The sequence below is a fragment of the Poecilia reticulata genome, chromosome 2 (assembly GCF_904066995.2).
Source record: "Poecilia reticulata chromosome 2, P_reticulata-male-v2, whole genome shotgun sequence".
Taxonomy (NCBI): Eukaryota; Metazoa; Chordata; class Actinopteri; order Cyprinodontiformes; family Poeciliidae; genus Poecilia; species Poecilia reticulata.
The window spans coordinates 42767874-42839962 of NC_088831.1; the positions used below are offsets into that span (position 1 = coordinate 42767874).

Here is a 72089-nt window from a genome sequence, read left to right on the forward strand (position 1 = left end):
TTGTTATTTGCTTTGCATCGTCCTTGCCAAATAAAATAATAAATTAAGCCTAGAGTTTGCATGTGCTGTGGGGTTCCAGTCACTCCACAGCATCTCACTCAGATCAGATAGTTTTTGACATTTATTTTTGTTTTTTTCCTGTTCTTAATTCTTATCCGGTTTTTGGTGGATTTACTGATGTGTTCTGGGTCACTGTCAGATTTCAGTTCTAATGCAGCTTTTATTTCTTGACAGATAATCTCATTTTATTTGTCCAGTCACTTCTGGTACACCATGACATTTCCAGCTTTATACTTCATGCAGTTTATATAATGTTCGTTTTGTTCTCCTCTGAACAACCCTCACCCAGTAGTCCTGGACTTCTGCATGTTTTCTCCTTCAAACTCAAGTCTGTCCTTCATGTATTTCTCAGATAATAAAGGTAATAAAGGTCTGCTGTCATGAAAGTTAAACATGTGCAGGAGATGGATAGATTTTTAAATCTCTGCGGTACAAAAGCAGCTTTGTTCCTATTGCCATAAGCTTCCAATATTTGACTTAACAGTTTTAATATTGTTTTATTTTTTAATCTTGTCCTAATGAAGATTTGTTTATGGTTTGTTTAAGTCTTGAGCACTGTGTAGCTCTGGATTAGCTAGGTATGGATGAGACCCAGATCCTGGATGAGAGCAGCCGAAAGGAGCGATCTTTTGGCAGGTTTTACCTTAAACTGATGACACGTGTCATCTAAGGGAATAAGAGAGATGTATGACGTGATGTATGACCATCTCAATGCCCTTATGACATTTCCATCAGCCTATAAAGACTTAATGGAGAATGCATTGTCGCTTGTGAAATACAAGGAGAAAGAGGAGGCAAAGAGAGACACTTTAAAACGGGCAAGATGGAGACTTGATGAACGAGAAGGAGGCGAAGAAGGAGAGATCTTTGTTTCCTCGTTATCAAAAGGAGCGGGCGGACTTTGTCCAAACGTTTGGACTCTTCCTCTCTCTGGTGGTTTAACGTCGCCAGGCGGAGCAGGAACATCCACTTAAAGAAAAGTTTTTAAAAAAAGCCTCCATCTGGATGTAGTCATGCAAATGGATACAAGCCTCCGATTGGATAATTCCTTTCAGCTAGTTATTTAGAATCTTGTCGAAACAACGTCGCAGTGAATGTGAGCAATCAAAGCTAAAGGCAGCCCAATGAAATCTTAGAGTGTGTGACTTTTTTTATGTGTCCCTTCAGATGTGGGAACGTCGTGGAATGACTCATGAGGAGCTGACATGTTGGACCCCACGAGCTGTTCTGGGACAGACAGAAAGAAACAGATTGATGGATGTGTCTTCACTTAAAACACAGAAAAGCATCTTTTTTGTCCTTAATGCTGACTCATCGCTCTTTGGGCGCGCTTAAAAAAAACAACAAAAAAAACTTGAACGACCTAAATTACCATAAAAACTGCTTCCTTTCATGTTCTGGTGAAGAAGGATGAACCTCCAGATTTTAACGGCATCATCTTTAGAAAACAAAGATAGTGTGAGAAACAGCCTAGAGGCTTCTGTTACTTTATGTTTTTTAGTTTGTGGAAGGAGAGATATGACTTCAGCCTTTCTATTAATCTTTTCCTTCTCCCTCCAGGCGAGTGTGTAGGGCAAAAACTGGAAGGAAAACTCATCCTTTTCTTCTCCTTTTTTTTTCTCTGTGCCCAACCAAGGTCAGCCGGAGCAGTGTGCAGAGCTTTAAACAAATTAATCCCTTACCTCTGGGGTTTGGGAACCATCTATCTGGGCTGTAATGTGATAAGGGGCACAGGATGGAGAAGAGGGATACAGCAGGTCCTCAGCTCGGCTAACACACTCTCATTTCATCGCCTGACACCGCTCCTCTCCCTATTACACCCGCACCTCAACAGGCTCCGAGGTGACTGCGCCGCAGTTATAGGAAATAGGAAAATAGCTTATTCTTCCTGCTTATCAAAGCCGCTCAGAAATAAGCAGATCTCCTGCAAATCCCTGCGGCGTAAGGGACTGCAGCACCTACACCAGCATCGGCGCGGACAGATCTGCTCACCTGCATTACAGCGGAAATCCGGCTCTTACATGTAGGCTGCAAGCAGCTGGGCTTGTGTGGAGAGTATAGATTATGGCAGCTTCATGTGTGAAGCTGCGGGCATTAAGGCAGCTTGAATAAAGCCGAGATTCCAGCACAGTTATTTGGGTCTGCACTCTGACACAATGACAGAAGACACTAAAGGAAAAAACGAAAGCTCAGCAGAACGCGGGAGAGAATAAGGTGATGTATGACCATCTCAATGCCCTTATGACATTTCCATCAGCCTATAAAGACTTAATGGAGAATGCATTGTCGCTTGTGAAATACAAGGAGAAAGAGGAGGCAAAGAGAGACACTTTAAAACGGGCAAGATGGAGACTTGATGAACGAGAAGGAGGCGAAGAAGGAGAGATGTTTAGCAGCTTGTTGTCAGGTGAAATAGAAAAAGCACATCATCATAAAACCCTTAGAGGATGTTGTTGCTGTCAGGGTCTGTTTGTCCTCCCCTTTTCCTAGTTTCTTAGTTTGTTTTCCTTTAGTTAGTTTTATTTCCACCTGTCCCTGGAACCACCACTTCTCAAGACATCCAGCAGATGTCACCCATGCTCCACCCCTGAGAAGTGTCCTGGTTCAACCCGGACACACACCTGCAGCTGGTTTAGAGGGCGTGGACCTGCGATATAAGCAGCAGCTACACTCCGTCTCACCGCCTGAGTGTTTGCCTACCACGGTAACCAGCGTTCCAGAAAGAGGCCTTCTGTGATTACTCTCGTCTAACCCTTGTTGTCTCCCTCGCCAGATTCTCCCGCCGTCTTCTAGTTGTTTCCCGGAAACCAGCTGCCCCCCGCATTCGTGTAAGTCTGTCTCCCCGCTGTGGATCACCTCCCTCCTGTGTGATTTCCCGACGCTGCCGGTGTTCCCGGTCAGACGCCACTCCCTGTGTGTGTGTGCGTGATCTCCCCTCGTCGATCCCTCCCCGGGATTTCCCCTTCGGGACGCTACGGGCCAGGAGGCCCACGCCCGAACTTCCCGGAGGACCGCCTGGACGGATCAGGCTCCAGGCCGTGCCCGACATCAGAGCTAAGCATCGCTCGTCAACGGACACTCGGCTCGCGCTCCGCTTCGCCCCTAATACCTCCACGCCAAGTAAGCTCACCTCAGTCATTTCCTGGAGAAACTCCGCTGAGTTCTCGCTAACCCTGCTTTTTCCCGTTGGCAGTAGAAGAACCGGTCCGCCGATTCGGCTTCGCCACCAGCTCCCTGATCCTTCAATAAACATTATTGTTTCTGACTCGCTCTGTCTGACTGTGTTCTTGCATGTGGGTTCGCAACCTTAAAACCGACATGACAGAACACTCAGGCCAGTTCGGAACCTCAGCAGACGCTATCAGACGGGCGCTGTCCGAACAACACGCGCTAGTCCAGTCACATGACTCCGCATTACGGGAGTTAGCTAGTCGTCAAGCCGAGACTAACGATAAACTAACAGAATTAACCACTTTCCTACGGAATTCAGTTCAGCAGGCTCCCAGCTCTCAACCCTCCCCGACAGTGGCTCCGGATCCACCAGCCCGCTCCATGTTTTCGGACGTCCGACCCTCAGCGCCAGAGAAATTTTCAGGTGACGTCCGGAAGGTCAAGGGGTTTATTCTCCAATGCAATATCATCTTTAATCATTCACCGCAGAGTTTTTTGCATGACAGTGCTAAGATTTCCTACGTGTTATCCCTGTTGACGGGTCGAGCCCTAGAGTGGGCCGAAGCCCGGTTTTCTTCAGCCTCTAACTATGGGTGTACCTTCCCCGAGTTTTTGAAGGAGTTACAGCAGGTGTTTTGTCAAGAGGCTGAGAAGACTTCAGCCTCCCGTGAACTACATGGATTGAAGCAAGGCCAGAAGACTGTGTCAGACTTTGCCATCGATTTTAGAATCTTGGCCGCTGCTTCAGGCTGGAACCCTGCTGCGCTTAAAAGCGCATTCTTTCATGGGTTAAATGAGCAGATAAAGGACCAACTGGCTACTCTAGATGAACCAGAGTCTCTGGATGAATTTATTAACTTGGCCATAAGATTAGACAACCGGATTCGGTCAAGGATGAGTGAGCGATCCCGCCGCACCGCCCTTCCGCGCTCCGCACAGGTCAGTAACCAGTCGACTGTCCAACCTCCACCCACCTTTCCCTCATCTACAGGACCAGAACCCATGCAACTGGGACACGCTAAGCTAACCCCAGAGGAGCGGCAGAGGAGGATGCGCTCCCGGCTTTGCCTTTACTGTGGTGAACCCAATCATGTAATAGCTAACTGTCCAATACGTTTAAACCCGCAGGTCCGGCAGTAAGGACGGGGAGACTGCCGGAGACTACAGCAGTAAGATCTCGCTTCATCATCCCTGTCTCCATAATCATTAACGAACCATATTCTTTATCAGCCCTCATTGACTCAGGGTGTGAACAGAACCTCATTAATTCAGACATCGTCGAGCAACTGTCTATTGAAATCGAGCCGCTTCCAGTTCCTCTCCGGGTATCAGCCCTCGACGGAGGGAACCTGCCACAGATCACCCATCAAACCAAGCCAGTGCGTCTACTCACTTCAGGTAATCACACAGAAGAGATTACTTTCCTCGTGTTTCCTGCCGCCAGTGCCTCCATCATCCTTGGTTTCGACTGGTTATACAAGCACAACCCGCACATAGACTGGGCCGAGACCAAGATTGAGTCGTGGTCCACAAAGTGTCACAGTACCTGCCTTCATTCCGCCTTTCCAGTCGTCACTACGCCTACAGAGCCAGCTGAGATCGACCCATCTGACGTCTCCTCCATTCCCCGTGAGTACCATGATCTAGCTCCTGTTTTCAGTAAGGACAAAGCCCTGTCTCTGCCACCCCACAGACCGTATGACTGTGCCATCGATCTACTGCCTGGCGCCCCATTACCCAACAGCAAGCTATATAACATTTCTAGAGCAGAAAGGCAAACCATGGAGGAGTACATAAACAAGTCTCTAGCTGCAGGGATTATCCGCACCTCATCCTCTCCCCTCGGAGCAGGGTTCTTCTTCGTGGGGAAAAAGGATGGCTCTCTTCGGCCCTGTATTGACTACCGTGGACTCAACCAGATCACCATCAAGAATAAGTACCCGTTGCCATTATTATCCTCAGCCTTTGAGCCCGTCCAAGAAGCAACCATATTCACAAAACTAGATCTCAGGAACGCTTACCACCTCCTTCGCATAAGGGAGGGTGATGAGTGGAAGACGGCGTTTAAAACCCCCATGGGCCACTATGAATATTTGGTCATGCCGTTTGGGTTGTCTAACGCACCTGCTTTCTTCCAGGCCCTGGTGAACGACGTCCTGAGGGATCTCATCAATGTCTTTGTGTTCGTCTACCTGGATGATATCCTGATATATTCCAAATCCCTCGCGGAGCACAAACAACATGTCCGTCTGGTTCTCCAACGCCTTCTGGAGAATAAGCTGTATGTAAAAGCGGAAAAGTGTGAGTTTCACCGCCCTTCAGTAACCTTCCTAGGGTACATCCTCGAAAGGGGACAGGTTAGAGCATCCGAGGACAAGATCAAGGCAGTACTCGACTGGCCTAAACCCGAAAACCGCAAACAACTACAGCGCTTTTTGGGGTTTGCAAACTTCTACAGGAGGTTCATACGCAATTACAGTCAGACTGCTTCACCCCTCACCGCTCTCACTTCCAGCAAGAGAGAATACGTCTGGACCCCTCAAGCGGAGGCCGCCTTCGAGGAGCTCAAGTCCCGGTTTGCACACGCTCCCATTCTGGTCCAGCCTGACCCCAAGAAGCAATTCATTCTGGAAGTTGACGCCTCCGACACCGGGGTCGGCGCGGTTCTTTCCCAGATGTCTACCCACGACCATAAGCTCCATCCATGCGCCTTCTTTTCCCGTAGACTCTCACCAGCTGAGAGGAATTATGACGTGGGCGACAGAGAGCTTCTCGCGATTAAACTCGCCTTGGAGGAGTGGCGCCACTGGCTGGAGGGCGCCGAACACCCCGTACTGGTCTGGACCGATCACAAGAACCTGACATACTTGCAAGCAGCCAAGAAATCCAATCCCCGCCAGTCTCGTTGGTCTCTGTTCTTTTCTCGATTTAACCTATCTATCACATTTCGCCCAGGTTCAAGGAATGTTAAACCCGATGCTCTATCTCGAGTCTATTCCCCAGATGACGCTGAGGTGGTCCCAGCTCCCATCCTGCCTCCCAGTTGCACCGTGGGAATGGTCACCTGGGAGATCGAAGACATCGTCCATCAAGCTCAGCAAACAGAACCAGCCCCAGAGTCCTGCCCACCGGGTAAGGTGTATGTTCCGTCCTCTGTCCGATCCCGTTTTCTCCAGTGGATACACAATTCTAAGTTCTCAGGTCACCCCGGCGTTAGCCGCACGATTGGGCTAATAAACAGACGGTTTTGGTGGGCCTCCGTACACAAGGATGTCAAGGAGTTTGTTTCAGCCTGCCCAATCTGTGCCCGGAACAAGTCATCCAATCAACCCCCGCAGGACTCCTACAACCACTACCCATACCTAAGCGCCCTTGGTCCCACGTGGCCATAGATTTCGTTACCGGACTCCCAACCAGTAAAGGTATGACCACCATCCTCACCATCGTCGACCGTTTCTCCAAGGCATGTCACCTTGTTCCCCTACGTAAGCTGCCCACGGCTGCCCAGACTGCCCTGTTATTAATTAAACATGTCTTTAAACTACATGGCATCCCGCAGGAAATCCTCTCGGATCGCGGCCCCAGTTCATATCACAGGTCTGGCGTCAGTTCTGCTCGGCTCTGGGGGCTAAGGTATCCCTCACTTCTGGCTACCATCCACAAACCAATGGCCAGACAGAACGTATGAACCAAGAGCTAGAGACGACTCTGCGATGCCTGACCTCCACGAACCCCAACGATTGGGCCCAATACCTCCCATGGGTCGAGTATGCACATAACAGCCACATTTCTGCAGCCACAGGTCTCTCTCCGTTTGAAGTGGTCCTGGGTTACCAACCACCACTCCTCCCCTCTGACGAGGAGAACCTCTCGATCACGTCGGTACAACACCACATCCGACGAAGCCATAAGATTTGGAAGGACACCATCACTGCCCTCAACAACACCTCCGCTACCAATAAACGCCTGGCTGACCGTCGTAGAACCCCTGCACCTGCTTATATAGTGGGACAAAAGGTATGGTTGTCCACACACAACATTCCCCTCAAGTCTATGTCTAGAAAGTTGTCTCCAAGGTTCATTGGCCCCTTTGAAGTGCTGGCAGTCATTAGCCCCTCAGCTGTACGCCTCCGCCTTCCCCCGTCTCTGCGTGTCCACCCAACCTTCCACGTTTCCCAAATTAAGCCAGTACTCTCCAGTGAACTTTGCCCTCCGGCCGAACCCCCTCCACCCGCCCGGGTCATCGATGGCCATCCGGCCTTCTCCGTCCGCCGGATTGTCGCCACTCGGCGACGAGGTCGGGGTCACCAGTTCCTTGTCGACTGGGAGGGTTATGGTCCTGAGGAACGTTCCTGGGTTCCGGGATCTTTCATTTTAGACCCCTCCCTTATTAGAGACTTTAGGGACTCCCAGACCCCGTCCTCTGTTCGGCCGCCAGGTGGCGTCCGTTGAGGGGGGGGTACTGTCAGGGTCTGTTTGTCCTCCCCTTTTCCTAGTTTCTTAGTTTGTTTTCCTTTAGTTAGTTTTATTTCCACCTGTCCCTGGAACCACCACTTCTCAAGACATCCAGCAGATGTCACCCATGCTCCACCCCTGAGAAGTGTCCTGGTTCAACCCGGACACACACCTGCAGCTGGTTTAGAGGGCGTGGACCTGCGATATAAGCAGCAGCTACACTCCGTCTCACCGCCTGAGTGTTTGCCTACCACGGTAACCAGCGTTCCAGAAAGAGGCCTTCTGTGATTACTCTCGTCTAACCCTTGTTGTCTCCCTCGCCAGATTCTCCCGCCGTCTTCTAGTTGTTTCCCGGAAACCAGCTGCCCCCCGCATTCGTGTAAGTCTGTCTCCCCGCTGTGGATCACCTCCCTCCTGTGTGATTTCCCGACGCTGCCGGTGTTCCCGGTCAGACGCCACTCCCTGTGTGTGTGTGCGTGATCTCCCCTCGTCGATCCCTCCCCGGGATTTCCCCTTCGGGACGCTACGGGCCAGGAGGCCCACGCCCGAACTTCCCGGAGGACCGCCTGGACGGATCAGGCTCCAGGCCGTGCCCGACATCAGAGCTAAGCATCGCTCGTCAACGGACACTCGGCTCGCGCTCCGCTTCGCCCCTAATACCTCCACGCCAAGTAAGCTCACCTCAGTCATTTCCTGGAGAAACTCCGCTGAGTTCTCGCTAACCCTGCTTTTTCCCGTTGGCAGTAGAAGAACCGGTCCGCCGATTCGGCTTCGCCACCAGCTCCCTGATCCTTCAATAAACATTATTGTTTCTGACTCGCTCTGTCTGACTGTGTTCTTGCATGTGGGTTCGCAACCTTAAAACCGACATGACAGTTGCGCCTCTGCTTGTCCTGTTTGTCTCCTTCAATGGAAGGACCAATGCCACTGTCTAAAACTTACATACAGTACATTTAAATTGTTGTTTTTTTCATTTAAGCTCAAAGGCTCTAGGACTCGTCAATAGAAAAACACATTTTGCTGATATAATTAGGGACATCATCAGCCAGCCATTTCAAAGGGACAGTATTATGTGAAGTATCTGTGTTACCTTCAGTTGTTATAAAGAATGTTATATATGTTATTTATGACTTAAATGAGGGCTGCACAGTGGCACAGTTGGTAGAGCTGTTGCCTTGCAACAAGAAGGTTCTAGGTTCGATTCCCGGTCCCGGTCTTTCTGCATGGAGTCTCCATGTTCTCCCTGTGCATGGTGGGTTTTCTCTGGGTACTCCGGTTTCCTCCCACAGTCCAAAAACATGACTATCAGGTTAATTGGCCAAATTGCCCCTAGGTGTGGGTGTGTGTGTGTGTGTGTGTGTGCATGGGTGTTTGTCCTGTGTGTCTCTGTGTTGCCCTGCGACAGACTGGCGACCTGTCCAGGGTGACCCCCGCCTCTCGCCCGGAACGTTAGCTGGAGAGGAACAGCACCTCCTGACCCCACTAAGGGACAAAGGTGTAAAGAAAATGGATGGATGGATGGACTTAAATGAGCCTCTGTCTCTTGACAAACTCCACTCTTTCTGAAACTCATAACTACATCGCTCCTCTATTAACCGTTTAACAACATTTTTACCAGCGTTGTGCTGAGAAGTAGCTCGTATAACGAGCTCAGCAGATGCTCAGTTCCACCAGGTGTTTGCTAATTGCTGCTGGCTAGTCTGAAGGAGCTGAGTGCAGGGCTGCTCTGATGCGAAAGCTTGGAAACTGCAGCTTAGAGGTGGATGTTTGTCTTTGAAGGCGGAGCTAGGTCCAACCAGGCGTTTTGCACAGCTACGGTTGCCATGGAGATCAAAGGATTTCTCAAACATGCATGAAAGAATAAAAAAAAAACCCTGATGATGGAATAATACTATGACATGATGAAGTAAACCATCAATTTCAACTTAAATTTTTAGCTCTGTTGATTCTCTTTATGTTCCTCAGTAACATCTTGTCTTCAGATTATAAATCACTCAAAATAGCTGAACAAAAACAGAACAACCCGGGTTTCACACCATTTCAGACAGGAAATGGATGCAAATAAAAGCCATGGCAAATAAAAACATCAGAAAAAGTCCATGTGAAGCAATGAAAGTCTTACATTTATGCAAAACGAACACAGCAAAGCAAACAGAAACTCTGTCAGTGGCAATAAACACCAATTGACCTCAATTTGATCTAAAACAGATGAGGCCAGACAAATAACAACCCAAAAAAGCCTCGACATGAGGCAGCTGCCCTGGCAGAGCCGGTTGTCCACTAATCACAGGGCTGGTGGTTCAGCCTCCGGTTTCTGGGCAACCCACCGAACCCAAAGTTGCTCCTAGAAGCAGATGGTCTCTCTTCCAGGGACACGGATTGTAGACATTTTCTGTTGCATCATTTTCCAAACTCAAAATTTCAGACTTCTGTGTCACTTTTATATTTTGTTTTGTTTCTACAAAATCTAAAAACAGTGAAGAAAAGGAAGAAGGCAAGAGGACAGGAAATGGAAGTACGTATGTTGTATGGACAGATGGGTGAAATGGATCAATGACAGTGAAATAATGGATGGTAAGACGGACCGAAGTATGAATAGGTGGAGAAAAGAACAGGCAGCTGGATAGAAAACGGTCAGACAGAAGAATGGATCCCTGAATGGACAAAGGACTGAATGGATGCATGGATTTGCAGCTAAATGCATTTGCTTGTCCAGTATTCAAACTGGACAAACAGATGGACGTACAGACGGATAACTGCCAGAAGGAGAGTTGGACAGCAGATACTTCTTGTGAATAAGAAAAGCACTAAAGAGGCAGTATTATGTAAAACTGACATATTTTTAGTTTTACATCACATCATGACGTTGTTCTCTCATCTAAAACACACCTGGAGTGTTGCCTTGATTCTTTCATGCGTGTTTGAGAAATCCTTTAATCTCCATGGCAACCAATCAGCTGTGTAAAACACCTAGTTGGACCTAGCTCCGCCTTCGAGACAAAGCTCCTCCTCAGACCTGCCGTTTCCAAACTTCTGATCTTCCACCTCACAGAGCAGATCACCACTCAGCTCCTTCAGACTAGCCAGCAGCAATTAGCAAACACCTGGTGGATCTGCTGAGCTCAGTACAGCAGCTACTTCTCAGTGAAACGCTGGTAAAAAATGTTGAACAGGGTTAAAAGAGGAGCCATGTTGTGATGACTTCCTGAAAGCAGAGGTTCAAAAAGAGCAGGAGTTTTTAAAGAGACAGAGGCCCAATTTCAAGGTGTTAAATTACAAAGTTTGAGTCATATTTAATGTGGACAGCGTTTTGTATAACAACTGAAGATAACATAGTTACTTTAATGTGCTATGAAATAACCCTATTTGCCTGGAAAATACATAATACTGCCCCTTTAAAATGCAAAAGATGTCAAGAAAATTCCTGGAAAATGTGGAAATAAGTCAGAAACCAAAAAGTTAGGGATCATATTTCTGTACTACAGACTGAATAGATCAGATACTTACTTTCAATCATTGGTTGTTTGAATTGTCCCCAAGTAGGTCAGTCGGTTTGACACATTTTGTCCATTACAGTCACCGAACGAAGAAACAAAAATGACCAGCGTCCTTGAAATGGTTTTAGTTTCTAAGCAATCAGAATCCCAGGATGACCGCTGGGTGTGATGGTCTCACAGGTGAGAGGTGTGCAGCTGGTCACTTCCCCAGAATGAGCCGGTGCTGCGCTGACACACGGCCCTATCTTCTGATGTCTAGCAAGTTTCACACTTCCTGCCGCCATCGCTCATCAGCTGTGGGGAAAACTTGAAGCAGAGCAGGCTGCGAGATGTCACCAAGCCGCTGATGGATGGCAGACAGCTTGAAGCCGCGTCACTCCTGCTTAGTGTGCTGCGACTCCTCAGAGCTTCATCAATCTGCTGTTGCTTTGCTTTTCTTTTTCATTTGTGCAAAGATCATGGTGAAATATGAGGGTCTGAGCTCGTGTGGACAATTACAGACTGAGAGTCAGCGTCTTTGCGTGAGCTTCTGTGAGTGAGACGGAAGAGTGGCGAGATGTGAAATGAAATTCACTTCAGCGTGCGGCAGATGGAACGATTCATCTTCTTGGGTTTTGAAGTGACAAAAATCAGAACTAATGAGGAAACAAGATCTGCATGTACAAATTGATTCAAAGGAAATTCACATTGCGCACAAATTGAAGACTTCTTGTTTTTCTGTTTGCTTGCCACATGCTGCGTTGTCTACTAAAGCTGCGTCCGTGTAGTCCGCGCACACAAACTTATGCAGCTACGGGTTGTATACTCTTATTTGTACATGCAGCCGTGTGCCGCCACGTCTCCCTGCATCGTGCCGCCTCGCTCCCAGGAAGTGATAATGAGCTCACGGGGAGTCAGAGGGAAAGGAGATGTTGTCGACGTTGGGGGAACATAAAGAGATATGGCGTACTCAGGGTATCGCAGCCATAAAGCAAAGATGTGGAAGCCATCACTCTCCTCGCTACCGTCACGCTGGGTATAAATCTCCTTCCTCCAGGGTTTTGAAAAGATGTCACCTGGAAAAAAGCAATGTCAAAACAATGTCACCTCAGCGGTTACGATGAAGGTCCCGTCTGCAAGAACAAGGAATGGATGTTAGAAAAGAGAGAGTAACTCTGCTAAAAGGACAAGTTTTGCTCTACGTTTAATGTAATAATTTTTTCTGGAGAATACATAAAATGTGAAACATGTCAAGACTCGTTGCTCAAAGTTTGAAACGAGTAAAACTGTCACCATCAAAACAAGGCAAACAAGAATCAACAAATCTGCACAAATTCTGTCAGCTGAGTCGTGAAATTTCCTCGTTGCTACACGTTCCTGAATCAACTTCAATTTTATAATAAAATGCATGAGATCAGGAATAACAGCCACTGAGTAGGAGACCAGATGAAATCCCAAGGCGGGATCAGTGGATGCTTTTCAGAATCAGTAACTGCAGACCTCCGACTTCATGCGACCTTGAAGTTTTACTCAACAAGGCCCGGCATCAAGTGCAGTGCCAAGTGGAGGATGCAGTGGCGTGAAGCCTGTCGCCAGCGGACTCTAGAGCAGTGGAGTGGAGACAGACGTGTTTCTGGAATCACAAATCATGCTTCTGTCTGGAAATCCAACAAACACGTCTGGGTTCAACGGAGAACAGCTCCTTCCAGACTGCACCGGGTCAAGTGTGCAGAGAGGATTTCGGTGAGTTCTTCAGGAGTTTCAGAGAAAAAAAGACTCTCAGAATACCAGGACTTTTTTTTTTTTTTACAAATTCATGTTCCAAACTTCCAGGGAATAGATTGGAGTTCATCACAGCAGTTAAAAATCAAGTTATTATAACTTAGAACACAATCAGCTCCACGTTAATCATGTTTCCTCATACATTAAATGCAATACGTTCAGCAGTGTGTAAAAGACTTTTCTGGAAGAGAGGACATCTTGATTAGTTTGAAAACGTAGACAATAAAGGAGAAAATTAAACAGTCCTCCTCGATATAAGAGACAAAACTCAATTAATTCTGCTGATTTCCACGTCTCAGTTTTAATTATCACTGCATCAGCAATGATAGAAGATACATGACAGGCTTGCTGTGCAGGTGTGACCTCAGTCCGTCTTGTCTTTGTTTAATTACCGGCAGCCTGTGCAGAGCTGTGGCTGCTCATCTATTCTCACACTCCCTCATCACATCTCTCTTTTGCTGGTTTTGGCAGTAACTCTGCTGCAAGACTGCAGGGGGAAAGTGCCAAGGGGTGAAACGGGGCAGATGCGCGTTTCAACACAAATAGCATACGGACATGCTGAATCCACACAAAGAAGACATAATTACTCTGGTGTGAACTTCCTGCACATCTGTTGGAGTCGAGGTAGACTGATGCAAACACAGATTCTTCCATCTGATTAGATCCCTGCAGGAAACAGGAGAGGTTCCCTCTGCATTCTCAAGTTTCATTATTTAGCAAGCACACAAGAGTAGAAAGAGGGTTTAGTCAGAACTCCAAAAACAAGGTCACAAAGTCAAAACACACTGACTGGATAAGAGCAGAATGGTGTGAGAAAACAAGAGTCACCCACATACATGGTAACATTTCAAAGAAAAGAACACATCGAGACAATTTACTACCAAAGACGACACATGAAACCATCTCAGAGAAAACCAGGCGTTACAGGTTAGAAGTTAGACTTAATGACAGGATGACTACCAAAGACTAAACAGGTACGGCTTGTTTGTAAGGGCTGGAAACCTTTTCAAAGCAAAACTTACGCTATTGTCAGTTTCCATTAAGCTTCAAATTGAGCAATTTGGAATGAAGTTGCTTAATGGGAACATGACAATAAAAAATAAATAAAGTTTTGCGGCAAAGAAGAGGTGATTTTTCAGTGATGGTTTCAAAATTAGTGTATTTTTCAAAACTGCAATAAAAACAAGAGGATGTTACTACTGGCGGAAAAGACGAAGAAAATGACAGGAAGTGGTCTGAGGATCATGGATTGTTATGTTTTTAATAACTTATGTGAACAGGCTTATTCACATTCAGTTTTAATTGCGTTTCTTGTATTTTCACTATTAGAAAAAAATACGAAATAAAAATTGTGCCTGGTGCACAAATTTGAATTTTTTATGCATTCTGACATAATTCTATATTACCAGTCTAACCTGATAAAAAATACCCCACAACGTGAAGGACGAGCCAGACGGAGAAGGGTCGCTCTACGTTTCTTTCTCTTAAGACTCAAATAATCTAAAAAGGTTGATGAGAATCTTTTTTTTCTGATTCCAAACCAGATTTAATGACAGTGGTTAGTCAGCGCTGGGCACACACCGCGCTCACACACACACACACACACACACACACACACACACGCACACACACACACACACACATCCTGAGACTTCTCGTCTCCCACATTTAGACAAAAACACAAGTGAGTGTTATTTTACCTACAGCCACTTCAGAGTCCATTTAGGCAACAAGGCTGCTCCTACCCAACGTTTATCCTGGGCTCTTTCAGCAGGTTCTCCTTCCATTATTTTGGTCTGCTCTCTAATAAGAAGCTGTTATCATCGGTTGCTATTGGAAACCACATACACCGATATTATCTCCAGAGTGAAGGAGCAGCACAGATTTGATGCAAGGACCGAGAAGGTCTGGATATTTTATTACATTTTGGGGTTTTTATTCTGTGAAAAGAAAAGACAAATCAGATGCAATCAGGGAAAATAACTCATCACAGCTCATGGGGTTAAGGAATATTTGAAAATCACAGGCTCTGGTGGCGATTTTACGCATATCAGTTTGGAAACAGAAATGGATGCAAAATATGGAAAGCGGGAGTGAAAAGAAAAAGCTGCTGATACAATAAAAATGTGACATTTACGAAGCGCAAACCCTGCCCTCTGTTTCATTACCAAGTCATATTTGCCATGCATGGCCAGCTGTTTGCGAATCCGTGATCAAGTACGCAGATGTCAGCCTTTTCTTGAATTTAGATAAACCAACACAGCCTGAAAGAAAATCAGCATCCGTGGCTTCTGACTGTCGGCATGAAGCATCGAGAAACAAAAGAGGAAAACAGGGACAGAAAGGCGAATTCTAATCAGATGAAACAGAAGAGCAGACGTGGTAATCAGCTACAAAGGCGGCAGACTCGGTGCATGCCGCATGCTAACACACACAAAGGAGCTCACTTATTAACACTACATACAATTTGCACATTTTACAGCTGCTCTGACAGGGAGAAGCAGATATTTTTCTCGATGTCGGGGCTGAATTTCCACCAGTGAGGGTTTGACTTTCAACAGCCTGAATGTAAACTGGCTCTGAAGGCTTCTCAACGTTAAGTTCACTACAGTTTGCACACTGCTTGTCCTTCACTGAAACATGTTTCGATAGACAACCCCTGTGTTTCTTCTCAGAGATCTTAAAGACACGAAAGAAAGCAGCAGCAGCAGCGTCCATCTGACATCATGGTTACTCATTAACTTCATCATGATGATAAACCACCATGACCTTCCTGTTCAGGCTGTGGCCACGCTGCAAAAGCACAAACTGTTACCAAGTATTTTCTAGTGCAAATATCTTAGTATGCAAAACTAACTAAAAAGTAACCTTCCAGTAAGATACAAGAGCTTGTTTTAAGTCAATAATTCTTAAATTATGTTCCTTTGGCAGATTTTATTCACATAAAACAGGAAAAATCTGCAAATGGAATTATTACTTTTTTATCTACAAGAATTATTGACATATTTTTGCTTAAAAGGTGCTTTTAAGATAGTTTTATCTTTTTTCAGATGTTCTAAGATATTTTCATCAGAAACTAGACAGAAATATTGAGTAAGATGTTTTTGCAGTTCACGCTCAAAATACACGCTATGGGTGTCAATTGTGTTGTTAATAAACCTCAAAAATTTTGTCAAGAGTTGACAAGTTGTGACCGAAAGAAATGATACAAGCGGCCGACATGTTTCCTCCTCACGGTGTCTGGGCTCCGACGGTGGAAAAAGCACTCACTGCACTAAAGCCAAAGTACAAATACACAGACAAAAATGTTCTCTATAAAAGTTAAAGTCAAATTTTTTGTGCAGTCTCCCTGCTTGAAAAGGAATGGGTATCCTAATCTAATCTAATCTAATCTAATCTAATCTATCCTATGCAGATTTATTTTTTAATCAACTGGATTCCAATCAAAGGACCAAACAGTTCTCTTAATTTTTTTCTTCTTTTATTTATCAGCATGTCAGGATATTTACAGTTGGTGCAGAAGCTGGTAAAAAAAAAACCTTAAACAACCACAAAAGAAGGCAAATTAAATAAATATTACTAAGATGTATTATTTAAGTTAAATTTATTTTACTCAGACTGCAAAGAAAATACAAAGCAAACCACTGAGTCAACCAGAGCGTTTTTTTTGGGTAACGAACTGCCATGAAGTTAAACATCAGATCTTTACTTATATGTTGCACGTCTGTTTTATAATTTTCCACCAATGACAGAAAAAGAAACATTTTCATTTTCTGTAAAATTCAGCAACTGCGTCATTTTATAATACTAGTAAGTAGTATTTCAAAAGAGCAGAAAAAAAATCTTATTTTGTTTGAACAACAACCTGTTGCTAAGAGATGAGAACATTTTCAGGTAACCAAGTGCCACATGTAGTAAACATCAGATTTTTACTTTTGTATTGAATTTCTTGTTTTATGATATATTTCCTACCAATAAAAAAATATATATACTTTTCTGTAAAATTCACCAACTGCACAATTTTTAAGTAGTATTACAAAAGAGCATTAGAAATCTTATGTTTTTTGAGCAATAACAGTCTGTTGCTAAGAGATGAGCACATTTTCTAGTAACTAAGCGCCACGAGGTAAACATCTGATTTTTACTATTGCAAAATGTACCAACCATAAATTTCTTGCGTCTAAGCAGATAAGCAGTATTTCAAAAGAGCTTATGTTGTATAAACAATAATATTAATTATTAATTTGGTGTTAAGAGGTGAGCGGTTTTTTTTCTAATGACGAACTGCCACAAAGTCAACATCACATTTGTACTTTTTTGTTGAATGTCTGTTTTTTAATATATTTCCCACCAATGACCAAAAAAAAACACACATTCTCACTTTCCTGTGAAATTCACCAACTGCACAATTCTTGTTAAGTACTAAGTAGTATTTCAAAAGGGGAGAAATGTTATGTTTTTTTAACAATGAGGTGAGTGTTCTCTGGTAACGTGCCACCAAGTAAACATCAGATTTTTACTTTTGTGTTGAATGTCTGTTTCATAATATATTTCCCATTTTCACTTTTCTGTAAAATTCACCAACTGCACAGTTTTTAAGTAGTAAGTGGTATTACAAAAGAGCAGAAGAGAAATCTTACGTTTTTTGATCAATAACAATCTGTTGCTAGCTACAAGATGAGCACGTTTTCTGGTAACCACGTGCCACGAAGTAAACATCAGATTTTTACTTTTGTGTTGAATTTTATAATTCAACACAAAAAAACAACCTTTTTACTTTTCTGTAAAATTCACCAACTGCACACTTTTCAAAAGAGCAGATAAAATCTTATGTTTTTTTAACAATCTGTTGCTAAGAGACGAGCACGTTTTCTAACCAAGTGCCAGGAAGTAAACATCTGACTTTTAATTTTGCAAAATTTTGTAAGAGATAAACTTAAAATCTCTAACTTTGAAGTGCAATATTTCAAATTCATATTTACACTACATGTTTACTTTACAAATATATAAATACTTTAAAGTTCAGCTTTTGTTAAAGTTTCATAAGTATTTTATTGAAAGAAACTGATTTTGAAGTTTTTTTGTGCCTGATTTAGTTATTTTTTACTTACATGAATTATTGTTATTTTGGTCTGACTGATGATGTAATTCTTAAATATTAAATGATTGATAATTTGATCAGTTACTCAGTAGTTGAGTAGACTTTTTACCAAATACTGTTTTAGTCTGGAGTAATTTTTTGATGGCTACTTTTTAGTTTTACTTGAGTAAAAATGTGTTGAAGTAGTGCTACTCCGACATGAGTAAAGTATATATTTATTGTCCTTTTTCACTTTATTTCTTTTCTTCTTCTCTTCCTCTTTACTTCCTATTGGTTCCCTTTTCTGTTAGTTATATTAGACCCAAACGTTTCGGACTGGTTTTTCTCCATCAGTGCATTAGATCTGTGTCCATCAGTCAGGAATTCAGTCAAAAACAGCTTAGAGGCGGATATAATGGCAGCTGGAGGGGAACGAAGGAAGCTGTCCGCTCCGACACGCCGGGCGAATGCAGACCATCTGCTGAGGAGGCCATGGAGAACTGACTCTGGGCTTGGATCAAGACATCCAGCTGAAGTTTTTCTATTTCATTCAGGTAAAACAACACTGAGTCATCCCAGACTGGAGAAGAAATGTTAATTGAGCACATTTGTAGTTTTATTTTTTGGGTACAAAAGGGAGGATATCCCAGTTTACCACTCACTACAAATATATGTATTTATGTTTTACATGTTTAAACTTTTTCCCCGTCCATTATAGTTGTTTAGTCTACATATTTTTTTTTGGTTTTGTTAAAACTTATTAAATATAAATATTTTAAAATATGCTAGAAAAAAAAGTGAGATTGTAAACATTATACTTTCCTTAATGTTTGCTGATAAACCTCTAAACTAAAACTTTTATTAGTTCGTCATATTTTTGGTTCAAATGTATTCTTTATTTTTATGTAATGCAAAAATGTTTCAGTAAAACATGTTGATCTACCCAACCTTTTCTATCAATACTTTTTTTTCCTGAAATATCCATTGTGTACATTTATATATCTTAATTATTAAAAGTCTCAGAGATGCACTAAAATCAGATAGCTCAGTCCTAAAAATAAAACCACATTTAAGCTTCTATAAATGCTTTCTTAATTATGTCACCCAGGAAGGGAAAAAAATAATTCAACCGTTTAACAAAAGTGATATGATCAGTCTAAAAGTTGCATTCTTAAATGAGCAGGAGGGAATCCCAGGAGCTTTCAGCAGTTTGATAACCACATGCTGGGATTTCAGCTCCATTTAGCTCGCTTCACACTCGGCACATCAGCTTTTATCTCCATACAATGTGCTGCAGCTCAAACTCTTCCTGCGATAACTGCAAGGCGATGCCATGAATTTACAGAGCAGGAACATTTTACCTTTGTCCTCCAAATCTGGGAATAGCTCCGGAAGAATAACAATGAGAGCCGCGATGCTAAAAGCTGCTGGTTGTAGCATCAGTCAAGCCGTCATGGGGATCATCAGAACCTCGTGTCTCAGCTTGATTTTATTAGCATAAAAGTCATTACTTTAATCATCTGTGGCTATTTTCTGCTAATTCAGTATCGGGTTTAAACAAAGCAGGAAAATGGTCTGGCTGTGACTTTCTGTTAGCTGTTGCTTACAGGCATCTTGATTTCTTCAGGGGTCTGTTAGATCATGTTGTGATTCTGAGGTGGTTGTTGTTGTCGTTTTCCGATCACTTCCATGCTGCTGATCCATTTTGTGAGGGGAAATGCTGCAGGGTGCAGATGATAAACCCAACTGGGGTCATTGTGGAGAAAATGTCCCAACAACCTGGCATCTTCCATACTTGCTTTCTTTCAGGGTTCAGTGGAGGGGTTTGGTTTCCCCTCAGGTAAAGGTTTACAGTCCATCTTAATCTTTTTGAGCCAAGGAACAAAAGTTAAACGTCAGTGTTAAGAAACTTTTCTCTAAAACACCTTTGTTAGTCATATAACTCCATGTTTTGGATTAGTACACTGGTTTGCTTTCTGTTCTAGAACATATTTTAAAATGTTGCTGTTTGATAAATATCTAAACTGTATAGGGCAAAAATACATTTCTGAATCTACTAGAACTCTGTCATCAGAGTTAGAACCAAAGAGCGACAGCATTTATCCATTTTGCTTGGGATCTGTGAAATATACTCCATGAATTTAAACTTTAAGTAACTTTGTGTACTGTTGCATTTCAGTAACTTACCACTATGTACTGCATTTTAATGTATTTGTTTTGTCATGTAAAGCCCTTTAAAATTTCCTGTATATGAAATGTGCTACACAAAATAAATAAAAAATTCACATATTTGCTCCCGTCTGAAAATCATTCAGTTCCGCAGAAAATGTAATCAAAAACATGTGAAATAACAGCAAAGATCTAAAATTAGATAAAGTTGAAAAGTGTCTTTCAAACATCCACTTTGGCCATTTTATAGTTCCGTCAAACAAAGTTTTTGGGTTTGGGAATAAAAAAATCACTTCCTGTTGACAAACTGTTAAAGATGTGTTTTTGTTTTTCGTGCATTTTGTCTTTTAGCTTTGCATATTATTAAATAAAACTTGATTCACTCTGAATCAAAACGACTTTTGATCAATGCTTCTTTTTCTCTCGTCTCATACTTTGTGTTTGCAAGCAAAGCTGCAGCCATATTTTCCCTGTTATTCTCCTTATGAGGTGAAGCTGAAACTGCAGCTGATGACTGTTTGATCCTGAGTCCACAGAGCGTCCGCGGAGCAGCAGGTATATCTCAGAGATTGTTTTCTCTCGGATTAACCCATTTACCCCTCTGCGACACATGCGGCCTTGTTTAAACCCTTGTCAAACACAGCGGTTACCGCCGTGTTTCCACTCGCTCTGCGCTCTTTCTGAACTACTTCCACAGTCTCATCAAGCCACATAAATCTCCAGGTTTTCTTCAGGTGCTTCTTGGAGTCGGTCAAACAACAACAATGGTGCCATTATAAATCTTCCACCTTAGACTGCGACTTTGATAGAGAGACCTAACAGAGGTTATTTAGCTGACTGCTGCTTCGGGGACTCTGCTGACATGGGCCTCCTTTAGGCAAACACTGACTGTGTTTTTATGGCCTGGACAGGTGTGACTGGTACACTTTATATCTTCCATTTACTCCATCAGATTGGTTTCCTTCCAGGAAGTAGCTGAAAGTGAGACTAAACAATGCTGGTCGGCCAGATGTGGAACATTTTGGTCTTTTTAAATACAACTGGGATTACCTTAAACATACCTTTGTTATTCTCTTTGTTTCATTCACTTTGTTTTATTCTTTCATTATGTAAATCATTAAGGTTGTTGGATATTTTCATCATGAGGAATATTTTTCTATCATTTTAAATCTGAATTGGGTTCCATTGAGTTTTGGTTGAGTTAAGGGAGGGGTGTCAAACTCATTTTCATTTTGGGCCAAATCAAGATCATGGACGCTCTTAAAGGGCCTGTTGTGCCAGAATGTATTAACCAAACCTGTGAACAAACTTTAAAATATTAAACAATTCTTAAAATTACATCATATTGACCATGTTTTCACATTGATCAGTCCCTCCAGGGTTTTGCTTTTGGTTTTGTGATTATTTGAAATAAAAATTAAAGTGTTTGTCTTACTAATTTAGAAACATTTGCGATAACTGCACATACAGTATGTATGACCATATAGATAATGGACTATAATTTGACATCAATTAAGCCGTTTAGTACGTGTCAGAAAGTTGGCATCACTTAAACCCGATGATTTTTATTATGATTTCCAAAAAATCTGCAATAAACTCACAATTATGCATTAACGCAAAAAAAATGTGAGGATTTGTTGACTTTGTGTGAATTTCCACAACAATTCACAAGAAACTGGAGGAACTAAGTGATGTAATCTGGCAGTAAGTAGATGAAAACGGCTTTGATGGGGTTTCTAAAATAATATTTAAGAACTGTTGTCTTGAAGGTTCTATTTATGTGTCCCTCTAAAGCAGTGGTTCTTAACCTTTTTTGAGGTACCGAACCCCCCAGTTAGATATGTGCATTCACCGAACCCTGCTTATTCCAACCCCCTGCCCTCCGAGACACAAAATACTTTGCGGTATTCTGATTTAGTAATGTAATTATATTAGCTGTGTTACCACCCCCACGCCACTAGAGGCAGTAGCAACCCCGAAAAGATGCGACTAAGGAGCAGATTTAGACTATAGAATTTGGTAAAAACTGTGAGCTTTGCTGAAGTAATTAAAGACAAAAGTTCAAATCCATGCTGAGAGTGGAGCTCCTTCAATCAGGGCTCCTCCACAGCTCTGATTGGCTAAGCAATGTAACGTGATCCTCTGATTGGCTAAGCAATGTAAGTGATGGCAAAGCGGGGCGTCATCACGACTTTACACAAGTATATCTTTACCTCTGCGGCAGAGGCTCCGCCGAACCCCTCCGCCGAACCCCTGGGGTTCGATCGAACCCAGGTTAAGAACCACTGCTCTAAAGTCTAGCGGGCCACATAATAAACTATGGCGGGCCGGATTTGGCCCCCAGGCCTCGAGTTTAACACATGTGAGTTAAGGCATCCCTCATCTATTTACAGTTCAATATTGGTAGATTTTTCTTTTTGTTGAACGTATTTCTTTATTGTTTGCAGAAAATTCACCTTTCACCGATTCCTTTCATAAAGCATGTTTAAACAGAGGCTGAAACTCCATATAAAGAAGAAATGAGTAACATCCAAAAGAAAAACTTCAGAGACTCTCCTAAGATGATGCATCATCCTTGAATTGTTATGAATTCAACTTGAATGAAAGGACTCAACAGATGGAATATGAACCGGGAGATGCTTATTTCTTTCAGACTCTCATTCAAAAACAACTCCTTCAGCGTACACTCCATTGTTCTGCCCCTACCCTTACGCCTAATTGGATGCCTTTGATACTGTATGAACAGAGAGAGGGACCCAGTTGGTGTGGCTCCTCTAATGGACCCTCCAGTGGCTCTCACATTGATAACTTTCTCTGTGAAGACAGGCTCCGCGTGCGCCGTCATACAAAAGGCAATCTAACACAAGTGGAAGAAAAACTCCAAAAAAATTAGAGTTGATTTATATTATTGGATGCTACCAAGTCTGCCCAACACCTGATGACCAGAATCCAACTGGAATACTAATTATGCTAATATAAACAATTACTTCAGGAGCCCTCCTAGTGGGTGTTTACGTTTCAGTCAAAATTCATACGCTTGGGTCATATCAACTCTTCTATCCTTGAAGAGGCTCTCTGAATAACTTACAACTTTATATTTCAGGAGTTATTTGCAGTGATTCGGGTATCCAGGTTGCATTTGTTCGTCATTAGCTAGTGTTTGGTTTGGCAGCCGGATTTAAGAGACAGGCTCTAAATCCTCAGCAGGCGATGAAGGGTCTGCGCTCGCTACGGCCTCTCCGGGCGCCAAGTGCTCGTCCAGTGTAACAGGTTCTGTACCCCTCTTCAGGCGCCCCCAACCGCGTCCACCATACCTCCTCACACAGCACTCCTGTGAGCTGCAGAGGGGGAAGCAGCGCCGGCGAAGAGCGCTGTTGACATTCTCTGAAATTGCCTGAAAGCATTTTTTTCTTCTCTAGGAGCTGGAAGAGGAAGGCTTCAACTGTTAGATGGCGTGAAAAGAGCTGAAGACAGACACCATGTAGGAGATCAACTCCAAAAAAAAGAGGAAAGAGACATCATTTTTATGTTGCATACATTAAAAGTACTGTCAAGGTTAGAAAACGGAAAACAAAAATGCATGTTTATGTCACATTGTTACAGTTCCCAAAATGTATTGTTGCCCCTTTAATCGAACACATAAAACCACCGACTTTTAATCAGAAACTAGCATGATTTAGAGGGGTTGAACATCAATGAGATTAACAAAGAATTTCCCAAAAAATATGCAAAATCAACAGAAAAAAATAACCATACAATATTCTGTAGATTACAAGCCACATCTTAGCATATTTAGTTTTATGCTTAGCATAAAAGTTTAGCATGTGGGTTTTAGAAATCTAACCTGAAGTCCCAGCTTTGTCCAAGTGGTGAGCACAGCTAACTAAAATGTTAATTCTCCTGACCCTAGAAAATAATAATAAATTTTAGCTTACACAATATTTAGAAGACGCCAATGCTAAAGCATTAAAAAACTAACTTAAATGTTGAGCAGGTCTTGACAGACTACAACCCTCCATCACCAGTTTAATTTTGACTGGATAATTTACATGTTTTATTTTGCACTTAGGTATTGCATTTATATATATTATTCTCTGCTGTCCCCCTTCAAAATAAGAACATGAATATTAACAATTAACAACTTAAGGATTTTTTTAACAGTCGATAAACAAAACATCAGCACAGATGTTGAGCTTTATTCAGCTAAAGTCTTCAAAACAGCCAAATAAATTAGCGTTTTAGAATTTATTTTGGAGAAACTAACTGTGCTAAACAAAAAATTTGTTCCTCTATCAGTTGATTAGCAGAATTGTGGCGACCACTGCTTCTATAAAATGATGACTCTGTTTAAAGGTGAATACTTGGGCAACAGAAACTTTCAGTTCTTTTTCTTTTACAGAAAAGAATGATTTTCCCTCAAAGGCCAGTGTTTGGTGGTTGCTCTGTCTGCCTGTGGGCACAATAATCTGGCTTTGTGGGGAAGGGTGTATAAAATATGTATCCCTCCTGCTTCAAAACTACCAGCATGAACTAAAGGCCGTGTCCTAACCAACAGAGTTTTTTCTTTTATTTATGCTGGTCGAGCAAGCAGTGTAGAGGTGGGTTTGCAGGAAAAACGGAGAGGAACCCCCACATCCCATCTATCATGTTCACCTCACTTTTAGACTTAGGTGAAAAAAATATTTTGTCAGACCATTTCTAATTATAACATTGGAGGTCATGGGTTTTCTTGGAAAGGCTTCTCACAAGGTCAAGGTGTGTGTTTATAGGAATATTTTATCTTTCTTCCAGAAATGCATTTGTGAGGTCAGACACTAATGTTGGTTTGCGATCAGAACTCTACTCACCATCTTATACACCAAATCTGATCATGTCTTTATGGATCTTGTTTTGTTCAGTGATGCTCAGTCGGGTTGGATCATCCAAACTGTTCCCACAAAGTTGGGCGCATAAAATCGCCTGAAGTTTCTTGGTGTGCTTTTCTCTGGAGCTGGAGCTAATGGGAGGAGCCTGTCTTCTGACAAACAGCTTTTCACCATAATCCAATCAGCACCAAACTTTACACTTCAGTTCATGCTGCCAAGTGATGCTGTCTTGTCAGCTACCAACGCAGATTACCAGACGGAGAAGTTCATCACTCCAGAGAGCATGTCTTCACAGCTCTGGAGTCCAGTGATGGCATATTTTACACTTAGCATTGCACCTGGTGATGTAAGGCTTTGAGGCACCTGCTTGGCCAGTAAAACCTCTTCCACAAAGCTCTCTGCACCGTTCTTGAGGTAATCCGAGGGTCATTTGAAGTTTGAAAGTCTTCAGCTATTAACTCCCCTTACTGTGCATTCAGTGACACAGAAGAGTGATTTTCTGGGGTCTACCACTTTACGGCTAAGTTGCTGTCATTTCCTATCACTTCCAGTTTGTTACAATACCACTAACAGTTGAACAGGGGAATATTTAATCAGAAATTGTTTCAACTCCTCACAATACATACTGGAATTTGCTGAGCCATCCCATCACAGACGCTTTTCAAACCAGCATGCATGCATCGGTACTCTATATTGGTGACCATGGAAGTAATAATTGGATCACCTGACAGGTGCACAACAGAACCCTGCAAATATTGAATTGTTTGCTAAAATGACACCAACAAAACAAAGTTATAATATATCATATTGAATTTTTCAGCTGTTTGTCTCTTCAAATAACCTATTATATGGACTCAAGTGCAGAAAATGATTAGTTTTGTAGTGTGTCTCCCTTTAATACCAGTTTTTTGTCAGCATGAATGCTCTGCCATTGGTCTCTTTTCTTCTTTTACTCCCTTAATTGCCTCTGTGCCTTTCTGTGTTGTTATTTCAAATGCGGTGGCTCAATCTCTTGTGAATATATCAAAACTGCATTATTACCTGGGTCAAGCCACGAGGTGCAGCTTAAACGATAAGCATGCAAATGAAGTGATGTTTTATTCCATTTTGTAAGGCATACAGCGCCTATAATGTCTGGTGCTTGGAGGACCCCGGGGCACCTGCAGCATAACATCAATTACTCACAGAAAACGCAGATGATTGAACAGGTAGGTGGCAACAGAAGATGTTGAGTGAATTGGATGATGAGCGAACGTGATGATTTTAAAGATGACAAAAGTGGGAATATTGGAGAAAAATTGGTAGCTGGTATGACAGACCTGTTTATTTACTTGTGCTGAGAAATATGTATGAAGGATGGAGCCAATTCTAAAGACACTAAAAGCACTGAGTGGTTGCACAATGAATGAAGACCCTGCTGCAATGCAAAAAGGAGCGTGGATGAACTTTACAGAGTTTCGGTGAGGGACGTACTAAGAATGTTTGAGTCACGGTGTGTGAGAGTTCCTGAGGGTTTTAGCAGACACAAAGGTTCTGCATAGAGCTTGGAGGATTGTTGTTGTGACTTATCCATAACATAAGGCCCATGCATATCAATGTAACTGGCTTTGCTTCAAGCAAAATCCTGCAACAGTCTTGGCAGAGTGATTTTTATGCCCTCTCTTGCTCCAACCAAGAGGATCGTGCCATGTTCTGATCACACTGTCATGCTCTCCAGGGGGTAATAGATACTCTGTCGTGCTCAAACGACATTCAACTGCTATTTTGGACAGAAGATAAGAAGCTACACCAACTGGATGAGGGAGAAATAAAATTGCAGAAAACTTTGTCATCTCCAAATTATTCTTATGTTATATATAGCCAGGTTATAAAATAAGATTAGAATTTAAAAAACTGTGTTTTAGATCTATTTTGGTTTAAAGAAATTAAGAAAATGAAATATGTAAGTGGGATATAAAAGTAAGAACTGAAGCAATCAGAGGTAGAGTATATTTTCATAGCACATGGGAATCGTGTGTAGCAAGTGTAAAAAAGCTTTAAGATGATACAAATGAAAATACAGTATACTTAGAGATGGGAGTCTTTCCTAACTAAATAGCTTTATAAGACTTTCCTCAGATTATCTGTTATATTCAATTCAGAAAAACTCATTGGCAGTGACTGTAAGCAGAATGAAGCAGCAGGGGGCAGATTGCCGGTGCATACACTGTACTGTACAGTGATGGTAACAGATTAGGATCATTTCTTTCACATTAAACAGTAATTTTAAATACATTGCAGCCTGCTAATGGTAGAGATTATTAGGTACATTAAAATGCTTAAGACCTCATGATAATAAAAAAGAATCATGGTGACATAATCAGTTGTGTAGAGGGATGGAAACAAACTGTTATAAGTAGTAAAAAACACTAAGTATAAAAATATGCATTAGTTTTATTTTTCTATCCTTAATGTATTGTTGTAATAAGTTCATTCGTGTTATTTTAGTTATTCAGTGCAATTCCATATACAACCACTAGGGGGCGCCATTCGCATTGGTGCCATAGAGAAGGTTGGGCACACAGAAGAAGAATGTTAGCCGCTAACGGGAGCTAGCCATGTGTCTCATCTTTTCTAAACCACAGGTCAGTAAGAATGTATTTTGATGCTTAAATGTTGGTATCCTTTAAGAGCTAAAGAGGTTGTTGAATCGAGAGTCAACAGTGAGTCACTTTAGGCAGCTTTTGATTAATATTGTGTAGAAAACGGGACATATTTCTGGAGGCTAATTAATGCTAATGCTAGCGAACATTGTACATATGTGTTGCGCTAGCTGAGAAACAGTTGAAGGACTATTGAATTCATTTTGAACTTGTATTTTTCACTTTCTGAAACGGTAAACGACATTTTTCTGGTGTCTTTTATTTATGGGTTATTGCAAAAACCACAGAAACAATGTTATCAAACTAAATGGCTGCGTAAAGAGACGGTATTAAAGGAGCAGTTTTGTAGTTTTTTGTGTAAGACAAAATACTGTAATTTTGTTAAAACAATGGATACAGTTAAAGGCTACATTGCTTAAATGCTAAAGTATATGTTATGTGTGCAGAATAAAAATTGTAAAAGCTATTAAAATAGTTAAAAGCAAATCCATATATTTCTATTTTGATAGTCAAAAATACAAAAGGTCTGAGAAAAAGGGACAAGATATTTGAGTTAAAACAAAACTAATGTGGTTTGGAGAATTAAAAGCTAAGATATTTTGTCATTCAATAAAATTCATGATGTAGCATGTTAAAATAATTCTCATTTGGTATAAAGGGATATTACAACCATTTGTGATGTACTGAATCGAAGGGTTATCTGTGAAGTTATTCAGTGATACTTGGAAGTATTTTATATGAAGTATTGCATATGTAGTGCTGTAAATGGAGTACGGTCATTACACAGAAGAATAAACATTCCTGTTAAATGCTAAAGGAAGCTCAAGGTGTGTGTCTCATCTTTTCCATATCACAACGTCACACATTGAGAGAACAAAAATATAACATTACCATTTCATTAAAGAGTGGATTTGATTAAAGTCTGCCTTAATCAAACTCTAGTTTGTTTTCAAAGTCTGATTTGTTAATGGAGTTGTGAATGCATAATGCAGAAAAAAAAAGTGAACTTTGGTCCCCATACAAACCTCGGGTCTCGGTTCATTTGAAATGAACTCTGGTGTGGTTTGGTGTGGATGCAGTTCACATATGCATTACAAAAGCAGGAAGTGGACTATAGTTCAAGGCATTCTGGGTAAATACAACCAGAAGAAGCCCGAGAGTCTAGCGCTAGCAAGATAAATGATTTGTGATCTTTTACCAAAGACAAAAGAAAAACTCTACAACTGCTAAAATCTTTTTGTTTTCATTTTGTGAAAATGGAAGTTACACTCATGTCTTCTTCTGAGGTTTGTGTGTTCTTCAGCAGTTCTTGGTACAGCGCCTCAGCAGGCGAGGAGGCGAACAGCTTTTCCAATTAGCTTGGATCATTTGACACAATGCAATATGAAAATGAACTACAAGAGCTTAAATAGTAACAAATATTCAGACTGAGTCTACTGGACTTAGTAGGTGGGTACTGTGATCAGAGAGCATTGATGTTCACAAGTCTTGGTCAAATCAGAGGGTTTGATGAAGTGTTTGTACAAAGCTATATTTCTTAAAAGTACGACAAGCTCATCTGATTGTTAGCTTGCTTTGTGGAAGCTGCTGAAGTCCAGAGGACAGGCAGCAGAGACGGATGAAAGTGCAGAACATAGGAAACTTTCCCCAAACAGACCAACTACATGTGAGGAAGAAGAAGTGTTTTTTCACAACTGTCCTTTTCATCTCTCGCACTTTCTCATCTCTTACCCTTTCTGCTCTCTCTTTCTCTTCATCTCACTCCAGGGAAGATGAAAGCGAGTTCTGCCACTGGCTGTGAACTCCCCTGGACATGAACATACTACTGCTTTTGTGTGTTTGTGTGTGCTTTGGCTCATGCAGCTCAGATAACTTTTTGTTGTTTCCACTTGTAACCAGAAATTGGAAAACAGTAGAGTTATTCTATGCAGGACATTTATTTGTTGCAACTACTGCCATAATCTCAGTAGAGAGAATTTTTTCCTCTCATCTCTGAATATTCTTGTTTAATCAAAGTTTTTCTTTCTCATTAGATCATAAACCAGGTAGTTTGTTTTGCTTTAGAGTAATTTTTATTCAGATTAATGTCGTATAAAGTGAAACATTTTCATCCTTTTCACAACCTTACAGGGTTTCGGTTCATCATCTGTAAGGATTACAACACTGGAGTTTTATCTGCTGCGCTTCAGTTCCTACCGTCAATCTCGCCCCAAGCTATGCTGACGACACCTCGACTCCTGAGGAAAAACCACTAAAGATTTCACACAAACCACCTTTGCACAGATCCAAAGGCGGATTCAAGTGAAGCAACACTCCTTTAACTTGGGTGCGTACTCTCAATATGAACAACTTTTTAGTTGAAGAATGAATATTTCTGAGGCACTGAGAGTTTTGAAACCATCTTTTCACTTTAATTTTGGACCTAATCAGTCATATTACATAACTATTAGTTTTGGGCTTTTGACCTCTAGTACATTATAAACAACACTGACACTCATTAAAAATTACGCTACATTACAACATCTTGGTTTTTTTCTCAGTTTTACGGTTTTCAAAGCTGATTTTACTAACCTAATAGGAAAAATGGGTATATGTACATATATATGTATATGTGAACAAACTCACATGTGGAGTTCCTCAACGCTCCATTCTTGAGCAACTCCTTTGTCAGTATCTATGACTCAGTTTATGCTTTATTGATATCGTCTTTCACTATCTCTGTGTGCTTACATTGACAGCACAAAACTTTATGGTTCTTATTAATCTTGTATTACTCTCAAACCACTTAGGTCACTTTGGCAGCATTTTTTCCTCTTTGTCTTGGTACAGACTTCCAGAAAATGATGAATCGAGGCTAGAAACTCACTTTAAAGTTGTCTTTGACTGTTTATTTGTGAAACTTCCTTAAACATCCTTAATTTTATTCTGTCATCCAATTTTACTTCCATTTTCTGTATTATACCACTTTAAATATGAATAAACTTGCATCATCTTTGTGATAAACAGAAGTCATTATTTGTTTTGTTAGACATCAACACTTAGCGACTTGGTGAAGCTAAAACTCCAGAAATGTATAGATGGACTCGGAATCAAATATTTATATTTTTAGTTTGATTTTCTTACAGATGTCAGTAAAAACAGTAAGCAGCTGCAGCTCATCCTAAATATTGTGCTTAGATTTGACTTATTTATTTAAATATAAATCTGCATTTCCATACAGCTTTTCACAAAATGTCTACATTATAATATAATTTCTTTAACAACGTTGTAATAATAGGTGCTGTTGATATAAACCTGCCTTGGTTTTGAATTTCATTTCCAATTTTTATTTCGGATCCAGTCGTGGTAAGCAATCATTCAGTAGTTGTTCGTTTTTTTAAATTGGCCTGTGTGCAATTTGAATGTCAAAAACTTTCAATATACTTTTTGTAAAAGTCTCGAGAGGTTTCTTTTTTTTTTTTTTTTTAATCCCTGGAAGCAACATTAAATTCAATATTGAAAAATTGAAAGAATATGGCACCACCGCCAGTCTGCCAAGAGAGAGTAGACCACCCAAACTCACAGAGCAGGAAAGGAGGGCCGCAGGCCAAAGATAACCCTGAGGGAGCCGCAGAGCCCCACAGCAGAGATCGGCGCGTCGGTCCACTGAACCACTGCACAGCGTACGGTCCAAAAAGCTGGACTTCATGGTGGAACGGCCAGAGAAAAAAAAGACTTGGCTTAAGAACACTGATGGTATCGAATATTGGTGGCGTTGCTTTTACGCTTGCTGGGCGTGTGATATTACAAGCTGCATGGACTCTAGTGAAAACCAGACTTTTACTGGTATAAATGTTGAAAAGCAGGTCTCTCTTTCCTTTTTTTTGAAGTCAAATAATGCAATGCTGAATTTTTTAATGCTGCCAACTGTTTAAAAAAACACCTGAGCATGTTTTATAGTAAAAACAAATCAACATTGGTGTTTCAAACTGATATAAAATTTAGAAAATGCAACTCGGATACACACAAGTTGTAGTCCAATAAACTAACTAAAGAACTGCTGAAGTGGATAACAGCCCAAAAAAAAGTTGAATATTTGGAATTGGCTCCTTTACAAAATTACAAGTAATAAAAACATAAAACATGAGACAATCAAACCAGCTACTAAACTCTACTTGAATTTATGGTGGGACAATATGGCTGAAAAACTTATATCTATATATGCACTTCATATCAGTCATTATCAATAACTATTATTGATTTTTTTGTTTTTGTTTTAAATATCTGCAATACCACCAAACTGGTAATTCAGATAAGTGTTTATTTTTAAGCAGTTATGAGGTGAAACCTTAAACTGCTGCTGCTAAGTTACTCAGCAGGTTGTTGCTAGGCAACCGAAGCTTGGGGGGGTTGAGGGGGGTTGAAGCTGCTTGTTGCCCAGAAACGTGTTGCTAGGTAACCAAAGAGTGAGCGAGTTATTTGATTTCATTTAGTTAGCTTAGCTGGATGTGAGAGGTTAAGCTAAAGCCTTTCCTCTGCCTACATCTCCCAGAATGCTGTGCGGTTCTGGATCGGCGTTGAATAGTCTAGTAGATGTATCATCTATTGATATTAATCACTCGTTTATTGCAATATATATATTGTTGGTTTTTTGTGAGCTGTGCTTGCATTTCTGTATGTAAGTTGCAAAGCAGTAAAAGTGTTTTAAAAAAAGCAAAAAAATGGATAAAATACGGCAATAATTGCAGCTGAAAGGGGGAAAATGACGGCGTGAAACCACAGTACTTGTTCCATGATGTAAATTCTGATTGAAAATTTTTAGTCCCACTATGGAAGCGTTAGTGGAAGCGTTTTTAAGAGGAGGGCGTGCTGAAAGTGTGGAGCTCTCTTGTGTTTTTAGGCCACTGCACTGAATGTGGGTCTAGCAGATGTAAGACTTGGGTGGGGTGGGTGGGGTGGAGGTTCGGTGGGGTTGCAGCTGATGACTTCAGAATCGGAGCAAACAATGCAGCCCAGCTGCTTCTTCTGCTGAGCTGTGCAAATGTCACATACAGAAATAGAAAAGTTGAGCACGTTGCTGTGGCTGCGCTGCAGAAAGGCACTTTCTCTGCAGGTGTAGAAAATCTGTGTTGGTGGCTGTGGAGCAAACGTGAAAAATGACCCAAGACTTCCTTAAAAGCCCAAAGACGATCAGCCTCTAAAAACAAACTATGTCGACGATGTCACAATGTCAACAAGAACTGAAAGGTATATCATTACCGTGCAGGTGCTGGTATCTTTAGAGTATTCCAGGTGAACTCAAACAAAATCTTGTTTTCAGAAAATTTGTTCTGCTGGTTTTGTTTTCAGCAGTTTCAGATTTTATTAACTAAAAAATGTGGTAATGAAAAAACATTGAAACTGTTCTTGGTTGTGTATTTGATGAAAACACATATTTATTAAAAAACCAAACACATCAAACAATTGGTTTGGCAGCAGAGAAGAAAGAAATGCATAATTTTGCATCAGTCAAAAATTGCAGATGGAATTAAATTATTCCAGGATGCCACTGTTTTTCTAGATTAGCCCTGTGAAGGGAGCAATTAAGCTAAGCAGGTTTTTACAGTTTTGTGTAAAAATACAAATGGACAGCCATTATGCAACTTAGCCTTCTTGACCACTTAAAGCAGGTATAAACTCTTAGTCACATTAAGGTTAACAACACAAGTTTACAACAACACAATGTGGAGCTTAGCGTCTTGCCCAACCTTCAACTTCAATATGTTGGGAAAGCAAGAATCCACCAACTTTCCAATTTGTAGACGGCTGCTTTGTTGAGCTAAAGACAGTCCAGTTGCTTCTTGCTAGTTAATGCAAACATGTTGATTACGAATCTAAACTTGGAACATTAGGAAGAATTCAACGTTTCAAGCTGAAACATTAATCTGGAAGGCTCCTGAAGTCCAACTGGAAACGCGCCGCGTGGTTGGAAGTGTTTCCAGAGTTTTGAGCGTTTGATGCGTGTCAAGCGGCCAACGCTGGAGTTGAAAAGTCTGACCTTTCACCGCTCAATGCGGAGCATCGAGAGGCTCCAACGCGCACCGTTACCAACTGCTACTGTTGTTTGTTTGGTAGAAACTGAGCACAAAAGGTTCAGCAAAGACATCTGAGCCTCCGTTATGATTGCAAAAGCTTTCACTACATAATATTTTGGTGCCACTCTCTCAATTTCATCCGCCATTGTACAAAGAGAGCGGCAACTGCTCGTCCCAGCTCACGTCTGTAGCGATTTTGACTCGTTTGACATGCGTCTAGAACGAAATGTCTCACTTCAAAGTTGAAGTGTCAGACGAGTTTTTGACACTTAAAACGTTTTGGTGTGAATGCAGCATTAAAGGTTGAGGAAAACCTCAGTGATTGATTCTCTCTTGTCACTTTAAGATGGAGATTTTTCTGACTTTTCCATAGAGCTTGTCTGATATTTTCTTCTGATATTTTCTATAGAAAATGCAGCTCAAGACAATGCTACCTCACACACCATTGGTTATCAAGGTGCTCCAATTATTTTCCCTGCTGCTGATTGGCTGTACCCTTGATTGGCTGTACCCTTATTGGCAGATATATGCGTATAACCATCTGAGGTAGTGTTGAGACGGTTTCCTCTGTCCATACTAATGTATATAAAGGAATATTTGGTGTTTGAATGATAAAAATGGGAGCTACTATATGATTACTGAGTGTCCATTTTATCAAAATGTTCATAAAAATCGTCAGTAGTTGAAGAAGATCACAGCATAAAGAGGAAATAGGTTTTATGGATACTTTACTAAAGGCTAAAATGTGGTGGGTCACTTTGGGCCGTCATGAAGTAAAATTAAAACTTGTAAAAAGTAATATTTTAGGTTTTTATTTATTCAAGTCATGCTTTCTGAACCGTTCTCATGAACTAAAACAAATGTCTAAGGAAGGTTGTGTTTCGTTCACAAGTTGTAAGTTTCAGAGGGAACTAAAAAGAGTCCCTCATTTTTATGCGTTTGGCTCTTGTGTTTTTGAGTTTCTGTGTTTTAGGTTTTCTGTAATTTGAGGGTCTGTCAACAGCAACCAGTTGACAGATGATAATCCGTGACTATTTGGCTATTTTAAAGCTTTTTAAACACAGTTTTGAAGGTTTTAGCCAGACTCTGATGACTAAAATTAAATCTTGTATATATAAGCTTTCTGTTTAGTTTGTTGCGGTTTTCCACACTTTATTTCCTCCACTATGATTTGATTGGCTTCCTTAATGTGGACCTTGCAAGTTTGCGCCCTCAGTTGTAATGCAGATGTCATTAGTTTTTTCTGCCATTAGTGGATTTTTAATCACAGTTCCCATAGTCTCTCTACAGAAAGCCGTTTCCCTCCTGAATATGAACAAAACGCTGTAAATGAAGTCTTTTCTTCAGGTTTCCAACCTTTGAGACCGTTTTGGTTCCACATCAAAGAGCTTTTAAATTCTTCCGATTCTTGTGGGACTTTGCCAGTCAAAATTGTTTAGCTGATCATTTTCCAGGGATTAGGGGAATTTTTCCTGTTTAATGTGAATGTTAGTCTCCTTTTAATCAGCGGGTAAAAGGAACAATCACTTACATCACTGAGCCGGGGAGCGCCGCTTCTCCACCGGGCCACAGCGTACTGCTTATTTATCCAGCATCTGAGGCTCTCTAGGTTTATTTTATCAGAGTGAAACTCCAGTGTCTGCCCAGATTTCTGTGGAGTGGCGTGCCTCATCTGGCCTCTTTGTTTTGCAGCAGATGTGGAGAAGTGGATGGGAGATGGTGTGAGTGCGGGGCAACCGGGGGAAAGAATCTGCCCACTGAGGCCTTTATAGTGGAAATGTTTCAGCCTTGAAGTAATTGGATCGCTTAAATGCTTGCTGACAGATACATGAGTAAAAAACCCACGGAGCTTGGCGAATTTAATACTTTTGAAAAACAAAACTTCTTCGGTTGTATATGTATTGGGTTCCATATGTTTGTCTTGTTTCATTAAGTTTATAAGCCAGCGAAATGATTGGTTGAAATGAGAAAACATGTGCTACATTCAGAGTTGTTATAGAATTATTCACCAGGGCACAAGTGCACGGACCGAAGCCGTTTTTGTTGATGGATTTAGAAGGAACAAACTGTAACCATTATGTCAGTGGAACTGACAGTGGGAGTTTATTCTCATGGCTCATTTCCTGACATGTCTGGACTGTTTTGCATGTTGGTTAAGGTCGAAGGTCGTGGATCTTTCCTGGTGTTAGACAGATCTGCGCATGTTTTAGGTAATCCAGACCTGCTGTGGTCAACCAGAAATCAGAATTAAATATTCATAAAGTTTTTATTCAGAACACAAATCTACATTTGCGACTTTTATTTTGAAAAAATGACTTCCTGAAGAACATTTCCAGGCTTAAAGGACTTAAATCAGAGCAACTCCGGTTGGTTTTGAAGTTCTGGAGGACTTGGCACCCAGAACAAGAATCAAACATGCAGAACCAACATTTAGCTTTATACATTACTAATCGAGAACAAACTTAGAAAATGCTATCTACTTATCAACCCAGAGCAAATGGAGCATTTTAAAGTGTAGTTTTTCTTTTATTGTTTTTGTGTTGCTTTTGTTTTTCTCCTAATTCATGAAAAGCACCTTGAACAGCCTTGTTGCTGAAAAAGTGCTGTATAAATAAAACTCTTTATTTGGCTGCTTACATTCACAGTATCTCTGTCTCCACGTAACTTGGAATTGCAAAAACAAATTAGCTTAATGAAAACGTGCTAATTTTGAAAAAGAAAAAATTTTCGATAAAGTTTAGAGGTTTTTTTTGTTGAAATTTGCATGTATCAAATATCTGTTATTTTAATTGCAAACTTGAAAAAGTTTTGTGCACATTTATAATGGAAATGCAGCTTCTGGTTCTTATGAAACTATCAGTTGATGCTAAAATAAAATAAATGATACAGATTAAAGTGTTTAAGAATGCATATTTCTAAGTTAGGGCTTAGTGTATTAATAATATCTGAAATTATTGTTAAAACTGAACTATTTGTTGTTATATCCCAGCTAAGATATTAGCCCTCAATGTTCATCTAACAGATTATAGTGGCATTAAAGTCTGTTAATGCTATTAAAGTGGCATTAACATATTAAGTATTATAATACAGTAATATTATTATTATATTATTGAAGTCAAATGTAAAGTGGCTTTGCTTGTTTAGAAGAGCTTGTTGTTACGGGTTTTTAAATGTATAAGATTTGAGTAAATGAAATACCAAAACTTTGTTGCTTTTACAGTTGGATAAAAGCAACAGAAGTGTTTGAGTTCAGTTGAGATGAGACCTGCTACCAGCAGCCAGTACTAATCAAATTTAGAGTTTTACTCCCCTTAGCTTACAACGATGGGTCAGTCGATGTCCGATCTGATTCCGCAAATATTCAGATGAAGAAAGATGGAGGAACCAGGACGACTTCCAGTCCGTAGAACACACACATCGTATCCAGCGTGGTACTGTTGAAAGACGGGACAGGATGTCACTACCTGGGCGCATGAATCGGCACCAGGGGTGACCTGGTGTCACACTCTAAAGCTTCCCATCATATGAAGCGAACGCTGGCGTGTCGCTGTGCATCACTGGCAGGAGAGGTGTTGTCACCTGTTTGGTCTGTCATACGAACCACGTGGTGAGACACAAACAAGAATCACTGCTGAACACGACGTTCATAGATTAGTATAAACTCATCTATAGAACTGATTGGTAATTCCCCTCCGTACCTTCACTCACTCATCAATATTATCCAATCATTGGAACTTATTACGCAGAATCCTTGTTTTATTTTTGCTGCTCTCAGTGATTGGAACAACTTCAATATTAACCTTTATCAACTCAGTCAAAACTACTACAAGATCAATGTACCATATTTTAAAAGCTGCTGATTCATCATGTATTTCATTACATTTAGTCAGTATGAATGTGGTTTTATTTTTATTTTAGAAAAACCTTCCTGCCCATAGAAATCCCTTTCTACAACTCTTTGAAGAACCTTGAATTGATATGAGTTACTATAATATTAAATTTTTCTCTGGGATCAATAAAGTGTTTTTGATATGAATTGGATTTGAATGTACAGAACATTATGTGAACACTTTTACACCCCATTTCTGGGGTAAAAGCCTCTTAAAATCTGGTCTTTAATAATAAGATACAGTTTTCAGAGAAATTAAAAATTATGAATGAATCTTTTTAATTTACTGAGATGTACCTACAGTTTTTGGTTTTGTTTTCTGAGCTGGCTTGTAGGATAGCGTCTACTATAATATATAATAATAATATATAATAATAGTAATAATACTATAATATATCAGCTGCACACTGCAAAAACACAAAATCTTACCAGGCATGTTTGGTCTAGTTTCTACTGCAAATATCTAAGCACACTTGGAATATGGCAAAACTAACTTAGAAGTAACTTTTCAGCAAGAATATAGAAGTTTGTATTAAGCAAATAATAATTTATTATTGATTAAAAATGACTAGTTTCACAAGCAGATTATTTCAAACAAGACATTTTTTCCATGTTACGACTGTATTAATCTGCCAGTGTGTTTTTGCAGTACATTCTGAGAAAATACAGAACATATGTTTGTTCTTTTTCTGAAAATCTTTTTTTTGTTGTGATAATTTTTAACCCTCTGACTTTAACAGCGGCACAATTGCAGCGTCCAGTTTCTCTAAAGACAAACAAAAGTCTCTGGATTATATATCACAATCCAGCTTTCACCTTTTCACTGAAGGCTGTGGTCTGATGACTTGGTTTTTGCTCTTTCTACATCCACGTCTGAGCTGCTGTTTGATTACAGGAGCGCTGCAGGTTGATGATGCAGCTCCGACGGTTCAGACGTCCTGATTGGTATCAGAGTCCCAGGGTTCAGCTGCAAACTGGTGGCGGATGACGGAGAGTGTACAAGTGCAAATACATTGTCATCATAAGTAATTCAACACCTTCTTTTTCTTTTTGCACATAAGTCAGAGCACTTAGACAAATGGCAACACAAATACCTGGTATTGTGTTTTTCTGGGATACATGGCTGAAGAGATGTTTATTTTTTTAATCTTTTTTTTTTTTGGTTAGGGTTAGGGTTAGGGTATGCAGGAATTGTTCTCATCTGTCCCCAATTAATTTCTAACTCCTCCCTTTGCCACATATGGGCTGGTTAAGTCTTTGATCTGTATTAGCAAAGTGTTAAATCTGTTTGATCTCTTCGATTAGCCCCCAACGTGGCGTCTAGACACAGAGAGCAGCGGGTGAGGAGCTGTCCTTTGCCGCTGTGCGCCCTGAAGCGCTGTGTGCTTTAAAACACAAAGAGATTAGAACGAGGAGGAGCATTGCACTTAATTCATATTACACATTTAGAGTTAGCCGGCTATCAAAGTTACACGTCCTAAGATGAGCCCTGGAAAGTTTCAGCTGCCTCATTGTTTATGTAGCTTTACTCTGTATTTTTGTTCATCGGTTTCAATGACGCTTTTCATCAGTGGAAATGTTTCAGTGAAAGTAATGCGGTTCTGTGACTCACAGCGGGATTTCACCTTGTTGGAGCTTTTCAAAGAACAACCATTTTTCCTGGTGAAGAGATTCTGTTAAAAGAAATAAAGTCCAGCCTTCATCAAACATGATTCATAAAGAAGCCTACATTTTAAACAAAATGGTTGCCCTTCATTTCACTGAATGGGTATTTTTTATTTTTTTTTACAGATTTTAAACAATTACAGTTTATGGTTTTGTGCCATTTATGCAGATTTTTGTGTGAATTTATTTTCTGGGTCTGTAGTTTGGTTCATTTATTTGTTCTTCATTCTTCTTAAATCAGCCTGGTTTAAAAATATTTATAATATCAATACTTGTTCAGCATAAGTATTGGATCGATGCTAGTGTAGTAAAGAATTATTGCTGAAAAAATTAGACCACCAAATCACAAAAAATGACCAAAATTTTTTTTAGTTTCTAATTCAAATATTTTCGTACAGTTGAAATAAGACAAAACTAACTCAGGTAAGTTTTAAGCAAGAAGTAGAACCTAAAACAAGCTCCTATTACTTGCAGAAAAGTTACCTTTAAGTTACTTTTGTGTTGTTTAAAGTCTGCCAAGATATTTACACTAGAAACTAGACGAAACATTTTTGGTGAGATTTTGTGTTTTTGTTTAGGATTTTTGAAAAATGTAAATTATTTGAGTTTGAATGGGATCAGTTTGGCTGCATTTCTCTTCTATACAGTTTCTCCTGACATATTCTAGTTATTTAGATTTATTCTCATGTGTAAATGTGAGCAGGGAAAAACAATTCCCAGTAGTTGTAGCTGCGATCCAGTTACTGTACCTCCCATGCCGAGAGCGGCCGCTCCCACTGGTCTCCCCCCATCTTAACGGGTTTTAGCCTCTCACAGCTTGAGGGCTTTGCTGCATTTCAGTGAAAAACAGCAAGTCCTTCAATCAGGGCGAACAGTAAGCAGCCGGGGCAAAAAAAGTGTCAAGCAGTGGAGGAGAGCCGACTGAATACTTTATGACTCGCAGAAAGAGCAGCAGCAGCAGGTTCCCACCGCCGCAGTAACAACTGTGAAGAATCTAATTCCTCCTGCCTCTCCCGCTCAGACTGGAGGATTAAAGTCGGAGAGGCTCTGCCGGCTACCCGCTGCTCCCAGTCCGGCTCTCCCACTGGACCCTCCATACAGGAGCCATTCAGAGGGTGGCCCTCCCCAAAGCCTGACTTATGCCCACGATGCCATTTAAGTGACAACAATTCGCTCTAAACTCCCTCTCTGTCTCTCCTTCTAACCACATTTTTCGCCCTTTTCTTCGTCTTTTTTATTACATCTAATCAGGATGACACGTCTCACCTTATTCATGCCGCCTTTGTGCTGCGTCTTCAGTGTTTACATTCGTGTGGTGCCTCCTCCCTGCTGCGGCATTGATGTGGCATTATGCAGCCGGGGACAGGAGAGGCACCGACTAAAAAGATGAGTTCTGAATGTGCTTAACGCAGCCGAGGGCCCGCAGGAGCACAGCTCGTCCCCCTGAGCTCCTCCTTTTGTGCCGTGCTCCTGATGGGAGCAGACTGGCTGAGAGTGAGGAGAGATTAAAGGTGCTCTGTGTGCTTTCAGACAGTTTGTGTTGGATTTGGCAGTCAACAGCATCCCTACAGGTCATTCCCAGAGCTGAACACAGCCCACGATCAGAGATGGATTTTATTTTTTTTTCCACATAGCTGCCGGCCCCAACGGTCAAATACTACTGGGCTGAACTGACATGTCCCAGTTACTCCAGTTAGACTCTGCCTGTGTTTCTCCCTGGACTGATTGACATGTTGGATACGAAGCAGGGCCCATGAGGCGGCTGGTAATCTACCATCACTGCCACATCGGTCTCACAATGCACTTCTATTCTGGGTATTTCTTTGATCTATGCTCATTGCTGCACCAGAATTAATGTTGAAAACCAAAAATAGTAAAAAACTGAGAGCAGGCTGGGGTTCAGAAAAGCATGCTGACGTCTTAATAAGTCAAGTTGATTTCTGCAGCATATTTCACCAACAAAGTGCTTTACATCATTAAAACATCATAGTAACCAGCTATGAAACGATCAATAATCAATGCATTTTGTTAGTCATCAATAGCATCAAATATGTTGATCAATGTTCCATTTATTATGCATTAATATCAACTTTATAAAGGGGGTTTTGGTTTTGACTTAAAGTAACTCAGTGTTTCGGCGGTTTTGCAGTTTTTAGGAAGTTTGTTCCAGATTTGTGGTGCATAGAAGCTGAGTGCTGTTTGGTTCTGGTTCTGATGCAGAGCAGAACCAGAAGGCCTGAGAGGTTCTGGAAGGTTGATCCAACAGCAGCGGATCTCTAACGTATTGTGGTGCTAAGCTGTTCTGTGTTTTATAAACAGTATTTTAAAGTCTATTCTTTGAGCTACATGGAGCCAGTGTCTGTAGAACTGGGTGATGTTCTCCATCCTGGTTTTAGTCAGAACGCCAGCAGCAGCGTTTTGGATCAGCTGCAGCTGGAGGATTGATTGTTTTTTTTGTTTTTTTTTTTAGACCTGTCAAGACGCTGTTTCAGTAATTAATGTGATTAAAGATAAACGTATGGATGAGTTTCTCTAGATCCTGGAAATGTTCTCCAGGTGATAGAAATCCGACTTTGTAATTGTCTTTATGTGGCTCTGAAGGTTCCGGACTTAGTCCATCACAGTGCAGTAGAGAGGAGTCGCTCTATTTATGGCTTCGCTGGATTCACCGTTACAAATTTAAATCTTTCCATTTTAGTGTTTTTTGAACCGTTTAAAATGTTTCAGGGCATCATTTATTTATGAGATGCTTGTACCGATGCCTCCATCCGCATCCGACCAAAGACGTGGAGTAAAAGTAACAGATAGGAGCAGGAAAAAAAAGAGCCTAGCAGGAAAATAAATACTCTGGATGCAGGGAAAAATCATGTGCTGCTAATGGAAGGTACACCGAGGTGATTTCAAAACACTTTGTCCCTCCATTTCTGTGATGGCCGCACAAACTCTAGAGGAGTAAATAATGTGTGGAAATAAAAGCTGGCTAAAAATACAGTTGTAGAAATGTCCTGAGAAGAGTTGTTTTTCCATTTGTCCGATTGCGCGTATGTATTATTTATTTCTGACAAAATGTAAGCAAGGAGAGGAGTAGCAGATGCAGCAGCAAGAGAACCAGAAAAACTCCCAGAAAAAGCTTTTTAAATTTCACAAACTCTGGAAAAAGGAGGTCAGCTCTGTTGCAAACTTGATGGACTCAGAACCTCAAAATGTGTTTGAATTTAATTCCATGCAGGTTATTCTTACATTTGTAAATCTAATTCCATTATTTATGCTTATTTTTTGAATATTTCCAAGTAGAATAGTGATTATTGATGTGGAAAGAAGCTTTTTAGGAGATGGTTGAGGTTTAAAATTAAAATTTTTTTCAAGAGAATGTAATTCTTTCATAATTTTCACACTGACGACATTTTGTAATCCAGGTCTGACAAAGTAACTCATCACCTGTAAAGTTTCAAGTTGTAAAGACCCAACATTTTCACCGCTTCCCGTTTTTATCCCACTGAAATTCCAGATGTGAGGGAATCTTTTTCCAAAGTCTGATTTGAAATGAGATTCTCACAGTTCTCATGCAGACGGCTGCCGTTTGTGGAGAGTTTATGCGTTTAAAACATATGCGGTCTGCTGTCTCTCATGTTTCATGTGCTGTGCTCCAAACCTGCTGCTCCCGCCAAGCAACAAAGGCTGATTTCCACTCAGATTTGTCTGTGACACTTTGAAAAAGTGGAGCCATTTATCAACCTGTCTCACAGAGACTGGAGGTGGAGCTGTTTGGGAATCTGCTGCTTTCAGAGAGCATGTTGAAAGTATTCAGACCCTCGGCTATGTTCACAGCAAGTCAGATTGTTTTATGAAATCAGTTTTATTTATTTTTTTTGCATTGTCATTCATACTCCTAATTAAACGTGAGACTTGTGTGTGTGAACAGTTTACAGTTTGAGCAACATAAGCCAACACTATTGTCACGAAATCACAAGATGGAGGAAGCCGAGAAAAGAAAGCACAGCTAATAGCAGCGGCGTTTTGTGGAGGGTTGACTGTAGAGGATCTGCTTGGATGTGGAGTCGGAACCAAGAGTGGAGTGATTGTGATGTGATGCACTTCACTGACTCAGACTTCCTTCATAATCTCAGAATGTCACAGAACACTTTGAACCTTTTCTTCAGACTCTTTCAACAAAACACTCACATCCGATGACGTAAAAGCTAAATAAACCTTTCAGACTGCAGACGCTCCGGAAACTATCGGATGTGCATTTGGTTTAGTTCATGGAAGTTTTACAAATCGGATTTTTGGAGGAGTGTAAAGATCGGAAATGGGACGTTGAGACCGAAAGAAAAAAAAAACATTCAGCTTGTATTTGACACATTTTTTCCAACACCTAAAATGTATTTTATTTTAAGCGCTGGGCCAGCACAAAGAGCACAATTTTAAAATGTACAGAAAATGATAAATAATTTATTAATGCTATTTACATTTATAATATATGTACATAAATACATATGTGTAAAAGTTTGGGTGTTTTATAAAGAGAGCATTAGAGAATAAACAACATCATGAAGACCAAATAACTTTGTGCAAGTTTGACCAACTCAAGTTTAATACCTTTTGTAGGCCGATTTGAACAAAATTTAAGATAAGTGCAACAATAAAGATGTACAAAAATTGTTTAGCTTAGATGAATGTAGCATCATGAGTTTTACGACAGAAGTGAACTAGTGTCAGTGATCAACATCATCCAGCAAAGAGGTGATAAAGCTACATTTGCCCCTTGATGGACACAAACAAGCTAACTAGCTAGCAAGAGTATATTAGCAGCTAGTTAGCGGTAGCCTCAACTGGCTGAATGTGACTCAAAGGTTCTCCTGAAAGACGAGCTGCACAAGAAAGGCGTTAAATAGTCCTGTCACCTCGAAATGTAAAACCCATAATTAACATATTTGAGGCCAATTTGCATTTTCTAATGAATTTGAGACATTTTAAGGCCTTAATTTTAGAAACACAAATTGAAGACTTTTTAAGGATGCTGGGAAACCTTTAGCGAGGCAACAGTAATCTAAATTGAATTAGAGTCTGTGGTAAGACTTCAAGAAGAATGAGCAACAATTTTCTAAATAATCCCAGCTGCTGGAGAAATACACAAAAAAGACTTACAGCTGTGAAGTGATTCTGCAACGTTTTAATTTCACTTATTCAAACTTTTTCTTGGTCTATCAAATAAAATCCCAGAAACATAAACTGAGGTTTATGTTTTAGCAGTATGAATAATTTAACAAGAGATTTTTACACTGATAAAAATAACTAAAATGCAAAATTTTACACAAAACCATGCAAACCGTGAAATGTTTTATGAGTTAATTTATTGCCCTACTCACCACATTCCTGTGAAGCTAAATATAAAGTGCAACAGGTTCCCGTTTCCAAGACTGGGATGATGAAGATTTTAAGAAATACTAAACCAGAAATACGGATGGACAGATCCGAGTTCGGGACGCGTTAGGAAGATTTAACCCGGTCCCAGTGCTGTAATTTCTTCTATTCAATCTGCCACAACTGTGACTGGAGGCTTCGTTAAAGGGTCAGAGATCTGAGATTAACAGAAAAGTGAAGGGGGAGGATTGCATGTAACCCCCCTCCGTCTCACCGTCCATAAACTAGCGCCAGCTGTTGCCTCATGCTAAACCCAGCTTAGAAACAGACCTAAAAGGCCTCATTACGAGCTGCTCCACGGTGAACCTGCAGCGCCCCCTTCGGCTCTGGTGGAGCGCCGACACTGCAGCCCCGAGTTGCATTTCGATTAAACTCCTGAGACACAAATCCCGCTGACGAACAGTGTGAGCTCAGTCAGTTCTCATCAGTCGGACGTGGGCAGCTCAGATGAACCAAACACACAGCAGAAGTGGGATTTAATTTAAAATGAAGCAACGCTGAGAGGTTAAAGACGATCAATTAAAAATACTGTAACATAAGAGCGCCACTATCTTTTGATCTGGAAAGTAGGACATCAAATGTTACTCAAATTATGTTGGTAGGTCTTGTTTTAGTGCCACTGGGTATTTCCAGGGATTTGGGCTGTCACACTTTTTTCACGGGTCGTCTTGTAATCCCAGACTAATTTCACGATGTTTGTATCAGAGGGGGTTAGAATGAAGAGGATTAGGGGCACTGGTAAAAAAAAAAAAAAAAACTAATAAAAATAAAATGTTTTTTTTTTGTTTTTCTGACTTTGATGTCAAAATTCTCACTTTATTTCTCACAATTCTGACTTTGATGTCAAAATTCGGACTTTTTTTTCTCAATTTCCACTTTATTTCTCAGAATTATGACTTTAATCTCAGAATTTTCACTTTATTTCTCAGAATTCAGACTTCAATCTCAGAATTCCATTTTTTTTTTCCCTCAGGATTTGGACGTTTTTCTCAGAATTTTGACTTTCATGTCAAAACTCTTCATTTTAATCTCAGAATTTTAATCTCAAGTTTCCGTCTCTTAGAATTCTGATTCTATTCCTATATTAAAGTCAGAATTCAGTTGTTTTTTTTTTTTTACCCTAATTTTCTTGTACAGGTTAGACCATCAGTCTGCAAGAATAAAAAGTGGAGAGACAGAACATGGAGGAAAAGCTTTTTACCCAGTTGGGAGTAAAAGCGCGGAGCGGAGCGGTTGGGCGGCCGTGGGAGGGGGCGGCCGTGGATGGGACCGACGATCAGAAAGCATGTGACAGTTTGGGGTGAGGAGAGGGCCTGTGGGATAGACGCATCCCGAGTTCAGGCAAGGGTTAGTGTGGCAGGAGGCGGGAGCCGCTGACTCCGCTCCGCCATCATGGCCGCCACCTTCATCAGTTCGCCAACGCCGTCTCACAAATCGCCAACCGTAAACTCTCTGTGAACCCGGACGAGTCTGACGTCGTCGCCAAGGGGTCCGGAGGTTTTTAGGTTAAAATCGCCCCAAAAACTCGAGGTGAACCAGAAGTCGCACCAACCTGAAACACTCGGCCTGAATCATTTTCACAAATCTCTGAAATAACTGATAAAACATAAAACTGATTTAGTATTTATATAATCACATTAACTACATTTGGTATATTTATAAAATCTAAAGATATTCAAAGTAAAATGTTCAACATGTAACCACTGTGCATGCAAATATTAACATTTAAATATTTCTTAAATATTTAGAATAAAATGTACAGTGCAAAAAGCAGAAAATTAAATTTATCATAGTAAACATTATTGCAAAAATATACAATAAACATTTTTTTATTGTATATAACAAAAAGTACAGATTTTTAAAAATACATATTAAATATATATTTAACCGCTATCTACACATTTACATATTATTATCAAAGAACGATGCATAAAAAGTACATACACTTTTTATAAAAAAAATTTTTATATAATTTTTTTCTGAATAACTGGATCACGAAATATTAAAAATAATTTTGTATGTATGTTTTTCTATTAACGATTACAAAAACTGTTGTTTTATTTTGTATAAACAATAAAAAGCTTCAATATTTTTTACCTTAATTATCCATATGTAAACTTAATTTGCTGCTTTAAAATAAGATATTTATAATTTTATCAAATTATTAAAACGGAAGACCCATCTGATTTAAAATTCTGCAGCTGTTCAATAATGGTTTAATTTCCAGCTTTATTCTAAATGTTTTATGGTTTATTTCTGGAAATGTTTTTATGAAAGTAATAAAAACAAAACATTGCTAATGAACACGTAAACCTTTCTTTTTACAGAATCCAGCTGGCAGAATTTGGGTGAATTAATGTGATGCTTAAAAAGCCTTTAGACGTTTAGATTCGTTGAACGCAGCACGGTGGGTTGGAGGGTCGGGGAGTTTTTGGAGCGCTGATGATTCCCTGAATTTAGCTTCAATAATCTCCTGAATACGGAGCAGCGGCCTCGTCCAATCACACGGCTCGTCTGCTCTGCTCCCACAGATACAAGCGAGTTCACGTCGAGTTCATCATGGCCGCTGCCCTGGTGAAAGATCGACCGAATCTGACCGCACCGCGTTGACCGCGCTGAACCTTTCTGTTGCGCCGCTCGGCTCGTTTCTGTTGCTGCTTCGTACCTGTTGACATGAAAAACGCTGCTGTAGGCGTCTGGATCGTTTTCTGCTTCCCACACGTCTCACCACTTCTGCCTCTTTTGCTCATCTCTCTGTCTCCTCTTCCTGATCCATTAAAAATACTTCTACACTCACAAACAGGCGGTTTGATCTGCGCGTCCCGCTTTGGGATGCGGAGTTTGGCTGGACGCCATCAGCAGGGCGCCCAGCGAGCCTCCTATTTTAAATTGGAGCCATCAATCAGGACAGTCCTACATTGCACGCCACAGGAGACAGTCATATTCCACAGCGACCCCTCTGTGACCTCTGGACGATGCGGGAACATGTGAAGTGGCAGCAGGACAGGGGACCTGCGTGGACGGCGTCTCCGTCCCCTGAGAGCTTTAAACGGCCGACGCCGCGGAGGCAAGCGGCCATGAAGGAGACGGGCAGCGAGCCGACCTTTCACCTCTCTGCGTGTCGAGCCGTGACCGTGGCACCGTCTCCAAACCGAGCCGCCATGCGTTGGCGTGACATCATCAGGGACTGTCTGATTGAATTTAGAAAGTTTTTCCCTTCTGAACACTTTCACACTTCATTAACAAACACCTCTAGGCGAAATCTGTGCAAGATGTCTGACTCTTCTTGAAAAAATAAACAGGAACATCCAATTATCTAGCAGTAATGCAGAACTGTTCTTATTTATTAGCTTCATTCGTTTACAGTCTAATATGAATATATAAACAAAAGTTTTGAATGAAAAGTATTTGGAAGAAAAACATCCTATAGTTTACACTTTCTCTCTAAGTAACTAAGAATTACTGATTTAAATCATGGTCAAAAAGTAGATTTTTAACTGGTTATTCAGGGTTGTGTTTAAATAGCAAGAGAAATAGACTTAAAAATATTGAAAAATAATAAATTATTTCATCCCACACAAACAAACAGCGTAGAGCGTTCATGAAAGAAATAAACTGGAAACCCAAATATCAAGCATTAATATTTAATTCATTTGCACTTTAATATGAACATGTATGTTGATGTAAACTAAAGATTTGAGTGAAAAGGAGAAGTTCCAAAAAAAAGGACCTTAAATTATTACCAGAAGTTTATTTTTAGACAATATTTTTTTTATTATAGAACTTTCTGATTATTCCTGGCTGCATTTTGAACAGAGGTAAAAACGTTGAGGAGCAGCGAACGCTTTCATGCGGCATTAATAAACACCTGTGAGCTTAATCTGTGCTAACAGGAGAAAATTAACTGGAGCACTCAAATATGAAGCAGCATAAAGAATTTATTTATTTCCTTCTTTTACAGTTTAAAATGGACATGTATCATGTTTATATAAAGAGAGGTTTTGAATTAAAATTAAAAGAAATGGTCCTATAGTTTACCCATTTGCTCAAAAATAAATTTGTTTCACTATAAACAACAAAGCATTGCTTACTTAAATTATGATTTTTCTAAAATATATTTATTTTGGATATAACGTTCTCATAATTTAGGGCTGTATTTACATAGCAAGAAAAATACATTGTTGGTAAAACGGTAAAAATACTGCAAAAATAACATTTTAAAACAAATTTTTGACTACGTCTGTAATTTGAAAATGAATAATTTGTAATAATAATAAAAAAAAACTTGAACTTATTTTTTAGGAGCTCAGGTTTTCTGCTGGACTTTGCAAAACTCACCAAAAAAGTAATATAAAACAAATATAATATGTATTCCTGCCAAAATTCCCCCAAACATACCTTAGGAATAACTCGAATTTAAGCAGCAGAAATACATACAGCCTTTGCCCTCAGTCCATGTATTTTTAATTATGTTTTGCATGTGTGCTGCTCACATTCATTTCCTGTTTCTACAAATCTAAAAAAGAAATAAATTTTCTCAGACAGAAAGTTTTTCCCAACACAAAACTCCAGACTCTTCACATAAAATCCGGATTCATGTAAAGAAGCGACGACTTCGGGCAACAGCAACATGAAACTTCTGAAAAGTTTGAGCTGCGATCTCGTTCACAGCTCATAAAATCCCGCTGGATGTTAAAGGGAATCGAATCTGACTGAGAATCACTGTTCGCCACAAACAAACCAGGAGAATGAATCGTATCTGACAGCGTTCGTTCATGATATGGAAGTAATTCACTTCTCAATAGGCGCCCAAGTTTTCCACTAAAGCATAGTGTGCTCGAGTGGAGAAGCTCAATAGAGTTTAATGAGTGATTTTCAGTAAGTATGTGGGCCAACAGGGCCGACGGAGACGCCATTGTCTTTATTTCTGAGGATTCTGTCATCGGATCTGTATCAAGGTGGACGACGAGTTCGCTGCAGCGCCAGGCTGCTATGTAGGTTAGCGCCACAAAAGCTCTTTAATCCAGAGTGGAAATAAATAAATAAAAGTGTTTGGGGAGAGGTGAGTGCTCGGTCAGCTTGTCTGCACAACCCCCCCAACCCACAACACACACACACACACACGCGCGCGCTGCTTTGGTTGTGTCATAACCGCGTGCCGCCATTAGGCCTCTGCTGATTTTAATGTGGAGCGAGTGTGCCGTCTACCGAACAAACCGGGCGCCGGCGGGAAGCCGCGAGCCGAACCGCCTCCTGACACCCGCAAATTTAAAAAGTAGAAACGCAAACGTGGGTCCGATCTGCCGACCCCGGGACCGACGCATCACAAAGGTCACGGTAAACGTCTGAACTGCTGCAAAAACAGAAAAATGTTTGAATCTAGGCCACATGCTAGAGCACATTAATAATTAATGAGACTCATGAAACAAATAGTTCAAACTGAAGGAAGTGTCAGAAAACTGAACTACTTAAAATACTGTATTGTGAAAACATAAATGTTATATTTTATAGAAAAGCAGATGTGCACTAATAAAGTTTATTGCAAACGACTGAAATACTAGTCATGATACATTTCATTATATACATATAATTACTTTTAGCTATATTTATAAGTATTGTTTTTATTTGAGCATGATGGATACACTTCAGTCGTGCTTTTATTTTGTTTTCAATTAAAACAAAAAAAGATAAAATGTAAATTTTGAAGAATTTAGGTGTATTTCAATATTCTGTATATTTGATCTTCTGTGGTTTGTTGCTGTGTAACTCTGGTCTATTTAAATAATAAAAATGCCTTTCCTCTTCTTAATTATTTTTTTTTAACAAATTTCAAAGTTCGCCCTGCAGAAAAATCAGAGCTGACAGTTTTGCAAATCACAGCATATGTGTGTAGAGAAGCTAAGCTGGCGGCGCTCGTTTTCCACCACATTCCACGCCGCTCAGCCGCTTCTCCATGATCTGCTCTTTCTCTGCAATGACAGTTCGGAGCCGAATACCAAAGGTGGATTTTTAAAGGTGCCCACCTGTAGAATCTCTGGTCTAGTCCAAACACGACCAAAGCCGTCGTTGGTATGGAGAACGAGGCCGAGACTCGGGGAAAGCAGCGGAGTCAGAGAACGTCCTGCTGGGGAAAACGCAGAGCAGCTGTCGGCCGGCTGAAACGCAACATGCCGCACTCTGAGTGTTTTACCTTCTCTGGTCCCACGGCACAGAGAAACGTCCACAGGTGAATTTGATTTGTTCCTCCTCTGCCGCCGCGTTCAGCACAACTTTGTCTGTGACCTCACGGCGACTCGACACTCCAACACCGAAGGACAAACTCACAGAGTTTAGAGCTGGGAAAGAATAAAAAACACAAATGTGCATTTTTTTCTTCTCCATTTGAGTTTCTTTTTCTTCTGCCTTGAAGATAAATGTTTAATGCAAGGTGACATTCAAGTGCGCAGCGTGTACACAAGCTGCATTTCTAAATAAATGTGAGGTCAGAGCAGCATCAGGAAACACCTGCCTGCAGTAATTCATGAAGAAATGTTTATTAAAGCAAAATAAAGATGCAACTCATTTTCTCTTAGTCTATTATTTAATTTCTCGCAACATTTATGATTTATTTATATTTTATTTTTAAGTTGTTAATCATGCAAGAATATTGCTATTTAAAATTCCAGATTTTATTATTATTCAGGTTTACTGTGTATTATCTTCACATTTTATTAATTCTTATACGGTATTTCCTCGCTAATCAAATCCACATGATTACATTTCTAAAGTTGCGTTTACAGTTGATTTTTTTTCTCACTTTTAATTACGATCAATATTTACTTTGTTAATTTAAATCATTTTATTATGTTTCTCTGTCTGATTTCTAACCTGTCTTGTGATTTTACATTTTTAAATATTTTTGTGAAAGAAAATGAATAGAGTTGGAATTTAATTTATTTTTGCCATCTCATTCCAAAATGTCAAAAACCCGAAAAAAAAAAAAAATTACCTGAAAATTCCCAGAGCGTTGATATTTATTTTTATCCTATTAATTAAAAAATACTTCACTCAACCTTAGAGCTACAAAGTGGAAAGTAAATATATCAAGATTTGACTTTTCCACATTTTAGCCTAATTTGATTTTGTCTCATCTGCAGCTACTCTGTTAATGTTTAGTCATAGATATAGTACAAATTATCCATTTATTTAATTTTTGCTTGAATTTGAAAATATATGTCAATATTAAGTTAATATTTTAGTGTTAAATGTGTGTAAAAATATTTAGGTAACATAATTCAACGACATTGTCGGTGCATGGATTTAACTTGTCAATTACAATTAATGACACTCTGAACTCATTTAAAATTCTCCTAAAATATAAAAATATAAATATCTTGTGTTCATATTGGATATAAATAAAATATAAGATAAAGCAAAGCTCACAAGTTAAAACGGAAAACACTCATTTGAAATTGCAAATAACCACAAATAAACTAATCTTCAAATTTAAACTAAATCTCATCATGTTATAGGTGTATATTCCCATTTTTTACTTTTAATTTTGGATACATTTCCATACTGTTTAAGAGGGATTTCTTTCATTTTTATTTTTCCACATTTGCTGTGGATATGTTTATTTTTCACTCTTGTATTAATGCTAAGTTTAAAATCGCAGTAGATGCTCTAAACTAGATCAGCAGTTTTACTTTGCAAAGTTATAGTTTCAGAATTTGTCAAGGGTTTTACGATGAGATGCTTAATAAACTGAGATGACTTCATAATGCGACTCTGTGCTGAAACTCTGGACATGATTAGAGTTAACCAGTGAGGAGTAGCGGGACGTTTCCGATGCAGATAACATGGAAATCGTATCCAGGCTGTTTTGTAACACTGCATTTCTATTTTCCACGCCTAATGACATTATTTGCCCTGTCTGTGCTCTTTACAGTGGGCTGCACCTCATGCTAATCCGAGTAAACAAGTCCGAACGCCCGCAGTGACCAGACTCAGCTTCACCTGGTTATATAACGGGAATACGACCATTCAGACTAAAACCAAAGAAAGTTGGACGTCTTTGGAGAGACGCTGGCCTACAGCCGCTCTCTGCAGCACACGCTGCCCTACATACACTCTGACTGAACTTCCCTATCCAATGCTTGGTGCGTATTCCTCCAAATCCTCCAAATATAATAAAAAAATGAATCCAAGCTAATGGCCAGAGTTTATATTTTCCACGCCGTCTCTGCGCAGCTCTGCAGAAACACAATAGCATGCAATCATGTAGGTAGGGCTCCATTTGCCTGATGATAATTGCCAACCTTTGCTCATCAGGATGCTCGACTGGCTCACCCGCAGCACGGATCATGTTCTGCTGCTGACAAACATCTGACTTCTGACCTCAGCTTCTATCCGCCCTCTCATCTTCTTCTGGTGGTGACTAATGGTGAATCATAATGACGGTCTGCAAAAGGCTGAAATTTAAGCGTTAGAGCTCCGTATGTGTGTAACCGCGTATTCCCAAGGTTAAATAAAGTTTGGCTGAACTTCAAAGCGGTTCTGATGGTAACGTTAGCAGCAAAAGGAAGAGAAAAATCTGTAGTTTGATCATTGAAAAATTATACATTTCATGTTTAGATCACTCAAAAAATAGTGTTGGAGGCATGAGTGATCAGGAAGGAATCTGGAAAATAACATTGCCATACATTCACACGTATTGTTTTGGTTGGGACGGTTCAAGAAACAACCGTGCTTCAGTATAAAGTATTCATGTTTAAAATGCAACTCTTAAGATGATATGAAATTCTGAAGTTGCAGTGATGAGAAACAATCAGAGCTTTTTACGAGTCACTTCAGGTTCAATTGGTACTCTGGGTTTTTATTTTCTTTAAATAGAAAAAGTCGCATTTCTGTGTTCTGGAACGTCTTTAGCGACTTATCCAGCTGGATAGAGGAGCGGATAAACCGAGGGGAAAAAGACGAGGGACGGATTCCAAAGTTCACTGCAGAAAATAGGTCAGCCGGTGTTAATGTGCTTGAACTTCTGACCTGACGGGAGTGCAGCTAGTAGCTGAACAACAGACTCCTCTGACTGCTGGAACCCAACCACCGTCTCCTGATCCAGAATTAACGATTCTGCTTTAATTTCAGGGAGGATGTGGCGACAAAACAGCCGAGTCACGAGGACGCTCAGAGGAATCCACAAGAAGCTTGTAGGTATTTACTTTGTATTTTCAAAGCTAAATGTTCCATAATCTCTTTCAGATTTTCTGTCGTAACCCAAAGAGGTTTTTTTTCTCCCCCTTCGGTTGTTTGCGTCACGTCTTTACGCCGTCTCTGACCTCATTTCTGTCTGCAGCAAACCTCCATTTAACAGGGCAAGCGGCTGCTCTCTGCTGCGTACACAAGAAACAAGATGGCGGCGTACGGTACCTTGCGTTCTGTTTGTCTCTTTCACTTTGCTTTGCTTTTCATTAAGGTCGCCAAGTTGCTGTTTCTGTCCGTCTGCGAGTTTTTAACTCCGCGCCTTTTTCCAGATCGTTGGACGTTTCTCCGTAACAACAACATCAAAATGACGATAATGAAAACCCAACCGTAATGCAAATGAAATGATTTGACAAAAATGAGCTCCGGTAGCGTGTTCCTCTCCTGTGTTTCTCGCTGTGATTTTTTTTTTTTTTGGTCTTTTCCAACCCCCTGTTCTCTCTGCAGCAGGGCTCATAATATCAGATTGCACAGCCGGTCTTCGCCAAATGTGAATTTTATACTCTAGTGAACACAGGCTTTACACTTTCATTAGCTCACATTCTCCTCAGCAGTGCAAATGCCATGTCGCTGGTTGGGGAGGGGGAGGGGAGCGTTTTCACTGCGCCTCACATGGCGGCGCAGGACTGCAGGGCGGGACGGGGAAAGCATCCGGATCGGACGTTTTCCCCCCCGGGGTACGGAGGCTGCAGCCTCAGAAAGGGACAGCTAATGCAGAATCTACCTCACTGAGCACATATGGACGATGTGCAAACTATGAAGGCATGCAGAAATACCAAACTGTTGTTGTGACAGGATGAATTTCTATTCACGGATCGTGTGTGTGTGTGTGTCACGAACAAACTATATTAGTGCTGAGGATTTAATGCAGACCTTACTAATGGACTGATATTCTCCTTGGGAGATGTTTACTTTTGTATGAAATGGTGAGGAATATTAGTGAGGAAAATTAATGGAGTTTTAATGCAGTTACATATTAAATCTGAACGACTTGGATTCATATGTTTGATAATGTCCAAAACTTAAATACAAAAAATGTTTTAAAAAACCCACTAATTTAACACCACGCAGTCTTTATTAAGTATATTATGGGATGTTTAACGGCTAAATGTTACCTGGGGGGGCTGCACAGTGGCGCAGTTGGTAGAGCTGTTGCCTTGCAGCAAGAAGGTTCAGGGTTCGATTCCCGGCCTAGGGTCTTTCTGCATGGAGTCTCCATGTTCTCCCTGTGCATGGTGGGTTTTCTCCGGTTTCCTCCCACAGTCCAAAAACATGACTGTCAGGTTAATTGGCCTCTCCAAATTGTCCCTAGGTGTGAGTGTGTGTGTCCTGTGTGTCTCTGTGTTGCCCTGCGACAGACTGGCAACCCCCCCGAGGGACAAGGGCGCAAGAAAATGGATGGATGGGTGTTACCTGGGGTTGAAAACAGATTATTTCTACAGAGTTAAAGGAAATTTTCTTCCTTGCTGATTTTATGCTATTTTTTGTTTTTGTCACACTTCCATGTTTCAGATTATCAAACAAATGTTGAATCCAAAATGACCCGAGTACAGCAGACCTTCTGTAAGTTCAGTTTGGTAGTCACCGATTTTCCTGTGGAATTTAACTTTTTTGTAACACAACTTTTAAGGTGAAATATGTAAACTCAGTCACACTCGATGTTAAATTTGCTGGCGTTTCCAAAGCAGCCAATCAAAGAGCACCATTAATTATTCTTGGTACTGATTGGCTGAATCCCAAAGAGCAAAGATAAGATAGGCGGTCCATGTTAGCTTCTGCGGTAGAGGCAATACAGTTTCCACTATGTGTATCAACACATATTAAGGTATATTTGGTGCATAAATGTATGTAGAGAAGCCTCAAGAGTTTTCACAAAACGGTAGACCTGAATCATCAAGCATTTACTTGAGTAGCAGCTGTACAACAACATGAAGTAGGCAAACGGATATGAAAAAGCAACACATCATACTCCAAGATAAAGAATCTGGAGAACCGATGAGGAGTCTAACCAGTGACATTTCAGTCTGGAAAAGGTTTCAAAGCCATTTCTAAGGTTTAGGAAATCCACTGAATGGAAGTGAGAGATGAGATCTGCTAAAGGAGAAATTATTGAACTGCGAGCAACATTTAATCCAGAATTCCTCCACAGCAAAGTTAAAGAATCATTAGCCATGTTTCAACTACAAATGTGTGCAAAACTTTGCTGAAGTTCTACTAAAGTCATAAAAACACAATTTCAAAATTGCAGTGTTCTTGTTAAATAAAAAGAATAAGTTATTAAAAACATGCCACACCTTCACCACTTCCTGTCGTCGTCGTCTTCATCATTTCCACCAGTAGTAACATCCTGTTGTTGATCATGTGACTCGTGATGTGAAAAAAGTCTTCCTGTAGCAGTTTTGTGAAATACGCTGTTTTCAGTACAGCAGATAGACCACCTCACAGCACTAACACTTAATAGACATAAACATGAGTTTTTCAAGCAAATACATTTTTGTAATTGCAATTTGTGCCATTATTTCACCATATAACAGTTGTGAAAGTTTGATGTTGCTACCAAAAGCATCTGATGTTTACAGTTCAGTTTTCAAACAGGTTGGTTTGGACAACTTTTCCTTCTCCAAATTAATAAAATCATCCTCTGAAAATAGCAGCTTGTGTTTCATCAGGTTCAATAATTCAGGTTCAATAATAAAACTGGTTTGATTTTATAAAAAAGTAAAATAGAAAGAATGCGAACTGGACTTTTTTTACTTTACAGCAGTCAATGTACGCGTCAGTAATTAATCTAATAATTAAGGAACATTTTCAAACAATTACATTTTTTCCTTAGATGTATCTAAATATGTCTACTTAAAAGTTTTAGATTTGCTTGTGGCATCAAGCTGCGAATTTCTAAATAATTTATTTTAAACTTGTTTTGCTAAATTAATACTAAAGATTGATGCACTTTTTGCATCTTAATAATTCATAATGCCATTTCAGTTTTATGCTGCTGGTAAGACATTTGTTATGAATGTAAGGGAACATCTAATTACCGTCTGAATCCAGACACTCTCCCAGCCAACAGTGCTAATTAAATTGCACACTCAGTTCTGTTTTGTATTTCTCATTCAGTCAGACGATTTGTTGAGGAACGGAGAACATCCAGCTGCCAAAATTAAACTCTAACCAAGCAACAGACTTTGCAATGTGTGACAAATTGTGCTCTGTACTGCTCTATGAAAAACAACTTATGAATGTATAATAAATATTAGATAAAGCTGTGGTCACTGAATCAGGACCAACATCTGAACCTTTCATCGACTAAATCTGTATTTTTACCATAAGAAATGGAGGACAGCCAGCTGTATTTCCACCTTTGTCTAATTTATCTCATATTATTAATGACAATTATGTAAGGATTAATGTAACTATAAATAAACTTTTACCAATTAGTTTAATTGTAAGACCATTTCTTTACCAAAAGTTAGTCGTTATTACCCAAAGAGTTCCTGTTTGTCAATTATTGAAAAATATCTCATTTAAGTTGCAGACTAAACTCTGAACCTTTAAGAAAATCTGCTTGTGTTTTTGTTGGTTTCCGTTTCTATGCACCGCAAATCTGGAACAAACGTCCAAAAACCTGCAAAACAGCCGAAACACTGAGTTCATTTAGATGTGAAACCCTTCGATGTTCGTCTCAGGTCCAGTAGGCCGACTTCACCACAGACACATTCAGGTTTATAATGTAATAAATAACCGTAGCTCCCAATGAGAAGTTAGCAGCAGGTAATATTTGCAAAATTAAACATAGCTAAAAATAGACGACGTTAATAATAATGCATACAAAACACTGCATATGATTACATTTGTCTAAAATATATGTTAAACTATAATATTTGTAAAGAAAACAGATCTGATCCTGATACAAACCAAAGTTTAAAAAGGCAGCAGAAGAAGGGGGCGGAGCTAACAGTCGCTGGTTACTATGGTAACCACCAACTGCCAACAGCGGCTAACAGAAACTTAGAACAAATTTAAGATAAAACCCTGTTACAGATAAACCCTAAAAACAAAAAGCAAAAATCAATCACAGTAGACTTACTGTAGAGAAGATTGTTGTGATAGAAATGAAAGCAGATGTTAAATCATTTTCAAAATGTTTGACCAAAACACGAGAACAGAAACTTTTCCTGTTTAATCATCTGTTACTGCTGTAAGTGTTTAATAGTGACTGATGGTTAAAAATGGGAACCGTTGATGTTTATTGTTTCACTTTAAGAACAAACCAATCTGTGTGGTTTGGAGGTGGATGTATAAATACCAGAGCAAAAAAGAAACAATAATTTCTGATCAGTTTGAACTTTTTGAGGGAAAACCGTAAAGGATAAATCTGCCTTTTTCTGCGCTGGAGTGAATGTTTGATTTAGAGAAATATTTACTATGTCCAGCTTTGCACATGCTGCTTTCAATCCCTGTCCAAGCAAGCCTAAAAAAATGAGAAAATTTAATTATTTTTACCTAATGAGGCAATGCAGATCCATCTGAAACAATTTCACTCATAGTTACACAGCTTATCTCAATCCTGATTGTGGTGAAACGGGACAGTAAAGCTTCGGTGTTTCTGCGTCGCCTCATTAAAACCCGCTTTGCCCTCTGGAATACTCTTATTTTTTTTGCTCTGTTTTCATACGTTTCCTGCCTAAAATGCTTACTTGTGTAAATGCATTGAAATGTAGTGATAATTACAAAAGTGAAGTTTGCGGATCGTCGAACGGAGGAACGGCAGAGAGGAATGCAAATGGTTTGTGTCAGTGCTGCCCCAGAGAGATGAAAGCAAATGCTGGATGTGTCCGAAACCATTAGGGTAAGAGGCGCCGTTCGGCCCGAACCCCCCGCCTCCACCCAGCACCACCGCCAACACCACCCGGGCCGCTCCGGCAGACACGGACCACAGAAAATAGTGCCTTGCACAGAGCTGCCTTCAGAGAATTAACTTCCACACACTGAGAAAACACCAAATCCTACCAAGTATTTTTGGTCTAGTTTTTAGTGCAAATATCTCGGCAGACTTGAAATAAGGCAAAACTAACTTAAATGTAAACTTTACAAGAGTTTAAGTCAACAAGTCCTTAATTTTGATGAAAGTAATGGTTCCATTGAGAGGTGATTTCTTGTTATAAGTGAAATAATCTGCCAATGGAACTGGTACTTTTTCATCAAAATTAAGGAATTATTGACTATAAAAACACTAAATCCCATTAAGTATTTTGTCTAGTTTTTAGTGCAAACATCTCAGCAGACTTGAAATAAGACAAAACTTACATGTAAGTTTTCAGCAAGATTTGTTTTAAGTCAATAACTCCTTAATTTTGATGAAATGGTACCATTGGCAGGTAATTTTAGTTTTGACATTGGGAAAATGTGAAATTATCTGCCAGTGGAGCTAGTATTTCCCACCAATATTACGGAGTTATTGATTTAGAACGAGGCCTTACATGTTGCTGTAAAGTCGCCTCTGTCTTATTCCAAGTGAGCTAAGATATTTGCAGTAGAAATTGGCAGTATTGTGTGTGTTTGCGGCTGTGAGGAAGTGCAGCGTCGGGTATTTGTGTGACTTTTTGCACCGCCATGTTTCCAATTAGCCGCCCGCTGGACTGTGGCGGCGAGGGGATGATCTAACGAGACGGTGACATCTCCTGGGGGAGCCAGTGGCTGACGGCGTCGGGTTTTCATCGCTGACCTCTCCTGCATGCCAACACGCTTCGACAGGAAAACCTCCCGAATTCAGCGGAGAGGACGGGGAATGTTGTGACATGGGAGGTTTGGGGTCTGCTGGGGCGAGACGGATATTAGCCACTTTTTCTGTTCAGGTTTGTGTCCTTCTGATTCTGTTGTTGTTCTTCGCTCGATGAAGTAGAAAGAGGAGCAGGTTCATGCAGAGGACAGCGGTTACAGATGTGGAGATGGAAACATCTTCAGGGCACAGGCTGACCCGTCACTGTCGCTTCCCTGGAGTGGATCCGATGAGTGAGTGAGTGAGTGAGTGAGTGTGGCCGTCCTTCTTTCTTCCAACTAAAACTTTCCTCTCTGCGCGTCACCGTGGGTTCCTCGGTCCTCGGCCTCGCCGGGTCGGGTCGGGGTTGGCCCCGCCCATTACGCCGCCCCCTCCCCTCTGCCGCCCCGCCGCACACACAAACACAAACACAGAGTCCATTGTCAGCAGTGCCGAAAGCAGATTTGCTCTTTAAACTAATGGCCCGTTATGTGAAACAGACCTGATTACTGCCTGACAGAAGGAATTAAGGCCATCCAGCGCCAAACGAGCGCGCAGCATTCATGACCTGGCACAACCACTTAGAGCGAATTTTTATTTATCCTGTGCCTAGTAAACATGAATTCAGAGAAAAGAAACAATAAACTTGACTTTGGTGCTTTGTCATATCGATTCGACTTCTTCTAAAGGTTCGGCTGTAATTTAACAAATTAAGAATGACAAACGGCGACGGGGGGAAGACGGACGTTTTCCATAAAATTCAGCCCGTGAAACGCGCAGGGGGATTTTATCTGCTTCCTCTGGTGATAACCTTCGTTTAAAACGAGGGCAAACCAAACATTTTAGCTTTTAACTTTAAATTATCTTCATCTAAGTAATGGGAAAGAGGAAGGACACTTTAATTTTGTTTTTATTGTTTTTTTTTTCCTTTTTCAGATGAGATGTTAAAATAATATTTCTTTTTGTATGATTGATTAGGTGGTTGTGACTGACATTGATTGAATTAAACTGAACTTATTCTTCATTATTATTGATTTAAACAAAATTGAATCACAAATATTCTATAGTAAAAAATAAACATTATAAATTCCTTCATCCTTTGAATCCTGACATTCTGAGTTTCCCCAAATTTTCAGATAAAAATATATTTTTTACTCCATTTTGTTTATCTTGTAAATAAAAATTTACATCAAGTTTCCAGTTGAATTCCTGAACTTAACTTTTCCTATTAAAACATAAAAAACTCACACAACCACCATACACTGTAAAACTTAACTTTACTTTCACCCAAGAAAAAAAAACAAACAATTAAATTCAAAAAGCTGCATTGTGATTAATTCAGTTTTGTTTGTGAATATAAAGGTTTGAAAATGGTCAAACAAAAATCTTTAATTATTGATCTGTTAGCTCAAGTATAAAGTCTTTATTACCTGAGGGCAGATCTGACATCCTGGTGCAAAATTCAATTTATTTTCAGTTTTTAAATACTTTTTTAAGGAGTTTATTTTAGGGTATCTGATTTTTAGCTTTTAGAAAATGGGATAAAATATAAACTTTGAAAACTATAACATAATTTCCATATTCTATTTTATTGGTTTTATTTTGTTTTTCAACTTTAGACACTTTTTTGACAATTAACACATTTAATAACGGTTTTCATTTATCAGAAACCGTAAACATTAACAAGCTGCATCTACTTTTTCCTCTAAACGGCTCAAACTTTTCCACAATTTTTTTTTTCAGTTACAGATTTTTTACTTGTCATAAAAATGTATTAATTATTTCTTTATATTAAACTATTTATATGGCATATTTTTTAGTTTAATTTAATATTAGGGTTTTTTTTTTGTTTAGTTTTGTTTTTTTAAATCACAATCTAAATACTGTGGAGTAATTTTTGTCTCTTTGCTTATTCTGATATTTATGAAACTTTGTTATAAATTAAAAACTTCATTTCATTAACAGAGTTTTTCTTCTTATAAAACGTCTCAGTTGTTTGTCTACCTGCCAGTAAACTGCAGTTTTTTGTTAAACATTTTCCTGAAATTAAATCCTTTATTTGCATCTTAAGCCGTACCGTTAAAAATTATTAATTCAGGATAAACTGAGTGACTAGAATTCAGCTGGTTGAATTAATTGCATGTATTTAATATTTAACGTCATTTATGGAGTAATTTGTTCACAACAGGGGCTTTGATAGAGATGTGCAAATTAATTTCAGTATTGATTTTCTTTATTGACATTTATGACTCAATGATTATATTAAATTTTAGTTATTTCAATATAGATTTTTTGCTCTTGTGAAAATATTTTTTTATACAAATTTTCTTCTATCTAAAAAAAAACTCAAACCAATTTGTCATCGTCTGCAGCTGAATGATGTTTTTCTTTCTTTAGGGTTTGTTTGGACAAACTAGCAGAATTAAAATAAAGATTTAACGTCAGCTGATTTAAATGTAATAATGCGGAATGAATCATGTCTCGTTTTATTTATCTAACTTTGTTTCTTGGTGCCATTATTAACCCTGAATAAATGTTTAAGTGCAGATTTTGAGATTTCACTGCCACACATTTCACTTTCTGTGACAATAACCTCAGAAGAAAGTAAATACCAAAATAACTGTAAACCATGCGGTCAGTGTTGAGTAAAAAATATGTGAATGTTTGATATTTTAAGACAAAAAAAGGTTTGTGGTTTTGCACTCTGATGGATGGTTTATTTTCAAACGGCACCATAGAACCGTCACCAGATCGGGTCCAATCGTGTGCAGGGAGAGCGAGCGGTGGCCCGCTGCGGGGAAGCCCCCCATCCCCCTCTCAGGTGGAGCCGCTCCACATTCAAAGAGCTGTGGGTCACATTCTGTCATCCCTCATCTGTCAGCGACCGCCAGCTCCAGCGAAGGCAGCTTTGCAGCGGAGGGGGAGCGAAGACGTTGGGTTGAGGTTGGCAGGAGGGCAGTCATGTGGCCACAAACATCCAACCACAGCTTGGCGACCTCGCAGATCTGCAGGTGTTGAAGTGGAAGCAATGTGACTTTCAGCTTGACCCGCAGACACAGGCGAAGTGATTTGGAGGTTTTCTTTCACAAGGTGCCATTGAAACGCAGTGAATTAGTAGCAAATGCCTCAGATTCTTTAGCATGAGTCTGAATGTGAAGCAAGGCAGAAACGAGATATAAGGATGTGAAATATAAACGATCAAGTTGCTTGACTTGGTTTCAATGGCATCTGTCTTTTCAAATGTCTAATTGTTTACAGTAAAAAAAATATAAATAAATTTCCTGCCAGAATGTGGCGCACATATAAAACGTTTCCACAAACTGTCCTGGAATGTATCACACATGAATCATCTTTCACAAAATGATCTCGTCTCGCATACGAAACACTCTGCGCAAACTTTCTGCCTACAGTAAAGTATTAGCTTAGATAAATTAGACATTTTCCCCTCCTAGGCAGCAGGGGGAGCCGTCGAGACAACTTTGTACTTTTAAATTTCAAAATTTCATCTCGCCTGTAAGCAGAAACATCAAATTTTGATCTACAGGTGAGTTTTATCTGGATAATAATTATGATACACTTTACTGTCGGCAAAACAGTAAAATGTGTTCAAATTCATTAAAGGACGTGAATTTGGACCGTATATCCTGTCGCCTAGCAACTGTAGATCCTGTCACCTAGCAACCATGGTGGCGCTAAACACAAACTCAAGATTTCAAGCTAAAAATAAAGCTTGAAATCTTGTGGCGTTATTCTTATGTTTTGTACATGAGGACCGTTTGTAAAATATGTTTTAATTGTGGTCAACATTTTGGCAGGAATTTAACTCCTTAAAAAACATCAAAGTAACAAATTGTCTAACAAAAAAAGAACAACAGATTCCAGAGTCTTGTCTTTTCCTTCCACATCCTTGAGGAAGACTTTTGGACCTGTCCACTTGGTCTCTGATTGACTTTGGACAACTGCAACACATCCATTCTGTTCTTTTTCTGCGTTGTTTTGTAGATTTCTGCTGTGTTTGGATCACTGTCCTGTTGATGACCCAGTTTCAGCTGCCTCTGATTTTATATTTCGGGTTACTCGGTGACCGCTCGGTGCCTGGTCCTCCACCAGTAACTTCAACTCTTCCATCGATTTTAACATTTACCGCCTAAACTAAACTGTAGAGTGAGTCTCAAATGGAGCCTCGGCTTTCATCTGGACTTCACGGTTCCTTAACAAACATTGAAATCTGTTGTGTGTTTTTGTTCTCTTGGGGTTCGGATTTAAATAATTTAATAATCTGGTGAAGACACTTTTATTACGCGGCTTTATTTAAAACCCTGGAATTAAAACGGCTCGGTCTTTCATTTGACTGTGGCTGAACACGAGGTCCCGTTACATGAGAAAACATGAAGCTCTGACGTTTGGGTGGCTGCTGCAGCGCCCGACTGAATGTGAGCTCTGTTATAAAAATATTTTAGGCGCGGGCTCGGGTTTCATTTGCTTTCATAGCACGCCTTCCCATACACTATCACTCCAGTTTCACTGGAAAGTTTTGCTATGTCTACTTCAGCCGGGATTATTTGTTTTACTGCTTGCTTGCTTTTGGTGCTGCTAATGAGGAAACCCGAGCTTCTCCTACTGATGTACGCACTGTACGGTGAAAAGTGTCGTTAAATAATGAATTCAAAATAAATCGCGGCTGAGCTGAGAACCCCCCATGAAGAAGATGTTGGGGTTTGATGCAGAAGCTGTGAGCTGTGATGTCTGATGCCAAAAAGCTGTAAATCGGATGGAAAAGAAGCAAAAAGCTCTGATGTTTGAAAGCTGCGTCAGCAAAATCAGAAAATATTTAGGATACAAAGTGTTGGCATAATTGGAAAAAGAATAAAACCCATCTGTGTGTAAGAAATTAGAAGAAAAATAAGTAAAAATTGATCCAAATTTAAGTGTAGAAAATGTGTTTTTTGCTACATTTGAATCATTCCAGAGTAAATTGGATTAGTCTCCAAACTTCCTTCATGATGACAGAAGAGAAAATAATTAACATTTTTAAAGTAGAATCATGCATTTATTTTCTACATTTTTATATATTTTACCTGCGTTGCCAGCTTCAACGTGTAAATGTGAATCATAAGTCAAAATTATTCATGAAAAATTCACCTAGTTGTACATTTTCATTGGGTGAAGAAAATTATAAATATCAGCTTCTGCGGTTGTTCTAAGACGTTGTTGTTCCACTGCACATATTAATGCATATTAACTCATATTTGATGTTTTAACTATTAAAATAGGCAGATGTTAACGTTTTTAGGAATCCATGACTGTTCTGCATGATAGCTTTGCTCACTTTCAACATATACATTTAGCAGATTTTCATCTTAAATTTCCACAAAAATGTAAAAAACACAAAAATTGTAAATATTAAAACTAGGGCTGCACAGTGGAGCAGTTGGTAGAGCTGTTGCCTTGCAGCAAAAAGGTTCTGGGTTCAATTCCCGGCCCCGGTCTTTCTGCATGGAGTTTGCATGTTCTCCCTGTGCATGGTGGGTTTTCTCCGGGTACTCCGGTTTCCTCCCACAGTCCTAAAACATGACTGTCAGGTTAATTGGTCTGTCTAAATTGCCCCTAGGTGTGAGTGTGTGTGTGCATGGTTGTGTGTCTCTGTGTTGCCCTGCGACAGACTGGCGACCTGTCCAGGGTGACCCCGCCTCTCGCCCGGCACGCCAGCTGGAGATGGGCACCAGCACCTCCTGACCCCATTAAGGGACAAGGGTGTTAGAAAATGGATGGATGGATATTAAAACTACAACCACAAATATCTCAGAATCTTCTGCAGAAGTATCAAAAAGTCTTTTTTTAAAAATCTGTAAAGTTATGCATTTGTGTTTACATACAAGGTTCATTTAAGTTACAGGAATTAAAACCTTAATTTAAAGGTTATAATAACGTCTCCTGCATCACAGGATGTGTTACAGTAACATTAAATTATGACCCATCATGGCGTCGGCAGCTGGATCCGTTTCACCGGCGGCGGAAACGAGTTTCATCAGATCTGCGCTTATTGTAACAGAGAAGGTCAAAATCTTTCAGCTGATGTTTGATTTAAAGCTTCTAGTTATGTGAAATAAACACCCAGTGGACAAAGTTGTGCAAACAATCATTAAAGGATTTTATTGGACATGGTGTTTAAACTAATTAAACGTAATTACCTCTGGGCATAAAAATATTTCTCGTTTGTTTTACACTTTTAGTGTGGTTGTGGGAAAAAAAGTGTCTTGTTTAGTCTTCAAAACCCTCAAATAAAACTGATCATAAAATGTGAAATTGCTGTTTTGCTCCTTCAGAGGGCGGCGCTTACGAGGCCGACGCTGCCGCTTTATGGTTGTCCTCTAGTTCTGAGTCTAATTAGGTTAAATAATCACACCTTCGCCTCGCTGTCGGACCTCACAGCTCAAACCTCCAAGCTGCTGCAGCCACAGTTGTCACCACATCCAAACGCTCTGCAGGAAAGTCTGCAAGTTCAGAGTTTCTGTTCATGCTGTGAAACGGCTCCGAGGATCCAAAGTTCCCGACGCTCTAATGACGTAAAGCGTTTAATTTACTAATGTTTTTCATTGGCTGAACCTGAAGAACGATGGAAACAAAACTTGGGATCAAACTTTCTGTCGGCACATATTGAGATTCAATGAAAAAAATGAGTATGAACGTCTTGATGGAGAAGTTATTTCAGGTTAGGATATCAGCTGTCGGCTGCAGAAGCGTTTCAGTGCCTGAAGTTTGTGTGAATTATGTTTGACAGGCGGCCTGACGGGGAGAACGAGGATGGAGGATTATATGACAGAGAATTTCATAAATATGGAATAAATTCATGGAGAAAACGAATGCAACACACAGCCCTCCAAAAAGATTCCAATCTTCTTGTTTTTGTGCTTTTCTGACGCATTGATGACCGTTGTCAGGCTGTCCGAAGTTTTCAGACAGGAAGTCTCTTTCCAGGCTTCATCCTGCTAATGAAAAGCTCCATGTGCCGAGTAAAGGGTGGTGGCAGCTGGCCCTTTAAGCCCGCTGCACAGGCAAGGTCAAGAAATAAATGAAAGTGCGTCTGTTGAAGCGACAACCGACCATTGCTCTAGACATTTACCGTCCTATAAAACACAAATGTTAAATATAAATCTTTAAAAAAACTCAATTTACGGCGCAGTTTTATAGCCACAGACAGCAGAGAGATACCGCAACACGACGGAGAGCAAGGCGGCGTTCAACCTCAGGAAATGGACATTTTTCTAAGTGCATGACGGAGTGTGCTTATTTGTTGATATTAAAAAGTTAAGTTCCTGTAATGTTCTTGTTTGCTGGAGATTTTGCCCACAGATAGAGAAGCTTTAGCTGCAGGGCATGCTGTGCAGATATACAGAGAAACCAAACTCATTTCCAGCGTGACGGATCTACGGCAGTCCGATTTCGGATACAAACCGAACCGCGGTCAGGGAAGAAAGAACACCTCGTAAAACTCTTATCTTTCTCCCGGTAATTCTTCAAGATGGGAGAGATCCTGCTGAGATGACAACAGCCGAGCCATTACCACCGAGCCAATGAATGCAAAATACAGGATGTTTTTACTTAACTGGTGAAATGAAAAAGAAACGTTCAATAAAACTGCAGTTCTAGGAATCTTTATAATATTTTCTCCAGTTCTACTGATGCGTACATTGTTGGCATTTATCATTTCTTGTTCTTTTTGAGCTTTCAGAAGGACGTTTGTGCTGAATCAGTTTTCTCTTCATGAACTGACCCAATCTGAGCTGAAGGTCAGACTGCAGACGCCACGACCTTTAGGATTTGTAGACATGAAAAGCTTCGATACGTTTGTGTAAATGTCATCAATACTTTGAAATTTTACACAAGGCTTCATTTAGGGACTAAATCTCTACGACTTCTTTGCAGGTGGTTGTTGTTTCCTCAAGTATTCAGATTTTAGCTGCAACTGTCTCCAGATCTGTACAGCCTTTTGAATTTCGTAGCTGTGGGACGTTTGTCTGTCTGTGTACAGACATCGTCTTCAGTCCAGTTGTAACACCAGTGACCACCAGCTGGACGCCCAGTTATCACCTTCTTTTTGAAATATTTCTAACGGCCCTTTCTGTTGAGACTTTTCTCATTAATCAAACATCAATGTTTTTGAAGAGTTTATCATTTTTGATTTGTGGTGTATGTTAATAAGAAGAGTGTTTTCACACTTAGTAGACTCACTTCAATTGGAGACCAAAACTGCAACATTTGTTGGATTTCCAGCTGCTGTGGTTCTTTCTCACTGCACCGAGTCAAACCAACCTGTTCCCCTCCTGTCCTGAGGGGGCGCTGCACCAAGAACCACTGTAGGAAACGACATGAAAACCCCTCAAGAAGAAACAGCCAGATTTTAGCCATTTAGGGTTAGGACTAGCACATTTGTTTTGGTTGTATTTACCCAGAATGCCTTGTGTTGTAGTTCACTTCCTGCTTTTGGAGCGGTCTCCAGTCTGTTTGGCGTTCACATTTGCATTTGGACTGCAGCAGAGTTCACATCATCCAAACCGAGACGGAGGTTTCTTGTGATTGCGCATTCAGACCTCCACAAACAAACCGGACTTCCTGGGAAAACGAACTACAGTTCAAATAAAGCGAACTGGATATACTTGGATATAACCGATGTCATCAACACCAGGATGTCTTGTTACTCAAACTAACGTACTGGCATTACTGGTTTCAACGGAGGCTTTATAAATTTGCTGAAATAGTTGTGGAGTCTTCATTCTCTTCAGACTGGATCTTAGTTTTTGTCTGGGTGTTTGGTTTTCATGAAGGTTTAACTGAGCAGCAGACGTGTTAAAGTTGAAAGGTCAGGAGTCGTTACCCCATTTCAGGCTCCTGGTTCTCTGAGTGTAACGAGGTTTTTAGTGCTAATTTTGTGGTTGTGAGAAGTGAATAGTTTAATCCTGCAGCTGGAGGAGAGAGAGGAATGATCAATTTGCTCTGGGTTTCCTGTTCCTGCTTCTGGTCTCTCTGCCTCTGTTTACAGAAATAACCAAGTGAGACTCGGCAAACAAACAATTCAACAAAAAGCGGAAAATAACCATAACATCCGCGTTCTGTGTGTTTCTGCTCTCTGCTAAATTAAACATGTTTAATGCTGGACAGCCAAAATAAGCATTATATAGCATATTCCCTTTTTTCTGCTCTGTCATTGTGGTCTCTGAAAATAACATAAAAAGGCAGCAGGAATTTGCCTGGCCTTGTGGAGTCGGCTTCAGTCTGCAGCCTGGCACTCAGGACACTTTGCTGACCTCTTGCAGCCGCCAGACGTTTGGACCCGGCTGCTGCAGAACTGCTGAAACTCTCCCAGCATAGAAACATGTCAGATTTATCAACCTTTTTAATGTATTTCATAAATTATTTTTAAAGTTTCTGCAGTTTCTTCCATTTAAAGCGTTAAAGCTTTGACTGAAACTATTTGTATGAAACTTATTGCTGTCTGTTGACGTTCTGCAGTCTTTGGGTCATGTTGGGGGTTTACAGCATTTTGTTGAACTATTGTGATAACAATAAAAGTGACAATAAGAACAATTTTTTACATCTTTATTATGTAGCTTTAGGTTTGGCTGTGGCTGCACACACAGCTCCACAATAAACTTAATAACTTCACTAACGTGCACACAGTGACTTTTCATCATATTTTCAAATTTACTGATTTTTATTGATGCACTCAGTAAAAACTGTGGAGGAAATGGTAAAACTAACAATCCCAACAATACAGACAGTTTGGGAGAGTTTAAGCATCATTAATTTACCATGACGATAAATCAAATTTCTTATCATGACAAGAAGTTTATCGTGATGAACGATACGATAAATACTCAGTCTTAGGTTTTTCCACATATTCTCACTTTGATTGACAACTTAATGACTTTTCTTTGTGGTTTGCAGCTGCAGTTCTGTAAAAAACCTGGTTTTCTATCCGTCCTATAAGCCAATCTGTCCATTCGTTCATTCATTTATTCTTTTAGCCGGTTTCTCATTAAACCCTGAATGCTGTAGGAATATAAGCAGCTGTGTTATTTGTAAAACGTGAAATTCAGGAAAAGCACAAATATTCTGGAAAAGTGTGGAATATTTAACCCTTCACCGTCTGGCGAAAAGGTTCTGTTGGCGTTTTTCCGAAGACTTGGCAGATTTTATATGAGGGTTTCTACAAATTTATGCAAACTAAGCAAAAGGAAAAGAACCAAAATGTCCATGGGATGAATGGACTCCAAATGTGACCCTTGATTTCTAATGTATTTATTTTTTTACTCTTTGTGTGCTGATCTGCTGTTAGGCAGGTGAAACCTTAAAAACCGTCTCATCCAGTTGTAGTTTTCTCATCCATGACTGATGCCGTCTGAGTTCTCCGGTGTTCCTGACTCCACTGGAGCAGGATTGCTGTGCAACACAGATCTCTTCCCATCCACTTCCTTCACTTGTGAGCAAACGTCTGGCAGAGGTTTGCTGATTCAGCCGCAGGTCCAGGCTGACTGAACACTTACCTCGGCCTTCGTCCGCCGTCTCTCTCAGGTCAGTGCTTTACTTGTGGCGACATCCTCTGCAGCTATTCTGTCCACTTGGTTGGAGAACCCAAAGGGAAGGCGGCGGCGGCGGACCTCAGTGGACGACCTTTATTCCACAAAGCTGCTGGATTTCTGACACTGCAAAGACACAAAACCTTACCAGGTAGTTTTGGTGAGATCTTAATCTTAATACTCTTGAAATGAAAGGAAGATAACTTGCAAGTAATTTATTTGCAAGCCATGGGATCTGTGAAGTTATTGATACAAAACAAGTTGCTATATCTTGCTGAAAAGTTACTTGTCAGCTAGTTTTGTCTTAAATCAAGTTTTCTAAGATGTTTGCACTAGAAACCAGAGCAAAACTACTTGGTAAGATTTTGTCATTGCAGTGTAAGAAGTCGCATGTGAGATGTGTTTTGGTTTAAAAGAAAAAAGTTTACAACAGAGGCCTATCGTTGCTCAGCAGACACAACAGAACACAAAGTGGAAATATAAATAAAAATAAACTGGCACAAAAATGAGCAAAAAATCAGAATTGAGCATCAACATGTGCTGTGTGAACGTAGCAGGTCTGGAAGATTATTCCACCTCAAGGAAAACTAATATTTACATCGGCATCGTCTCTCAGGTTTTCAACTCATTAGTGGTGTGGCAACCTGGGGGGTGGATTTTCTTTATTTTTAATTATGAACCCAAGATATAAACTCTTACAGGTTATAATGACCAACAACGCCACCTGGAATAATTCCAGGAAAATGTAATGAAAGGACGCAAGTACGTTCTGCTGGAAAATGAGACAAGATTCAGGAAGTTCTACAAAGTTTATTCGTCTTTATAATCTCTTTTTAAAATAATGATCTGAAATTGAATGGTTAAAACAGTGAATGCAGTTAACAAGATTTATCATAAAACGTCTAAATTGCAAAGGAAACTGAGGCTTACCAGTGGGGAAGTAGTGAGGGAAAGGGGCAACATCCAGTGCAGAAAAAAGGGAATCACCTAGACACTACAAAAACACGGCAAAGAAAGAAAAGGTGCTCCAACAAAACACGCGAGACAAGACACCGCCACCAGGGGTCACCACCGCCACCACAGAAGCCTCAGTCCTTAAAAGAAAGACAAAAAAAATAATAATAATGAAACAATACAAGTAAAACAGTGATACAATGGCACTACAATGTTGCAGTTCATTCCTTCAATAGCGCCATCACTGCTCCCAGAAGCAGGGCAAGTTCAAGTTGGTCTTTTTAAAACAATTTGGAGTTAGGCAAAACAATTTGGAGTTAGGCAAAACAGCAGCGAGTATCAATCCAGGTGCAATGCCGAAGAGTCATCAGGTGGCTAAAAAAAATATAGCAAATTAATTCAACTGCTACAACAAAATTTATAACTTGCAGCAGCCGTTTACCTGTGACCTGATAAATGCCCAATAATCAGATCCTCAGTACCACCTAGATGCAGTGCAACTGTAATAAAAAAACGGTATGTGAAGGTTTTGTTTACATGAAACAGGTGTTACTTAGCCACGCTAAGCTCTTACCTTCCTATCAGCAGAAATGAATGGACAGATCGACCCAGATATTAAAGGTGCAGCGAAGGAGGCTAAGCAGACAGACCAGTTGACATTAATAGCCATTCCTAAAGCTGACAAATGATAAAACAGCCACGCTTACCCAGAACGGCGCAAACAAAAGGAGCAACTTCAATTTGACGTCACGACGCAAGCAGCCTCATGTCAGGTGAACGCTTGCTTATATGCAGCCGCTGAAATTACTCTTAAAGTGGCAGCGTACCA

General features: G+C 40.1%; 3 long non-coding RNA genes across 5 annotated transcripts in view; 1 reads left to right on the plus strand and 2 right to left on the minus strand.

The window, feature by feature from the left end:
• The first annotated feature begins 27567 nt into the window (after nt 1-27567).
• On the plus strand, nt 27568-54967 carry LOC103461805 (uncharacterized). Of its 3 annotated transcripts, XR_014086673.1 has the most exons (5): nt 27568-27682; nt 29831-30026; nt 38538-38667; nt 52659-52869; nt 53042-54967. It is a non-coding gene; the product is annotated as an uncharacterized LOC103461805 (long non-coding RNA). The 3 variants fall into 3 exon arrangements; XR_533204.3 differs by lacking the exon at nt 38538-38667; XR_014086672.1 differs by lacking the exon at nt 38538-38667 and having other exon boundaries at nt 53858-54967.
• LOC145550881 (uncharacterized) lies at nt 50451-54230 on the minus strand. The gene is made up of 2 exons (XR_014086674.1): nt 54140-54230; nt 50451-51066 (listed from the first exon to the last, which is right to left on the minus strand). It is a non-coding gene; the product is annotated as an uncharacterized LOC145550881 (long non-coding RNA).
• A 16134-nt stretch (nt 54968-71101) lies between the features above and the next one.
• LOC145550882 (uncharacterized) overlaps nt 71102-72089 on the minus strand; it is a 6617-nt gene continuing 5629 nt past the window's right edge. Inside the window, exon 2 of the long non-coding RNA XR_014086675.1 lies at nt 71102-71400. This is a non-coding gene — a long non-coding RNA (uncharacterized LOC145550882). The remainder of the gene's footprint in view (nt 71401-72089) is intronic.